At 38.3% G+C, this 60,948-nt stretch overlaps 1 protein-coding gene across 7 annotated transcripts; it reads right to left on the bottom strand.

Moving 5' to 3' along the window:
• Window positions 1-21,451: 21,451 nt before the first annotated feature.
• On the bottom strand, window positions 21,452-58,199 carry NDUFAF6 (NADH:ubiquinone oxidoreductase complex assembly factor 6). Of its 7 annotated transcripts, none has more exons than XM_072603473.1 (9): window positions 57,954-58,199; window positions 48,144-48,243; window positions 40,620-40,742; window positions 35,947-36,003; window positions 30,775-30,877; window positions 29,511-29,644; window positions 28,809-28,910; window positions 26,334-26,390; window positions 21,452-21,595 (listed from the first exon to the last, which is right to left on the bottom strand). In XM_072603473.1, exons 1-9 carry the CDS (start codon window positions 58,148-58,150, stop codon window positions 21,467-21,469), a joined length of 1,002 nt encoding a protein of 333 aa, XP_072459574.1. In that variant the 5' UTR covers window positions 58,151-58,199; the 3' UTR covers window positions 21,452-21,466. The 7 variants fall into 7 exon arrangements, with proteins under 7 accessions (XP_072459574.1, XP_072459577.1, XP_072459581.1 ...); XM_072603476.1 differs by having other exon boundaries at window positions 48,140-48,243; window positions 57,954-58,196; XM_072603480.1 differs by having other exon boundaries at window positions 48,122-48,243; window positions 57,954-58,165.
• Between the last annotated feature and the right edge of the window lie 2,749 nt (window positions 58,200-60,948).

Consider the following 60,948-nt stretch of genomic DNA (forward strand, 5'->3'; position numbering starts at 1 on the left):
CTTGACAGTAATTCAAGGTGCATGTGTTACCAAGAAGGCTGAGAGCCTCAAAGAGATAGCCCTAATACACTGGGTCCAATTTTCAAATTTTATCTGAAGCACAAAAAAGTTTCCTATGGGCTTGAAAAGAAGGTCACCTTCTGGACCTTGTCTTACTCCCAGAGATTAAAACTGTAGAAGTAGGATCTAAAAACACACAGACACAGACACAGACACACAGACACAGACAGACAGACAGACAGACAGACACACACACACACACACACACACACACACACACACACACACACACACGGCCTCTTGTCTCTACTTTGCCTGGGAATCTCAGAAAAGCAAAGGAGAAATAGGGATAGGGAACGGAGAGGCAGAGACATGAAGTTGTCCGGGATTGCCTGACAGTAAATGCCTCTGTTACAGCCCTAGGGTAACAAAAGTGCACACCCACCGAACCCAGAAAGCCATGTAGATAGGCTGCTCATAACCGAAAAGAATCCCAGTTCTTTTCTTTAAAAACAACAACAGAAAAGGCGAGGTGGGAAGGCAAAGAATAACAGGAAATTATGGAGAAGGAAAGCAGTTTTCCTGGAGCAAAGGCTGGAAAAATACACGAGGCAGGCATTTCTCAAGCATTTTTAAAATATCGATTTTTTTTTTAAAGTAAACCTTTCTAAAATCAGGCAAAAATAATTATTCCAAAAAAGTCCCATGAGTCTTTTTTTTTTGTCTTGTTTTAGTTAGTACCTGCCATACTCTTGTTGGTTTTCCCTCAAAGTTCGTCTGTGTGACACCAAAGGATTACAGAGAGTAAAGCTGCCCTGGGACTCATCCAGGCATAGGGATTGTTGAAAACAAATATTTCCCTTCAGCTGTTGCTTATATGACAGTAATGGAAAAGGGGAGCTAGCTATTCCAAGCTGCCCTGTGGATGGGGTGGCAAGGGCACTCCGGCTGAAAGCAGGGGGCTGCCTTTCCTGTGTCAAACTGCAGCTGAGGAACACAAGGAGAGGTGTCCCATTTCTCTGCCATCTCAGAGCAAAAGACGAGGAGGGCAGAAACAAACGCTGCGAGGCCAAGGGAACGTGGAATCTTGTCTAAGGGCCAAAGTTTCAGAGCAGTCTCTGGGTCTAGGAGGAAATCGTCAGAGAGCCAACTTCACACCAAACGTGACCTAGTGCAGTCTGTGCTGCAGAAAAAAAGTGTGCTAACCATCACTTTCACAATTCTGCTGGTGCTGGGGATCACTCTAGGTCCCACTCTTGGAGATGTGGCATTTCCTGATGCCTCAAGGCTACCTGAAAACCTCTTTGGCCATAGCATAGTTGGCCTCGGGTGTCCTGGTGGTACCTTTCTTGGTATCCTGAAAACTCTCCAGATTCCTCTTTCTAGGACCCTGGGTCACTTTGGTCCAGCTTGTACTGAAGCCTTGCTATGTTCTCGGCCTGCTCTTCAAGGGCAGCACACTGGTGTCCATCAGCACCATTTTCCTGTTGACTGCATGGGGAAAAGTGGTGACCCAGAGACTTGCTGCTTATCTGCCTATAGGGGCTGAGTAGCTTTGACCTAGCACTCGGCACCTAGCTCCTGGGGAGCGGCCACATGGAGCTAAGCTACAGCTCCTGCAGCCTCCCATGCATTTATGTAGCCACCTGCTTGCCTGTAGCCACAGTCACTGCGGCCCTGCCAGAGACCTGCACTCCTCCTGCTTTTCCAGGCCTTACTTTGGCCTGCTAGGCATGACCCTGGTTATAAAGATGTTTTAGCTCTCTACCATCAACAACTCTTTCTCACTACTGTTGGAAGATGGGGAGCTGCCTCCCAGGGTGGTGCTGTTCAGGAGTAACAGGCATCCAACCCATGTGGTTCTGACTGTCATTGCCCAGTATGTTCACAGCTTTCTTTCCTTCTTAATAGGGGATGTGCTGGGCTGACACTGGTGAGACTTTGCATTTCTTTGCCTCCTGGACTTTTATGCTAGCAGTGCCTAAAACGTGCTGGTCTACACTGACCGAGACCGCCACTTCCAGGCCCAAAGCCACAATCTCTTCGGGCAACTCGATGCTCTTTGTCCCTCAGAAACTGAGCGCTAGTGTATCCCGCCTGAAGCCAGTGGTGTTGAAGATAACACTAATGGATCCTCCAGGAGAGGTCACCTCCCCCACCCACCTACCTCTCACCTCCCGGGCTCACTTTACCTTCCCCCTCACCCTCTTGGGAGGACCACTAAAGGAATGTGGGAAAGCCTATAACAACATTAGGAGAATTAACAGCCTAGGACAGAAGTAGAAACCCATTGTCTATCTAGATGAGAAGGCTTGTCTGTCCTCCCTGGAATTATTCACACACACACACACACACACACACACACACACACACACCATTCCTGTAAGGAAATGCTTAACATCTATCTTCTAGGGTGGAAAAGGTAACTACAATAAGTCATTTGCCATTAGCAAAATTTTTCTTAGCCCTCTCTTTGGGAATTTGGGAACAGGTACTTGAAGGACTAGACCACAGGTCTGGATAGTGCCAAGTCAATCATGTAGCAATGCCTGAGCAGGTTGGGTGATAGTCTGTTATGGGTCACTCTGAATTTACAGGGGGGTTACATGAAGGCACTGGGGGAGGAGAGAATAATGAAAGGAAAATAGAGATGACTTCTTAGATCCTGTCCAACTCTAAACCTTTGGACCTGTGAGATGCTAAATTCCTAAAGCAGGATTTTGAAAGGATATGAGCCCTTGAATAGGCCTTATCTAGATTTTCCTGTCCATGCCCTTGAAGTAAAGAAGATCTCAGGTTAAAATCCTGCTTCAGAACCACTTAATAGTACTTATTTGATTCTGGATAAGTCACTTACCCTTTCTCAGCCTCAGTTTCCTACTCTGTAAAATTAGTATCACAGTAGCCCCTACCTCCTAGAGGTAAGAGAATCAGATGACATCATGGTTTTGCAAACCTTAAAACTTCAATTCAATGTCAAGCATTCTTATTAATGATCCCTTCAGTGACATTTTCATTATTTGGAGGTGGAGAGGTTCACCTGTTTATGACATTTCCTCTTTTCTGGGCAAGAAAAGACTTAAAGGAGGGCAGCGCAGGCCCAGAAAGTCTTGTTTGAAACTTCAGCTGGGCTTGAAGATCCATCTGGGTAACCAAGGAAAGGGGAAAAAAAACATTAGGGGGCCAGACCTGAGCCATGAGCAACTTTATTTTTTAATACAAAAGCCTTTCTCAAATTTAGAGTTCACAGTTAAATTCAGCAACTCTGAAAGATGCCTTGCCCAGCACTGGAAACAATGCCAGAGGTCTAGAAACTGGTCTGTCTCGCACTACTTTTCAAATTTCCAACATGTCACATGTTCCATTATCCCTCACACACACACACTCAAGTAGGAGAGACAAGTCTCCATCATCATCTAATTCATGGCCTTGTCTTTTGCCAGGATTTATATTTGGCAACAAATGAGGTATTAAAGGATAGGATTTTCCCCCTGCTCCCTACTCAGCTGAATACAGGGCACCACAAACCCTGGGAGAGCTGCTTCTTTCGTCTGTGACTATGGTTCTGAGTAATGAAGCTACTAATGAGGCTGACTGACAATGACACGCTGCCCTCTCAAGTCCCACTGAAGCTTCACCAGCCACCTCCAGAGTGGCATCTCCTTCCTGGACCTCATTTACTGCTATAGCTAAGCACAAAGCAGCAAACAAATAATACCAGAATACCAGATACCACTAAAGTGTTGTGGTTGTCAACGTGCACGGTGGTGGCTAGAGAGATGGCTTCAGAAGTGGGTTCAAGTTCTGACTCTCCCCCTGGACAGATCATAATCTCTCAGTGGCCCCAGGCCATTCTCCAAGACTATAAATTATAGGACAGTTGTTGATCTGTACTGGTAGTTCTTTAAGTATCTGTTCCCAACTTTCCAAGGAGAGGGCTAAGAAAAACTTTGCTAATGGCAAATGACTTATTGTGGTTACCTTTTCCTCCCTAGAAGACAGAAGTTCGGTATTTTCTAAGGGGATGGTGTGTGTGTACATATGTATGTATGTCTGTGTCTGTGTGTCTGTGTCTGTGTGTGCGAATAATTCTGGGGAGGACAGACTATACCAATAACAATGAAATCAAAGATTCAGTCCACAAAAATAGTAATGCTGTTCCTTACTGCCAAAGTGAGTTATTGATTAGAATTTGAAGTATATCTACATACGCACACATTTATAGAGAATATGTGTGTTATATTGTCATTTGCACATATGGGTGTATATATTTGTATACACACACATACCTACACACATGAGGGTGGGGTGCACTAAGATTTTTGGGATATTCTGTATATATCATGCCAGAGAGAAATTGATCCAAATTATCAGGAAAGGAGAATCCTATGATCCTATGAAAACTTGGAATTGTGGGATTTTTTTGATAGATGTGTCTTAGAACAACTTTCTCCTCACTAAGCCACATACTATGGAAAAGATGATGGAATAAAAAAATCATGGGGGGATGGTGAAGAGAAAGGATGTGGGAAATATAATTATTTTAATAAAAAAGCTGAAAAAAAAAAAGACCAGGAAAATGTAGTGAGTAGCTGTCTTTCTTTCATTAACTAAAGCTGAATTATAGTATGAAAATGCTATCTAAATGAAAGGGTTATGTTTATTTAATTGATTTGGTACTAGAAATTTTCAATATAGCTTTTATTTAATGTATTTATTAAAAAGCAGGATGAATTAATTAATTGACACTATAGCTGTTAGTTACCTCTAACATTACGTGCCTCACTTTCATGGTTGTGCAAGGTGTTAACAGTTTTTTGTGTGTCTATCAGAGACCAGATGACCATTTGTCAGGGAAGTTATAGAGAGAATTATTATTCATATACAGATTAGACTAGATAACCTGTAGATTTTATTCTAAAGCTAAGATTTTACCATTCCAATTTAGTCATTCTGTGATTTGACCTAATCCAATGAGCAAAGCCTGCTAGAATACCACTATAACATTCTAGGCTCTCTCTTTTCCTCTCTTCTTCCATCTCTTCTAACAAAAAGAAAAAAAGAAAGGAGAAGCAAGAAAGGGAATTCTGAAAATTACACCCACATGCCATCTGTACTGCTTCTTTTATTTGTGGCATGGCTATAAATGAGTTTATGAAAACAGACATGGAGCAGGGTGAAATATCTTCCTCTCTCATGGGAATATAATAAAAAATGTAGATAAGGTATCCTTTTCTAAAATAATCTTATTGTTTCAGAGACACCAGTACTAGGTAATACCACAAGAAAGTAAGAAGAAAGGAAGGAAGGAAAGAAGAAAAGAAGAAAGGAAGACAGAAGGAAGGAAAGAAGGGGGAGGGAGGAAAGAAAGAAAAATGGGAAGAGAGGAAGAAAGAAAAGAGAAAAAATGCAAGAAAGGAAAGAAGGAAGGAGAGAAAGAGGAACAGAGAGAAAGGAAAACAAAAGAAAGGAAAGAAAGGAAGAGGGAGTGAAAGAACTCAGTATATAAAAAATATTCAGAGCAGCAAATTAGGGTGTCAAAAAATTGGTTAAGAATGACTAAACAAATGGAGGTATGTATCTATAATGGAATAGTCTACCAAAACAAATGAGGAATTTAGAGAAATATAGGAAAAGTTTTATGAACTCAATCAATTGGTTTTAATTAAGAGCCGACCACATGCTATGTACTGTGCCAGGGGCTGGGGATAGAGATGAGAAGGAAACAATCTCCACACCCGAGGAGTTCACATTCTACGGAGGAGATCATGTACATAAATAAGTTCAACAATTGATCTGGTAGGCCCAGAAGGGCTAAGGCGATCAGACCTTCTCCCCCTGAGGAGCCCTAGGTCCAGGTTACACAAGTATTGAATTCCATCCTGGCAAAGCCTCCAGTTCTCTGATTCTTTACCCAGAAGCCCCTGGCAAAATTCACTTGAACCCTAGCTTCCATAAGGAGCAGCAGCCATGGGTGAGGGGTCAAAGAAATTACAGTCCCTCTCTCCTTCTCCCCCCAAGTCCAAAAGAGAGTTTTCGGCCACATATTCTGGTGAGAGGAAGAAAAGAGCACAGGCAGAGTTGTTTTCCTTTTAAAGTCTACTTTAAGTGGGCAGTCCTTCCTGGCTCAGTGGACAGTACTCTTTGAAGCCTCCTCCTTCCCCTGCTTCAGCTACAGAGACCAAGGATTACTGCATCATCCCAAACCACCTTGTCCTTCAGTAGTGAGCCAAAGTCCATGTGACTAATACTAGAAGTGGCCCATGGGAGCCAAACTCGGCTGTACACATGCTTCAGTGGGTATGCTGTAGCCAGAGCTGATGGATGTATGGACCCTGATTACTCTCGTTACATAAATAAATACAGATGAAAATATACAGGGTTTCGTTTTGTGAAAGGAGGAACTAGTAGCTTAAAAGATTAGGAAAAGATTCCTGTAGAATGGCACTTGAACTGAGCTTTGAAGGAAAATAGTGATCCTAAGAAGTAGGGGGAAGACAGTATATATTAAAGGTATGGAGACTGACGGCAAATCTTTGGAGACAAAAGATGTCATGACACATCTGAGGAAGAGCAAGGTCAGTCTGGCTCAACTGGTAGGTACATGAAAGGGTGTAATGTATAAGCCTAGAGGATAGGTTAGAGTCAGGTTACAAATAGAGTTTTAAATGACAAAACAGAAGAGTTTATATTTGATCCTACAGGCAATAGGGAGCCCCTGAAGCTTCTTAAGCAAAGGAGTGGCATAGTCATAGGTACTTTAGAAATATTCTTTGGCACCTGTAGAGAGGATGGATTGGAGGGGAGAGACTTGAGGCAAGGAAATCAGGTAGGAGGCTAGTGTAGTAATGCAAACCAGAAGTTCCAAAAATATGTCCATGTCTCCTCCATCCTCCAAAAGCTCTCACTTGATCCGTCTATCCCCACTAGCTACTGCTATATATATCTCTCCTCCCTTTTGTGGATGAAGCCTTTGAGAAGGCTATCTACAGTAGATGCCTCCACCTCCTCTCTTCTCACTCTCTTAACTCTGCCATATGGCTTCTGACCTCATTATTCAACTGAAACCACTCTGTCCAAAGTTAACAATGATCTAATGAGTTTTTCTCAGTCTTCATCCTTCTTGGTCTCTCTGTAGCTTTTAACACTCAGTCTCTCTGTTCTCACTAAGGTTTTGTGATATTGCTTTCTCCTGGATCTTCTCCTACCTAACAAATGTCTCCTTTGTCCCTTTTACTACATCTTTATCCACATCATGCCATAATTATGGGGGTCCCTGAAGGCTCTGTCCTAGATCCTCTTCTCTCCCTCCATACTATTTCCCTTAGCTCATTAGTTGCCATGGTTTCAATTATCATCTCTGTACAGAAGATTGTCAGATCTACCTGTCCAGCCCTAACCCCTGTTCTGACCTCCAGTCTCACAGTTCTAGCTAGTTATTGGATATCTTGAACTGAATGTCCTGTAGATATCTTAAATTCAATATGTCCACAACTAAACTTATTATCTTTCCTCCCTAATCCTCTTTTCTTCCTAAACTTTCCTATTACAGTCACTTAAACTTGCAACTCAGGTTTTATCTATGACTCCTCACTCTCTCTCACAGCTCCCCCTCCACATATCCAATAAGGTGTCAAATCATATCCTTTTTGGGGGGGGAGGGAGGCAATGGGGGTTAAATGATTTGCCCAGGGTCCCACAGCTAGTAAGTGTCTGAGACACTGAGGATTTAACTCGGGTCCTCCTGATTCCCGGGGTAGTGCTCTATCCACTGTACTACCTGAATGTGCCAAAGTCATGTTCTTTCTACCTTTGTAACAACTCTTGCACATAAGCCCCTTCTCTCCAACACTGTCACCACCCTAGAGCAGGTGCTCATCATCTCACCCCTGGACTAGTGTAATAGTCTATTGGTTGGTCTTTCTGCTTCAAATCTCTCCACACTCCAGTCCATCCTTCATTCAGCCAGCAAACTGATCTTCCCCAAGCACAGAGTTGACCATGTCTCACACACACACACACACACACACACACACACACACACAAAATTCTAGAGCATCGCTATCACCTTCATGATCAAATACAAAATCCTGTTTGGTGTTTAAAGTCTTTCACAACCTGGTCCCTTCCTGCCTTTCCATTCTTACACCTTACTTCCCTTTAAGCATTTTGTGCTCCAGGGACATTGACCTCCTTACTGTTTTAGCAGAAATTGATTATTGGTGAGCATAGTAGAATGGGAGCTTGAGCATTTGATAAAACCCCCGGTGACAACTTCTAGAATCCTGAGGGGAAAATCTACACATCTTTGCTCTAAGGTCCAACTTACCTGTTCTTGTGTGGCTGGAAGAGTTATGCTGAATCTCCTGCCTGGTCTGCATACTCTCAGGGAAAGAAGAGAAATATCAATTCTATCATGCTAGATCTCCTGCCTAAATCTCATCTTCTGCAGGAAGAGAAGAAATGCCATTCTATCAAGTGCCAGTTTCCTGCCTTTAAGGTAGGGGAATAACTCTCTGCTGACCTACAATCTGGAATCTCCCACTGACTATTGTACATCTTGAACTGGATATCCCATAGACATTTTCATTTCAACATATTCAGAACTGAACTCATCCTTTTCCCCAAACCATCTTCTCTTTCTAACTTCCCTATTCTAAGTTTAGGATACTTCCATTCTCCCAATCACTCACGCTCTCAAACTAAGTGTCATCTTTAATCCTTCACTCTTTCTCTTCCCTCCTCCATATCTAATTTGTTGCCAAGGCCTGTCCATTTTATCTTTGCATCATTTCCTCTCCATATTCCCTGTTCTCCAATGACTCCCACAGCACTGATGTGTAGTGCAGGCCTTTGTCACCTCACACCTGGACTACTGCAATAATCTGCTGGTCAGTCTGCCTGTGTCAAGTCTCTTCCCACTCCAATCCATCCTCCATTCAGACACCAAAGTGATTTCATTTTGTTTCACAAAATGATGTCCCTCTCCTCCTTCATAAAATTTAGTGACTCTCTATCACCTCCAGGATCAAGTATAAAATCCTCTGTTTGGCATTCAAAATCTTTCAAACTCCCCCCCTACTTTTCCAGTCTTTTACCTTTTATGCCCTCTCAACCCTCTTTGAAATCTAGTGATACCCACCTACTTGCTGGTCCATCTCCCAACTGGGTGCTTTTTTACTGGTTGCTCCCCATACCCGGAACTCTCTCCCTCTTCACCTCTGCCTCCTGGCTTCTCTGACTTCCTTCAAGTCCCAGCTGAAATCCTAACTTCTACAAGAAGTCCTTCCCAAGCCTCCTTAATGCATGTGCCTTCTTTCTGTTGATTATTTCCAGTTTATCCTGTATGTAGTAGTTTGTAAGTTGTCTCCCCTGTGAGTTCAGCAGCTTGAGAGCAGGAATTATCTTTTACCTTTCTTTCTGTCTGTTTCAGCATACAGCACAGACTGTTGTCTGACTGACTGTTATAAGTCCCTGTCTAGGATAAATATTAGGCCTTTGCCTTTTCAGGGACCTCTACAGTGACTTTAGTCTGCCCTCAGTACTTTAGTTATTCGATGCCCTAATGTTGGGATCTACCAGAACAGGGCTTATTAACCTGTGCCATCGACCCATCTGGCAGTCTGGGAAAGTCTATGAACCTCTTCTCAGAATAATGTTTTTAAATGCATAAAATAAAATGCCTAGGACTACAAAGGAAACCAAGTAAATTGTAACATTGCAATTACATTTTTTTTAAATTCACAGAACCCAGGTTAAGAATCCTTGCACTTGACAAAAATTACTGTCCCAATAGCACTTGTCAATGCCAGTTACATCTTTAATATCATTTATATTAAATAATAACAATAAAATAATGCTATTTGCAATAAATAGATTAAAATGATATTCACAGACTTAGACCTAAGAAGAATTTTAAAAGCATATCTGGTCTAACCTTCTTATTCTACAGATGAGAAATTTGAACTAAGGTATTCTGGTTCTAAAGTCAGATCCCTTTCTACTATACCAGGCTGTTGACAGAGAATATGTCAGAAAACAGATATACCATTCTACAATGGCACCGTCATACCCTTTTCCAAGCCAGGATTCCAACAGATTCATCTAGAAACTGGCAAAGGTACTATATAAATATCAGTTGTTATCATTATTCATATGGTTGAGGTTTAGTGAAAAATTTCTCCATAAAATTGGAAGCCAGGATTTTAAAAAGACCCATGTGGGGAAAACCAGCAAGGCAGAAACAAAATACAAAGTACAATCAAAAGAGATTTTCAAGTCATGTTTAATGTTGCACTTCCAAAGTATTTTTGTAGCAACATTAAGATATCCCTGTAGGCTAAAAAGCTCACAATCTTGTTTTCCGAAACGTGTATTATGCAGAACTGTGCTCAGATACACAAGATGTCATTATATAACTAAACAGCTGGGGAGATTAATTTTGATTAAAACAGAAGAAACACATAGTCCCACAAAAAGAACTATTTAATGAGATGACTCAAAGGAAAAAATCATTTGTGGAAAAAAATAAATCAAACTCTTTAAAAAAAATCAAATAAAGATAAGAATATGGTACCTTTATTTCTGCCTCACATCTGATTAAGTAATGTACTACTTAGGAGATAAAAAAAGTAACTCTGCGTGTCCATCTGGAGAAAAAAGCTTATTCTAAAATAGATTATTTCTTTTTTGTACTGATAAAGAGAATACTATTGTTCTGATTTTGTTTAACCTTTATATTTCTTTTAAAAACAAACTTTTTTCCCCAAACCAATACAAAACCACCTTTCTAAGTGTCTGGTAGATAAAGCTTTGGAGTTCAAATCCTGCCTCAGGCACTTAGTAGCCATATGACTCCAGGCCAATCACTGAACCAGGATAATAATAGCACCTATCTCCCAAGGTTATTGGGAGGATAAAATGAGGTAACATATGTAAATCACTCTGCAAACCTTATGGCTCTATAAATGCTAGGTATTATTAGAATTACCCTACATCTTTTTCCTGTCCTCCTTTTTCTCCCAACATCTATAAAACATAATGATTCAAAACTACTTTATCATCATAGTAGCCAACCAAAAGTTTCCTTGCCTCCTCTTATACCCAAAATCCAAAAGAGTAACAATAAAACCAGGCATCAAAGGAAAAAGCTTTTGTTTGCAGTTTAAAACTGTTACCCAAAGCTTCAAAAAACTTTTTTTCTTTATTTTTAAGCTATCCAAGTGGTGACTTGGCAAAATTAATAATAAAAAATATTTAGAATAAGAGCCCCTTGAAGACAAGGAGTATGTCACTTTTATATCATAATCTCTAATGCCTAGTACTGTGCCTGGTAGACAGTAGGCACTTAATAAATGCTCATTGAATGATCAAGTAGTTCACATTTGGGCCAGTGGCTTTTGTTCACTTGTTTATTGTCCAAGGGTAAGGTTTTTGCCTACTTTGGATGAGAGCTGTGTGTGTGCATGCGTGTGTGTGTGTGTGTTTGTGTGTGTGAACTTAGTATACGTGTGTATAATCATAGACAATTGTCTCAAGAACAAAAATGTTTTCTATGAAGCAGAATTCTTGGAATTTAACTCAAGTATATCTTAAGTACCTACCATAATTTCAGGATTGCCAACTTTCTCAAGTACCATTTCTCAACATGTTATCTGATGTTTATTCAAGCGAGGCCTTTTGACTTCCTCACTTGAGGACCTAGAAAGCCACATGCGGCCTCGAGGCTGCAGGTTGCCCACCCCTGAAACTATTATTGATGTTTTGGTTCTATTTTGAGCCTATTAATATCTGTAATCCAAAAAGGGTACTTTTCTATGCCTAGAATGTTATTCCCCCTCTTTGCATGTTGAATTTCTATCAATCCTTTAAAACCCAATTCAAATGTTATCTTCTTCATGACCACTTTCAGTCATTAATGCTTCTTCTAACTTCATAGAAAACTTAAAAAAAAAATCAAATGCACTTATCCTGTGTTATTGGGCATTATATTTATCCATTTGTATGTATTATTCCCCCTACCAGATTGTAAACTCCAAAGGGGCAGGAACTATCTTGTCTAAACTTTACATCCCACCCAGCTGTAGCACAGGATTCTTCAAACAGTAGATACTTTTTATTTGTCACTATAAAGTAGTATTTCCTTTTATTTGCTCTGAGAGTATGTGTATATATATATATACACACATACATATTTTCAAACTTCAAGGAGACTCTTAGACACCTACTTGAGGGTATGCCCAGTTTAGTAACTTTGGGGATATATTTCCAATGAAGCACCTTCATTTGCAAATGGAATCTTCTTTAGTCAAATCTCCTGCGTCCTTCTACTCCTCCCCCGCCCACCCCTGACTTATCCCCCCTTAGCACTGGACTGGGATTCAGAAACTTGGGCTCCAGTCCCATATTGTCCACTTTTTGTGTGACCTTCAATAAATCATCTCTCTGTTCTTGTTTTCTCAGCTGTAAAATAAGTGGATTAGTTCATTATACCCCAACCATTGCCCCACAGATCAAAGCTGGCAGTTCACAACAAATGTTTATAAGTAGGTCTGCCAAAACTTTACTGACAAAAGATCCTTAATTCTTAGAACCTATAAACTTAACTCATTCCTCCCTGTAGCAGGTCTCTATCCCCCAGTTTCTAGTCTCCACTCATGAATTGCTAAATTGAGGTCATGAAGGTCAGAGGAGTTCTTGTCAATGAATTTAGATATTTTACTGTTTTGTAGCATAAACTGGGCATCAGTTTAATTTCTAAATATTTTGTTATTCTGTTATTTTGTTATTCTGAACTTGAAAAACACCAACAAACATTTCCAAACACAAAGAACAGAAAGGGTATTGCATATGAAATTGAGAGCCTGATTACATAATTTTTTTAAAAAATCATATATTTAATTCAGCACGATATTCTCAAGTTATAAAACTTGTCTTTCCCTCTGAACCTCCTTTTGTTCTCTTCTGGGAATTTTTGAAATATTTCATTAACACCTTTCTTCCTTTTTTTCTTAAAATGTTTCCTGTTTTCAGTATTTACATCACTTAAATTTCCCCCACACACCTCCTCTTTCTTTCCCCTGCAAGCCATTCCTTATAATAAAGAAGTTGCTTCCTTTCTTACATTGTTATTGCTAGTGTCTATCTTTTCCCTAATACTTTATCCCAAACCTTTGTATTAAAACCTCACTTGTAACAAGTTGGAATTGATATGTAAAACAAACTGGTCATGACTGAAAATGCATGACTCATTCAGCACCTCTAGTTCATTACTTCTTGGTCAAGAGGCAGGATGAAAACTTCATCCTTTATCTTCTGGAATCATTTATTTATTATTGCATTGATCAAAGTTCTTAAATCTTTCAAAGTTGATTTTCTTTAAAATGTCATATTTGTAATATAAATTATTCTCCACATTCTGCTCATCTTATTCTTTATCAATTCAGCCTTCGCAGATCTTTCTGAATCTATCCTTTCATTTTTTTTTTTTATAGCACAATAATATTCTATTATGTTCACATACCAGAGTCTGTTTGGCCATTCTTCAACTGATGGGTGTCCCATGAGCTTCCAGTCCTTTGTAGCAACCAAAAGTTCTATAGTAAACATACATATGTACATTTGTACTCTTTTATTTTTGTTGTAGTAGTGTTGTTGTAGTACTTTGATCTGGGGTCAAAGGATAAGTGTGGTTTAGTGAATTTTTAAGTATAGTTCCAATTGCTTCCTAGAATGTTTACATTGACTCACAACTCCCAACAATTCACAGTTCAACTAGCAGTGTATTAGGGTGCCTATTTTCCCACGTTCCTTCCAACAGTTGCCATTTTCTCTTGTTGTAATCTTTGCCAATATAACTAATAAGTATGAGGTAGAACTTCAGTTACTTTAATTTGCATTTCACTTATTATTAGTGATTTGGAAAATTTTAAATCTAATTGCTAATAGTTTTCTTTTGAGAATTGCTGTTAATACTCTTTGAAAAATCATTAGGAAATGGCTCTTGTTCTTTCATATTTGAAAAAGGTTTTCAATTTGATATCTTGGATATCAGAACTTTACTGGACAAACTTGCTGCAAAGGCTTGTTGTCCCCAGTTGTTTCCTTCTGATTTTAGCTACACTGATTTTATGCAAAAGCTTTTTGACTCAAAATTGTCCATTTCACCTCCTGTGATCCTCTTTCCTTAGTTTAACTCTTCCTCTGGTCAGTTATTAAAGGTACTTTACCCTACTCTCCTCTAATTTGCTTACAATGTGACTTTCCTATCTAGGTCATGTAGCCATTTGGAGTTTATTTTGATATATGGTATAAGATGTCAGTCTAAACCTAATTTCTGTCAGACTGTTGTCTAGTTTTCTTAAGTTTTTGTTTACTAGTTAATCCTTTCCTCAGTAATTGGAATCTTTGGGTACATTGAACACTACCTTGTATTCTTAATCTACCCAAACTTTTCTATTTTTTAACATGTACCAAATAGTTTCAATGATTATTGCTTTGTAAAACAGTTTTAGATGATTGGTATGCCCTCTTCTTTTCCATTTTTTTCATTATTTCCCTTAAGACTTTTGATCTTAGACCAGCACCACGAGCCCAGACCAGCAGGGAGCAGCAGGGACAGGACCCACAACAGGATTCAGGGCACCACCACCAGCAGTTCCCAGATTCCTCAACCCACAAATGCCACACCCAGCTTTAAAGGTCAGTGGGAGGGCCCCTTCACCCAGGAGAGGCGAGCCTGGTCTGGACCTCCAGCAGCAGGTACTGCAGGGGCAACTGCCATTTTCAGAGCCCTCCAACTAGAGCCTCTGGGGGAACTGAAGGGCTGATCTAATCTCAGCCTTTAGTGGCAGTCCCAGGAGACCTCTGCCTAAAGAACCTGGGGTAACTGAGCCACTGATCTGATTCTCAGCCCTGAGCTCCACCCAGGGGTGAGGAGGAGCACCGGTATGGTGGAGCTGGTAGAGGCTCTGGAGAGGGAATTCAATTGCAGATTCTGGACAGAAAAGTTCTTGGTTGCTCTCAGACCAATGCACAGGTCAGGAGAGGAGTAAACACCTCTCCCTTGATTGTGCCACACTGGAGGAACTGAGAACTTACAGGTCCCCAGAATATACCCTTCCCTCAACAAAGGTCTCAAAAGTCAAGTAACTGGCTGGGAAAATGTCGAAAAAAGGGAGAAAAAATAAGAGTATAGAAGGTTACTTTCTTGGTGAACAGGTATTTTCTTCCATCCTTTCAGATGAGGAAGAACAAAGCATAACATCAGAGGAAGTCAAGGTTTCTGTGTTCAAAACCTCCAAAATAAATATGCAATGGTCTCGGTCATGGAAGAGCTCAAAAAAGGATTTTGAAAATCAAGTAAGAGAGGTGGAGGAAAAATTGGGAAGAGAAATGAGAGCAATGCAAGAAAATCATGAAAAGTGAGTCAACAGTTTGCTAAAGGAGATCCAAAAAAAATGCTGAAGAAAATAACAACTTGAAAAATAGGCTAACTCAATTGGCAAAAGAGGTCCAAAAAGCCAATAAGGAGAAGGAAGCTTTAAAAAGCAGAATTAGCCAAATGGAAAAGGAGGTTCAAAAGCTCACTGAAGAAAATAGTTCTTTAAAAATTAGAATGGAACAGAAGGAAGCTAATGACTTTATGAGAAACCAAGAAATTACAAAACAAAACCAAAAGAATGAAAAAATGGAAGATAATGTGAAATATCTTACTGGAAAAAAAACTGACCTGGAAAATAAATCCAGGAGAGACAATTTAAAAATTATAGGACTACCTGAAAGCTATGATCAAAAAAAGAACCTAGACATCATCTTTCATGAAATTATCAAGGAAAACTGCCCTGATATTCTAGAACCAGAGGGCAAAATATTGAAAGAATTCACAGATCACCTTCTGAAAGAGATTTGAAAAGAGAAACTCTTAGGAATATTGTAGCCAAATTCCAGAGTTGCCAGGTCAAGGAGAAAATATTGCAAGCAGCCAGAAAGAAACAATTTGAGTATTGTGGAAATACAATCAGGATAATACAGGATCTGGCAGCTTCTACATTAAGGGATCAAAGGGCTTGGAATATGATATTCCAGAAGTCAAAGGAACTAGGATTAAAACCAAGAATCACCTACCCAGAAAAACTGAGTATAACACTTCAGGAGAAAGAATGGTAATTCAATGAGATAGAGGACTTTCAAGCATTCATGATGAAAAGATCAGACCTGAATAGAAAATCTGACTTTCAAACACAAGAATCAAGAGAAGCATGAAAAAGTAAACAGAAAAGAGAAAATATAAAGGACTTTCTGAAGTTGAACTGTTTACATTCCTACATGTAAAGATAATATTTGTAACTCTTGAGACTTTTTTCAGTCCTTGGGTAGTTGGAGGGATTACACACACACATACACACACACACACACACACACACACACACACAGAACACAAAGTGAGTTGAATAAGAAGGGATGATACCTAAAAAAAAAATAAAATAAAATTGAGGGGTGAGAGAGGAATATATTGGGAGGAGAAAGGGAGAAATGGAATGGGGTAAATTATCAGCATCAAGGAGGCAAGAAAAAGCTTCTTCAGTGGAGGCAAAAAGGGAGGATGTGAGAGTGAAAGAGAAGCTTACTCTCTTCACATCTGGCTTGAGGGAATGACATGCTCCCTCAGTTTGGTATGAAAGCATATCTTGCACTATAGCAAAGTGGGGGAGGAGGGGACAAGTGGGGTGAGGAGGATGACAGGAGGGCAAATGAGAGAAGGGAGTAACCAGAAGTAAACACTTTTAGGGAGAGACAAGGTCAAAAGAGAGAACAGAATAAAGGGGGGACAGGGTAGGATGGCGGGAAATACAGCAAGTCTTACACAACATGACTATTATGTAAGTCTTTATTGAATTGCCTGCCTTCTCAGTGGAGATGGGTGGGAAGGGAGGAAGGGAGAGAAGTTGGAATTCAAAGTATTAGGAATGAATGTTTAGAATTGTTTTTGCATACAACTGGGAAATAAGAAATTATCTTGCCCTACAAGAAAAGAGAGAAGAAGATGCTAAGGGAAGGGAGGGGTGTGACTGAAGGGAGGGCATATTGAGGGAAGGGGTAATCAGAATGCAAGGCATTAAGGAGTGGGGGGAGGGGAGAGATGGGGAGAAAATATGGAACTCAAAATTTTGTGGAAATGCATGTTGAAAACTAGAAATAAACATAAGTTTAAAAAAGACTTTTGATCTTTTGTTCCTCCAGATGAACAAAATTTTTTGTTTTTATTTTTTTTCCCCTAGCTCTATAATCATTTAGGAGTTTGCTGCTATGGCACTAAGTGAATTTAGGTAACATTGTCATTTTTGGCAGTTTCAGCCCAACCATAAGCAATCCTACTCCAATCTATTTCATTGTTTTGTATTTGTAGTCATAAAATTCTTAAGTATGCCTACTGTGGTGGGCTCCCAAATATAATGCCTTCTGTAACTAATTAGAATGAGATTTCTCTATATCTTTCTTCTGGGTTGTTGGCAATTTATAGAGAGGCTAATGACTTCAGTGGCTTTATGTCCTGCTACTATACTGAAGTTCTTTCAATTATTTTCAGTTAAATCTCTAGGATTCTCTAAGTAAACCATCATTCATCTACAAAAAACCCCAATAATTTTGTTTCCTTTTTGTCTATGCTTATTCTCTCAATTCATTTTTATCTATTGCAATAGTATTTCTAGTAATATACCAAATAAACATGGTGCTAATGGACATCTTTGCTTTACCTTGGATCACACTAAAAAGGCCTATAGATTTTCTCCATTACATATAATGATGGCTTTTTATTCTATATCAGGGTTTCTTGAGGGCCAAGGACCACCAAGAGATTCAGAAATTTGGATTAACAAAATACAACTTAAGCATGTCTTTCAATTATGAATTTTAAAAATAAATACACACAGAGATACATTATTCTGAGGAGTCCATAGACTTCAACAGACTACTAAAGTGGTCCATGACCCAAAAAAGGTTAAGAAATCCTATTTATCACATATACTTTCTCATAGTTATCACACTTTTATTCCTATTTTTAAAAACAGAAATAGGTGTTGTTAAAAATTATTTCTGAATTTGATATAATACTGTGATTTTTATTGTTTTGGGTTATTAATATGGTCTATTATGCCTCTAGTTTTTGCCTAATATTAAATCAGCTGTGCCTTCCTGATATAAATCCAATCTAGTCTTCACTCTAACGTCTAGCCTTTCCACCTGACCACAATTAATGACATAACTTCTAACATACCTCAGAGGGTTTTGCAGACTTTTAATGTGGCTTTAAAAAAAGATTCTAAGTATCACTGCCACATAGGTATTCTTGTTACAAAAATAAAATTAAATTTATAGTTGTAATTAGTATAAGCATGTATTTGCACTTCTTCGTTTTAAGTAAAACTAAACCTTATTAAAACAATGTAAGATGTTCATACACCATCTAACTCCCAAAAATTCACTTAGCCATACTGCGGAAAGGTTATTGAACAAGGATACAGCATCAGTTCAGTTGGATGCAGCTCCCTGTGTTGGTCACACTAGCACAGAAGCATGTGTCAAGCAGGGAGATAAGCCTTCACTCCTGCACAGGTTATGTCAATGGTTCAAACTTATTCCTTTAGATCAATTAACTCTCAAGGACACTTTTGAAAGAAAATCTAAACTAGCCTAGCCCATGTCAGTCATAACAATTGCTTTACAGAGGAATGAGGTATAGTGAAAAGAGCACTACCTAGCACATAGGAGGCACTTCATAAACATTTGTTGACCAACACTGGAGCTAAAGTTAAATTCTAGTTCTGTTACCTATGAGCTGTGTAATTTTGGGCAAGACTCTTGACTTCACCAAACCTCAGCAACTTACTTTGCAAAAGAGGGTTAATGCTATTTTCATGGCTATATCACAAGAATTGCTGTTAAGGATTCACTGATGATTTTCTACTGCAATTAGGTGGCACAGTGGATAGTGCTGGATCTGGAGTCAGATGACCTGAGTTCAAATCCAACTTTGGACACTTATTTGCAGTGTGACCTTAGGCAAGTCACTGTTACACTCACCTTCCTCATCTGTAAAATGGGAATAATAATAGCACCTACTTTCTGGAGTTATCAGGAAGAATGAAATAACATATGTATAAAGTGCTTAGAACAGTGTCCGGCACCAAACAGGTCCTATATAAATGTTAGCTATTATTTTTAAATGTATCAAAGGACATTGTGAGTCATAATGTGATATGTATATAGATAACATGTCTAAACATATATGTACATGCATACACACACATATGAATGTATGCATGTATGTACTGCTATATCTGTTGGCAGCCACAATGATGCACTAGGCAATTTTATCAATTCAAATGTTATGAATGCAATCTCTTCAACATCTGTCATGCTGTGATATCACTGATCTACTTTTTCTTAGAATATTATAGAATGACCTTTCAATGACGATCAAGAGGAGCCCAGGCACTTGTTGATAGCTGAGAATGATTGTATAAAATAAACTTTTAAACTATTATTCCTATAAAACACAATAAATATTCCATGTTTCCCTAGTGTATAATAACAGTCATGAATAATATGAGTTCAAAACATCAAATTTGTATTCAGAGAAACCAAAAGAAGCAATCTGTTTTCTCACCCATGAAAAATGAGTATAATGGCTGTTTCTAATTTACTTCACAAGGCTTCTGAAAAGGTTATTGAGAATGAGGTTTCAGAGAAAAGATCTGAATATCACTGCCATACAGGCCTTTTACAAAGAAAAGATGAAATTTGTCATTGAAATGTATGTAAAGGTGCTTTTGCCTCAAATTTAAAAACTCAAAGTACCAACTTTATGCAAGGTATGAGATCATGCGCTCTTTAACTTAACCACTGATTTACAACCTTAAGACAGTATTTCTGCTATCTTTTATAATTAAATGAGAATAATTTTTCTAAATATTTAAAGAATGTTTGGTATCAGAGTAGGGATATTTGATTAGTTATTATGAGTTTCAACATCTCTCATTCCAGTACCGACCTGTTTTGTGAAGACTCTTAGATGAAGCTGTGTTTTAATAATTATGTGATGACTATTATGGATATGTTTATATGACTACACATGTAAAACCTATATTAAATTGCTTGCCTTTTCAATGAGGGGGGTTAGGAGGGAGGAAGGGAGAGAATTTGGAACTCAAAGTTTTAAAAATAAATGTTAAAAATTGTTTTTACATTTAGCTGGGGAAAAATACTAAATAAATTTTAAAATAAAATATTTATGAAAGGCAAAAAAATAATAATAATTATGTGATCACTTTCTTCACTAACAGATTCCCATCATCCCATTTCTTCCTATCCTGTGTGATTCTTGTTCACACCCTTCTGCAAATCCTTCAGAGGAGAGGTGTCTGGCCCATAAAGCTTCCAAATGCAGCCCAGACCAGATTAAAATGTAACTGAGAACTATTTAGTGAAACAAAAAGAAAACATAAATCATACATTTAAAAACTAAGTCAATATGGAGCCTGCAATGATCCTTATGTACGGATCAGTAAACCCCATTTCTGAGTATGAGACCACTGCTCAGAGGAACCAATTAGGGTTGAGTGAGCCTTCCTCTGGTTCTTTTGGTACCTCAGGTATTTCTTTGGTATCTACTTAAAGCAACCAAGTATTTGAGTTGCCTGTTGTCTCACACCCCTGCTATATGACTAGCTCCCTCCCTTTCCTGGTCAGATCACAGAATCTCAGAATCTGAAGGGATTTTAAAGGCCATCTATGTTAATCAGGTCTATACTGTGTGGGGATCCCCTTTACAACATCCTACTGGAAATCTGTTCAGCTGATACTTAAAAACCTCCAACAAGGGCAAAGCCTATTGCCACCCAAAGCTGCTTCTTCCACTTTGTGATAGCTCCAAATGACTGGAAAAACTGTCCTTCTTTCACACTGAAATCTACAACTTTTGCCCACTGTTTCTACCTCTGCATTCAGTGGCCACAAAGATGTCTAATCCCTCTTTAAAATGACAGCCTTCAGATATTTGAAGCCAACTGAATACGTTTAAATTCATTCAACCAATCCTCATGTGGTGGAGTGAGGCACCCGCAGTTTATAGTTCATTAGCTGCATGAGTAGTGCAACTTCACTGAGACTCCTCCTCATCTGAGGGGGCAAGACTAGATTGGGCTCTGATTGAAATGCAACAAAAGATGTTCTTTCCTCAGAAGCACCAACATTTTATGGAACCCTCATCACTAACACAGATGTGGCCAATCCTTAAACAACATAGGTTATAGGTTCTCTCCAGTTTTTTCTCCACTGTGATTTATATTAAATTAAAATATTTGCAAAAAGATGAATAATAGGTGCTATGGAATGTTTATATATCATTTAAATCTTTCTGAATTATCAAGGAAATAATGAGCCATCTCAGTACTATAAATTGATTTTAATATCTTTTTTTCCAAGACCGAATATAGAGATGCAATGCTAATAATGTATTCTTCTGCTGTAATCTTGGGTGGAACACATCAAAATCCACTCTTTGAATTTTTTCTAAATAGTCCTCTAAAGCAACCTGAAAATGGAGAAGAGTACAACATTAAAAACATTAATCATGTGAAAGAAACTTGAAAGAAATTACAATGATTATTATAACTGGCAGACAGGGATGTGGATATAGCGCTGGACCTGGCATTAGGATGACCTAAATTCAAAGCTTGCTTCATACACTTAACAGCTGGATCACCCTGGGCAAGTTACTTAAACCTTTCTCAGCTTATTTTCCTTATCTGTTAAATGGGAATAACAACATCTAACTCACAAGATTAGCACTGAATAAGTTAATATATGTAACACACTTTGCAGACCCTAAAGCACTACATAATGCAAGCTATTACTCTAATGATAAAAACTACTTCCATGGTAAAAGAATTTTACATGCCTGTCTCTCCAAAATACCATATTAATAAAAAAAATTTAAATATAAAAATAACACCAATTACACGTTTTTCTTCTATTCAACAAGTATTTATTCCATGTCTACTATGTGTATGACACTAAGGTAGGTACTGGTTATGCAAAAACAACAACCACAAAAATTCCCGGTACTCAAGGACATTATATTTTACTTCAGGAGTATTCCCTTATACAAATAGTTTAATAAAAGATACTCATTACCAGGAGGCTAGCCACTGGATGAATTTTTTTGCCACAGCATTTCTGAAACTAACTAAGATAAAAAGGGGTTGTGATCTTCACAGTGATCAAGTCATGGATATTTTGAGATACTGTAGTTATAACTAACTTGAATTTTAAAAAAATCCTTTTTTGTTTACAATCTATGGAGTTCCTCCTAATAATCAGCTAAGATGTGAATGGCAATAATAACGACAATGTAACTACACAGAAGCTATCTGACCTCGCTATTACAATTAAATTATGCCAGAGTCTATGAAAAACAATAAAGGAAAACTGTCAGTCATGGAGAAAACATGTGAGATGAAGGTCAGTGAAGTCAATGAAATCTGAAGGGCAATTATGTCAATGACAAAAGTTGGCAGAATAGATCATGATGAAAGATGGCTCGGGTTTTCTCTGTTAGGAAGTCAGATAGGGATAGGACTCAGATCCATGATTTCTTTGGAATGGGGAACTCCTACATGAGGAAACTCCTATTACTGATGCAGGTTAACACCTTCTCTGAAACTTCTCTGATTTCTGCTTAAGAACACGGAGCGATTTAAGTGACTTATCAGGGGTCACACCGCAGTGATGGTGTCTGAACACAGAATGAAGCATACTTTTTTGGTTTTCTTTATTTTTCTTAAGGTTTTCTTTTTTTTTCTTTTTTTGGTGTATGTTTTCTTTCCCAACATGACTGTTATGGAAATGTTTTGCATGACTACACATGTATGACCTATATCAATTGTTTACCTTCTCAATGAGCATGATGGGAGATAGGGACAGAGAGAAGGAGGAAAGGGGAGAATATGGAACTCAAAATTTTACAAACAAATGTTAAAAATTGTTTTTATATGTAACTGGAGAAAAATAAAATACTGAACAAAAAAATTAAAAAGATAAATAAAAGTCCAAAGGAAAAAAAACCCAACAACCTTCATTCACACAGGCATATTGGAGACCCCTGTTTCCCTGCTGACTCCTTCCAGCCCAGCCCTGAGCCACGGCTGCTGTCAGCTCTGGCCTCTCATGTAGTTCAGGACACACTGGGATACAATGGGGTCTTGTGTATTCTCCCCCATCCCAACAAGTTGCCAGGCCATCTCCTGTTCAATAAATGGGAGGGGATGGAGAGGTCACTGCCTATCTCCCATCCCAGTAGGGGCTAATCAAGGATGTTCTCCAGTTCAGTTGGTCTTAGGGTCTCCCAATGCTGGTCTCATACCTCCATGTGATCTTCCTGCCTGATGTAAGGCAGGCACAAAGGCACATCTCCATCTGGCATGAGGCTAAACTCAAGGGAGGATTCTGAAGAATAATCTTACACCACCCTCAATGAACTCCTCTCCTATCAACTGATCTTTAGCTGGACTCACTGTTTATTGCTACCAAACTCTTACACTCACTCTAGCTACCTATATAGACCACCTCTGTTCCCTATTCTCCATTCACCACCGTCAGAGACCTCTACCCACTTCCCTATCTCAATCTCAGTCTCTGAGGGAACCAACTACACTGTTCTCCAGCCTTAAGATTACCTTGCCCCCTTTGCAATCCTGACAAGCCAACAGTAGATTACTCCCACAATCCTGTTCTTTGTTCTTAATCACTTGTTGCTCAACAGAGCTATAAGAAATCACAAAACCATGCTAACTGGGCCTTCTAAAGATTTACATGATCTAATCTTTAACGGCCCACTACAAATTTATATTATCTAATCCCACTACAGTAAGGCAAACATTCTATTCCTCACTAACTGACTCACTACCCCATTCTCAGTGGCTATTCCAAGCCTCTCCTCAAGCCTCCCACAGCATCTGTCCACTCAGTCAAGGACTTTGCCTCATACTTGACAATAAAATAAAATAAATTAAAAATTAGAACATTTACCAAGAGTTCCTTCTTCTCTCCTCTTCATTTCCCATCACTCAAAATTTTCCTTCTACTATCTCCTCCTTTACACTCTCAGATGAAGATAGGGCCCTTCTCCTTGCCACGCCAAATTTGTCTACAACTGACCTTGATCCCCTTTATCCTGACTCTTCCAGAAAATCGCACACCCCACAAGCCCATTATTCACACTGTCTCTCATATTCAATTTTTCTGCATTTGTTTGTTCCTTTTCTGCTGCCTATGAAATGATCCAAACATCCTGGCTGGTTATAACCACCATATAATGTAAATTAATTAGGGAAGAGAGAGACTGGCTGCTGTAAGAACTAGGAAATGTCTCATGTGAAAGGTGCCGTTAAGAGCTGAGCTTGGAATAAGACGAGGGGTTCTAAGAGTCAGAGATGAGAGCAAAATGGGACCTATACAAAGGCCTGGAGACAGGGGAGAGAGTAAATCTGCAGTCTTTTTTCTGTATTAAACAAGCTTAACCTACAATGTAATGAAATATAGTTGATTTTCTAAGTCTAAATATAAGTCTTCACATTTATTCCTACTGAATTTTACCTACTGGATCAGGAGTTCTTAATATTTTTGTGTCATGGACCTCCTTTAGAACTAGTCTGATGAAACCTTGGGTTGCTTTTTCAGAATAATGCTTTTTAAATGTCTAAAATACATGGGATTATAAGAGAAATCAATTATATTAAAATGTTTTGAGTTTTTTTTACTATTTAAATTAATGGACCCTCTGAAATCTAACCAAATTCCTTGAGAGTCCATGGAGGTTATTGGTTGGTTGTTGTCCCTCATCTTCGAAGAGGACCAAAATGACATCACTATGTTAAAGTGAAGTTTCAGTGTGTCTGACTGTGACTGATCAGACCAATACAAGCTTGGAACGCTCTACCACAGGTTGGGTACAGATAGTCCATGTGAACATTTGGGGTGAATACTCCAAATTTGCTCATCTTACGTTTACGTTGTGCTGTCTCAATTCTGCTTTGCTCATAGAGCACAGTACCCTTTCTGATATGGGCATGCCATGCTGAGCAGTCCTGTGCCAGTGTCTCCCATGTTGCACAGTCAAATCCAAAGTTCTTGAGACCTTGAGAGCATCCTTGTATCACTTCTTCTGACCACCATGTGATCGCTTGCCCCATGTGAGTTCTCCATAAAATTGCCTTTTTGGCAAACGCACACGTTGTACTCGAACAACATGGCCAGTCCATCGGAGTTGTGCTCTCTGAAGCATAGTCTGAGTACTTGGCAGTTCAGCACGAGCAAAGACTTCAGTGTCTGGTACCTTATCCTGCCAGGTGATCCTCAGAATCTTCCTAAGATAGTTCAATGGAAGCGATTCAGTTTCTTGGTATGGCACTGGGAGACTGTCCATGTATTACAGGCATATAATAATGAGGTCAGCACAATGGCTCTGTAGACCTTCAGTTTCGTAGTCAGTCTAATACCTCTTTTCTCCCAAATTTTTCTTCAGAGCCTCCCAAATACTGAGCTAGCTCTGGCAATGCGTGCATCAAGGTTATTATATACAGGCTAAGAATACCTGTATTAGATTCATCCTATTTTTCCAACCTGTCAATCCAGATCTTTCTAAATCTTGATTCCATTTCTCAGCATAATAGTTCTCTCCTCCATCTCTGTGTTGCCTACAAGTTTCAAAAGAGCATCTTCATCTATGTCACTGATAAAAATATTTTTCTTTAGACTGAGGACTTTCTGTATTTAAGACTGATCAGCATTTACTACACCACTTCCTTTATCAATCAACATGCAACTGTATATATCCATTCAAACACAACAGTATCCAACACTATAATTCAACACTTACAGATCTCTACACTAATTTTATATTTTACTAATGATCTGTATGTGTACTACGTACATATGGTACATAGTTTACACATAGCTTATCTTAAAACACAGAAATGATTAGAATGTTACCGTGTATTATATTAGAAATTCCTTATAGAAAACTTAGAACCAAATGCTAGGAAACAGAAGGAAGAACTGGTGGTGTTTTAAAACATTTTTTAAGGAGACAGTTGTTTATTTCTTTATACATTATATGAGGATCTTCATTCTTAAAACTTACAAAAATAAAGAAAAATAAAACCCGAAAATAACTAACATTACAGAAATAAACTTGTAGTAATTTTAAAACATGTAAGATCATATATACCTAGCCCCTTAAGTACTGTGGCTCTGTCTGTTATTGTACTTACTGTCTGAAGAAAAGCAGGAAATGCTTTCACAGGAACACTTTTCTGGAAGGATCTGGCCTAAAAGGAACAAGGAAAGGAAATTGACTTGATGCAGAAATTCCCCTCAAAATAAATACTAACTCTTAAAGTGAACAAAAAGCTCCAAACCCACACAAAACAAACCTATCAAAGAAAGTCACAAAATTGTAGGATTTCAGAACTGGGAGGGTAGTAACATTTCCTCTAGTTCAACTTGTAAGTAATCCAGAATTCCCTACAGAACATTTCTGACCCAAACAGTGATAGTACAGCCTTTGCTTGAAAAGCCCTGGGGTTAGGAAACCCACAGCCACTCAAAAGCAACCCACTCCATTTTGGGGAAGCTACAATTGTAAAGAAGTGTCTTTTTATACTGACACACTTTGTAACTTCTATCCACTTCCTGGCTAGATACTCTCTGAAAAAAAAATAAATAAATAAACTTTTCTGTTTAAGTAAATCAATGAATGTTACTAGACTTAAAAACTTCTGAAGGGACAAAACCCAGAGAAAAAGATGGCAGGGTTTTAGGAAACTCCTTTTTGTTCTATAGACTAGCTTTGATATTTCTTATGATTTGTCTTCTTTTGGGCAAGTAACTTCTCCTCTCTGGGTCTCAGTTTCCTCATCTTTTAGATAAAAAAAGACTAGACTCTATGCTCACCACAAAAGGCCCTCCCAGCTCTGGTGTCCTATAGCCTAGTTATACCACAAATCAGATTATGAAAAGTGCACACAAGTTGGAATGTCATGTGACATTCAATGAAAAGAACATTTCTACAGGCAGAAAATCAACAATGGCTACACAGAGAAAGTGGTGTCTGTGTTGGGCCTGAAGAGCAGGAGAAGATTCTAACAGAAGAAGTTTCCGTTCCATATTTGGCAGGTGGCACTGGCAAAGATGCAGGCAGGAGGAACAGGTTACAGTTAGCAGTCCGGTCAGGATACAGAGTAAAGATGAGAGACACAGAAGCATAAGGAAAAGACTGCTAAACTTGGAGTCAGAAGATCTGGGTTCAAATCCTACCTCAGACTAATCTTACCTGTGTGACCCTGGCTAACCAATTTACCTCACTGAACCACTACTTCCCAATTTTATAAATGAGAAAGTGAGACAACACGTAGAAAAGTGTCTTGCAAATCTCAAGTGCTACATAAATGTCAGCAACATGGACTGAAGCCTGATTATGGAGAATCTTGCCAGCTAATGAACTGGATGCACAGTTTATCTTGGAAACAACAGAAAGCTTACTTAAGTCTTCTGAGCAAAGTGGTAAGATAATTAGACTTAATATATAAATATATATATTATTATACATACAATATCTAAATATATGTATAAATATATTATTATGTATATAAACATAAAGCTATCAACAGATATTTTTACAAAACAAACCTTTCAAATCAAATAAGGAAAATTACAAATTAAAATAACTAAGATTTCACACTTCACACCCAGAAATTGGAGAAAGATGACATAAGTAGTTAATATGAGAGGAGCTACAGGAAAATAGGCACACTAGTATACCGTTAGTAGAACTGTGAAACTTTTCAGCTGTTCTGAAAAACAATTTGGAATCTTTCTAAAAGAGTCGCTGAAGTGCTCAAACCATTTCAGCAAATGAGCCCACTGCTAAGCAAATACTCCAAGTGGGTCAAGAACAGAAAGTCACCAAATACAGCAAAATATTTATGGCATCACTTTTTGTGGCATCAAAACGCCTGAAACAAAGTGAAGGCCCATTGATTACAGAACAGCTGGACAAATTATGGTATATGAATATCATGGAATATTACTACACCACAGACAACTTTGAGGAATTCAGAGAAACAAGAGAAGACTTGCATAAAATGATGTAGCATGATGTCAGGAGAACAAACATACACCATGACTAAAAATATTTTCTGGTAAAACAAAACAGTTACTTTAGGGGAACCTACAGAGTTAAACAAAAGTTCACTGGCTTATTTTCCAAGTCAGGGAAAACCTCTGCTTATATCGGGACTGAAGAAAATAAGTCAGTGGAAAAGGTGTTATTTAAGTGGACTGGTATCACTCAGAAATATTACTAATGGAGCAAAGTTGTGAAGCAGCCAGGTGGGAGGGACTTGATAGTGTGGGTATAGAGAAGTCAGCCTTAGAGAGAAAATGACATGTCTTACCTAAAATAGGATAAATAAAATGATAAACATAAAGACAGATACTTTAAGGAAGTAGGGTAAGGGGAGGATAGAGAGAATTAATGCCAGCTCTTGAGAGTAAGGGAAAAGTGTTAAAACTAGGAGCTTTTAGAGAATAAAGAACAGCTTCCAAAGGGAGTTGTGTGAAGGATCACTCAACACAAAATGAATCCAAAGAATTCCAAGCAATAGACACCAAAACAACATTCTAGAAAATGCTACACATGGGGACTGGAATGTACTATATTCATTAGTCCAAAAAAAGAAACTTACATGTTTTAAATGAAGATGTCCCTGGCTGGCAACATCATAAATTACATCCCTCACTTTTTTATCTTGATTCTTACGTAAAAAATCTTCTTGTGAAACACCATGCTGTAAAAGAAAACTCAGATTAGGTTGTTCTTAACACACCTAAACCCAATTTACCAGCATAAAATAAGCTCCTGGGATAATAAGTGGGTTACTATCCATCATACAATAACTTCCCTGGTTCAGAGTAAAATTATTGAACAAAAGACTACATTAGCAACAAAATCTTAAGAGAACAGACAACAGCAAATTCTTTCCCAAAATTTAAAGCTTATATTACATTTTTTACAAAGCAAAATGCTTTTTTAATTTTAAACATATTTTTCCCTCTTAACTACTTGTGAGCAGCCTTCAGAAAAAGCTGACCCACTACTAAGATTTCTCCATCTGCTTGGAGTAAGGGAGACAAGACATACGGAGACAACTGTCCTTTCTTACTTCACCAGCATCAACAATAACAAATGCCTGATAGGATATAACTCTGATTTGAGGATATGTATGAAATGATATGGAAAGAAGTGTGCTTTTTTTTTCAGGCTACTGTCTTTGTTGAACACAGAACTAAAGAAAACTCATATTAGTCATATTTGAAATGGCTTTCAGAAGAGAAAACACTTATTTTCAGTTTGCAAGTTATTGTTGGTTCTTTCTGGATTTTCTTACCAGCATGCAAATGTCCATGGGAAGAAACACCTTTCTCCTACTAATATGATAGGGAGTTGCTCTCAAGCAGGTGACAATACCTTGTGCTTTCCCAATATGACTTGCAGCATGATCTGCATGGAGGTCCCTTATACCTATTATTTTTTAAATTAGGAACAAAGTTAGCTTTATCTGCATGTCATAAGTTTATAGGTAATGTATACATTTTGTCTAAAAAAAGACTGTGAACAGACTTAAAGCATAATCACACAAAAAGGGTAAAGCAGAGGACCATTTTATCACATAATGGGTTTTAAAACTGAAACAACTTAATAAGAAGTTTCCTCAGATTATACTGCAGCAAGAGTATATCTAGGATTTAATTACCTTATTAAGAACTTTATATCAATCTTTCCATTCTCTTCTTTTCAGTATAATTTCCACATGATTTCATACTAAGGAATATTCTTTGCAAACAAACAATTCTATTCTTTATTCTTTTCATTATTATAGTAAATGTCTCTGGGTGTGTTTTAAGAGAAAATAGAATAAGAATTTTTATTATCTACTTAGAGTGCCATGACACAGTTTTCTTTAAAAAACAATTATAATACATTGTCCTTTGCCTAAAGAACTTACTAATTATAATAAGAACTCACTAATCTGGAACATAAGGTCAGAGAGAGAAAATCCCGCCTAAACTAGTAAGAAAAAAACCCCCCCACCAAATTACAGAAATATTTTATGAAATGTTCTTCTGTTATTCATAAGTACATATAAAAACATTAATAACAAGGTACAAAAAGGAGTATAAATCAAATTATGGGTCTTTGAAAAATCTTATAAAAATACTTTAGTGATTAAGTTGAGATGTAACATATTAGAGTAGACAGAGTCAGGATGACATGGATTCAACTCCTTCCTCTGACAGGTACAGATTTAACTTCTTCATGTTCCAAGCAACTATAAATTAGGAATGAGCTTCTGATTCACACTGACAACAAGTCAGCTTTTCCCCTCAAAAAAAAATTACTTACTAATCATTTATAATAAGCAAACTGCTAACTACAAACAGAAATGATGATGCCAAAGCCCTTTTACAAGTGCTTTAACATTTGTTGCTATTTAAACTACTGAAAAGGCTTTTCTAGCAATTTGTTCAGCACACCTTTTTCTCCATAGATAATACTAAGATATATGCTTATTAAACTCTACTAGGATAAATTCTCAACTAGAATAAAACAGGTTTCATTGGAAAGAAATATCAAGTGGAAAGTGTACATACCCAATACTTCCAGCATCAAGTAAAGAAGAGAACTTTGCGTGTTTTCAGCATATGTTTCTAGTTCCTGGATGTTTCCATACGCTTTGTCATCCAAATTTTTTTCCTAGAGTCAAATCACAAATACAAACAAAATTTGTTAAACCATCAGTATTTTGTTTTCATTCTAAGTAACAAATAGTAAAGAATAAAAAAAAAATTTAGCTCACAACTCAGGAATAAAAAAATAAGAACTTAAAGCTTCCTTCTAGTCAGTATTATGTGCACTTGCCCCCAAAACAATACGAGCACAATTATTTCAACGTATAAATCACCATGACAACACAGGACTTCATTTCTATTTCTTTCTAAAGATTAAGAGATGAAGAAGAGTACAATTTTAGGGTTTTGTTTTTTGGAGGAAAGGGGAAAGGAGAGGAAAGGGGAACCATAAACATTATGAAGAAGAAAGAGAGTTCTAAAAATGATATAAAAAATTCAAATGGTTATACTTAAAAGAGTATCATGTTTAAAGAATACCACATATTTGGAAAACAGAAAATTACAGTCACTGGTTAGGTTACAACTAACTACACAACACGTATACAAAAAATAAAAAACATAGACGGAATAAAGCCAGCTCAACTAATTTAAATAAGGTAGAAGTGTGGGCCTTGTTAAGCAACATCAATTAAGCTACTTGGTCAGCAAAAGAACAATTTACACAATAACAATACTGTAAAGAAAATCAACTCTGAAAGACTTAATAATTCTGATCAATGAAATGAGTAACCACAATTCCATAAGATGGACGATAGACTCAAGGTGAAGAATGAAACACAGGTTTTTGGACACGGACAATGCAGAAATTAGTTTTGCTTGACTATTCTTATAGATAGTTACAAGTGTTTTTTTATTTTTTTAATGATGATAGATGAGGGGGAAGGAAAGCATGTGGAGGGGAAGAGAGGAATAGCCCCGCTTTGAAAGTTATATGTTGAATTTGTTATATGCTTAAAGAAAAAAGAAGCTACATGTAACAGAGTTGCAGTTTTATAGACAATCCTCTTCTTCAGTTCTACTTCATATATAGAAATTCTACAGCATTTTGTTACATTCAGAATTTTTTAAAACAATTTAAGTAACAAAATTTACTTGGTTAGAATATGGCACTAACGAAGCCAAGGTTGCAGACCTAATGCTAACAGAAAAAATTCCTCAACCCTATCAACCATTTTGCAAAACGCAAAACACACAAGGACTAGGCAAAAAACACATGGAAGATTCTGCACAACTTATTACCATATGTGGAAAAAACTTTCCTCGTGTCTAACTTACTCAGAGGATTGTATCTTCTAGTGCCGTTTTTACAAGAGAAGAATACATCTCCTCAGCAGACACTTGGTAATCAGTAAAACAGACCTCTTCTGAGACCATTACTACTTATGGGAACCACCAGTGGTAGACCATAAGTTGTTTGTAATCAAATACCTATGACTTAACAGTACCTACAACAATATAGGAAAACATCAGATTAGAAAAAACCTTGAACTGGGCGTCAAAAAAATCTAGATCTGTTCTTGTCCCCTAACAACAATTGTGACCCTGAGTTTTTATTTAATTGTATTTTACTTCAGCTTTTCTTAGTTATTATTCAAAAACGGATAAAAATATCTGAGCAATACCAATTTCATGTGAGTATTCAAGTAATTTTTTTTAAAGCTATATGTGATGTGCTCTGGCCTTCTCAAAAGAAAAGTATACTAATAAGGCATCATTAGTAATTACTGGAACATTAAAATATGAGTTAAAGGAAAATTATAATTACTTCAAGAATCACATTCTAGCTTTCATAATTTCTCAATCAAAATTGTCTTTTTCAATGTGAAAGTTGTTTCTTCAATTAGTTATGTTTTGCTTTAAGCAAATTGGATCTACAAAAGTCTAGATCTCCAGAAGTGAGATTCAACAAGCATTTACTGAGCACCTATTATGTGCTGGCCACTGAGAATGCAAAGGCAAAAATCAAAAACAGTCCTCAACCTTAAGAAACTTTATTTTCATTTAAATTGAAGATTGTCTTCAAATTGCAAGTCATCTCAAGAGCATTTTAAATAATTCAATTTACAACACTTTTTTTAGTTATGACATATCAAAAATCACATTTACACACAATTTTTCAGGTTATCAAGAAAAATATTCAAAGTCATACATGTAGGCAAGGATTATTTCCTGATACAGCCAACTGTTAATCTGGCATAAAGCTGGGTAACAATTAGCTGCTTCGTCAGCAGCCTGAAAATCTTGAAAAGGAGGGAAAAGTTCAAGACACAGGAATATTTTACATGGAATAAGTTTTATATGTAGAGCACACAACAGTATTCAAGTTTTGATAGTTTCCAGTCAGTAGATTCGTTTCCTTCCTTGAACTGTGTAGCTTGACAATATGCTTAACAACACTTTTTAGAGAAAGTTAATCCTTCTTCACCCTTTGATGGGACTGATTTGTCAGGGACAAGCATCAAATACACATCAAAAATACAGACTAGACAAAATATTTTCAATCTTTCTTTTGAACCAGGAAGAACTGGTCCTAGGGTGTGTCACTGGAGGTCCCAGAAAAAAAATTAAGAGGCAGTTTCTATGACCCTGATTTCACTTCAATTTAATACATACTTGTTAAACAGCTACTTTGTGCAAACGGCTGTTCTAGGTGGTAAGGATACAAAGTCATGTGAAAGAGACCCTGTACTCAGGAAAACTTCACTCTTCTAAAGAGATATAATATGTACAGAGACAAGCAAACACAAGATAATCTAAACACAAACAACTAGTTAAGAAAAGGCCTCCCATGGAAGCTGGTACCAGTGCTAGTGCCTGAAGAAAGCTAAGGATACAAAGAGGCAGGGATGAGGAGGGAGAGCATTCCAGGAATCAGGGGACAGGCTGTACAAATGCATAAAGGCAGAAGATGGAATGTTATAAAAAAAGAAGGGCTACCAAGTTCAGGGAACAGCAAGTAATCTAGTCTGACTGGGATCCAGTGAACAAAGGGGAGCAATATTCTAGTAAAGCTAGAAAGGACACTGGGCTAGATTATGAAGAGACTTAAATGTCAAGCACAAGAGTTTTATATTTATCCTAGAGACAATGGAAAGTCACTGAAGGTTCATGAGCTGGAGATATAAATCAGATGCACTCTTTTTTCAGTTTAGCATTCATCTTATTAACAATATTTTTACTACATGCTACATAAATGCATAATCTGCATAGAAGAAAAACAGGTCTCATGGGCACAACAGTTAGAAAGAACATGATGGAGGCAAGATGGAAATCACAGGAAAGAATCTAGGGCAGAGAGATTTCATTCTAAAACAGTGTCTGCAAAGCTGTGATGAGGAGAGATTATCCAGCAGAATGAAGGAAATTTGCACTGATTGCAATCAGACACACTCTTAAGGTTATTTTGACAACTATGTGAAGGACAGATTGGAAAGGAAATAACTGCTTTGGCAGAGACATGATCAATGGGGAAGCAATAGCCAAGGTGAGGGGTGATGAGTACCTGAACCAGGGTGATAGAAAGGACAGATGTAAGAGATGACAAAGTAGCAGAATCAATGAGACATGGCAAACACTGTACATGAGAGAAGAGGTAAAGGAAATAACTGGGTTCCTCAACACAGGTAAATGGAAAGATAGGGGTACCCCCAAAAGAGAGGAAGAAGTTTAAGGCAAAAGAGAGTAAGTACCATTTGAACATGTTAAGTGTGAGAAGCAATCTGATATTCAGATAGAAGCTGTCTAAGGAAAAAGTGATGATGTGAAAATGGAAGAAGGGTGATGTGAGCTCAGAAAAGAGATGAGGACTAGATATATGAATCTGGGAGTCATCTGCATAGAAAAGATAGTTGAACCAATGGAAGCTGATGAGATCACAAAGGAAGTGTGTTGACAGAGACAAGATGAAGACCCAGGCTACCCAAGCTTAGGGGGCAGGATGCAGAAGGTAATCCAGTAGAGAAATATGAGAAGGAAGGTCAGACAAATAGGAGGAGAGTCAGGAGAAAGAGTGTCATGAAAGCAATGGGAGAAGAATATCTAGGAGGAGCAAAAAGTCAGTGCTGTTAAACACTGCAAGGGGACAAGAAAAATCAAGCCTATGTAACTGCTACATGTTATTACATATATAAAAAGGGACTGTCTTATTTCTGGCTCACAATCTTTCACTTTCTACTATTCATCAAGTTAAGAAATGTTATGCCTGAAAAAAAATTTTTTTTCTGGATTTGGTGATAGAAGACTATCCTGTATATTGAATCTGTTACTAGTGATACTACTTACTATTACAACTGGGCAACTAGGTGGTGCAGTGGATAGAGCAGCAGTGCAAGAGTCAGGAGGACCTGAGTTCAAATCTCACCTCAGACACTTGACACTCACTAGCTGTGTGACCTTGGGCAAGTCACCTAACCCCAACAGACTCATCCTGGGTCATCTCCAGTCATCCTGATGAACATCTGGTCAGTGGATTCAGATGGCTCTGGAGAAGTGAGGCTGGTGACCTAAACAGCCCTCCCTCACTCAAAACAAAGTGAAGTGCAAGTCATGTCATTATTTCTCTGCTGGCATGGTCTTCTTCAGCAATGAAGGACAGATACACACACTGTGCTACAACTATGTAGATCATGCATACTGAACCTCTTACTAGTGCTACAACCGCATATTTATAAATGGATTTTTTTTCAGATAAACTCAATTTAATTTAGTTTTCATAGTACAACTGTGAGAAAAGGAGACTGATAAGAAAACTCAGACAACAATGAATCAGAAAATTTAGATGTTTTAGCCTAAACGACAAAACAATTTGGAACCAGAACTGAACCTAAACCCAGTTCCACTGACTCAGTAAGGATGGGACCCCATCAGCTGTGACTGTTAACACTGCTGCAGCTGTGCTTCTGTTATATTACTGGACCACAGGCTCATAATGGAGAATGGAACATGATCATGTAGATTAAAGTGGAGAGGGAGTAAGGGACGATAGTTCTCTTCAAGTCCATAGAGACTGAACACCCCCCCAAAACCCAATTTACATAGAGACTGATGGAGTTTCTTCCCCATGAGATTTTCTTTAACAGAAGCATTAATTTTATGATTAGAAAAGAAATAAAGATTGTGGTATTTTCAACTTACTCTTTCATCAATGATTTTCATAAGCCATCTTTTAGTTAAATTATGTCTCTTGACTGCCTAAAAAAAAGAGAAACATTTTTAAAATCCTGACAAATTAAAAAAAACTTGTGAAAATCTGAACGAAATAAATCCAGCAAAAATAGTGATCAAGGGAGCAACATTTGCAATAGTACATTATTAAAGAAATAGCAGTGCTAGAAAAGACAACAGGGAAGAAGAAACCATCAATGGAAAATATTTCAAAGCATTTCCAAGTGAAGAATTTTCCTAGTACTTCTCCACTAACTGGCTGCCTCCTTGAACTATTTAATAATTTAAATGGTTCAACTACTATTAAAATTTGCCCTCTAAAAAAGGCTTTTTGTTTACCTGATGCACCCTGGCTTTGCTGTAGTTGATATTTTAAGGCTATTCTGTCATTAAGTACTTCACATCTAAAATATACAGATGGTCTCTGAAGAAAAAATTATTTCCTTAAAAATGATAATAGTATATCCTAAAGGACCAAAAGAAAAATATGAATTATGTATCACTTCATTTTACCTATACAAAGGAGTTTAAGTATTTGCTAGCCAAAGACTATTTTGATAACTAATTCTTTTTCAAGTTATCCCTCTTCTAAAATGTACTACAATCCTTTCCAAACTTGATCTACCCTCACTGTGGTGTCATGGAAGTCAATACCTCACTGATGCATTCTCACAGTAATTAAGAGAAAAGACAAAAGCTAAGGTCTCTGAAGCACTCTTTTCTTTACTGAAAGCTCTTAACACATAGGTTAATATTCTCCCATAGCCAAGAATAAACTTTAAAAGCAAGATCACTGATCTCTTATTTAAAAGTGCGCCCATGACATATGCTAAGGAGATGTATATGTTGTGAGACAGGCCCCATGTAGCTGGCACACACTTGCCAGGGAACTGTGTAGTGCACAGCCTGCTGGAGCCCAGCAGTTACAAGGACCCTTGGATTACAGGTCATTTCAAGAGCTCCCACTCTAATCCTACTGTGACAGGGAGAAGAAACCTTTCCAAATGATTCAGCTCCTGCTGGTCTGGGATTAATTAGCCTAACCCCAAGTTATAATAGCTCTGTTTTCATTTGAAGGAAGTAAACAATAAATATTTTTCAAAAATAAATTCAGCATATAGTAATTAAAAATAACTTGGGGAAATGACAGAAAGAGAAGCAAAAATCCTGACTATGCACAATTACTTACACTGGAAATTTAAATTTATACACAAATTACCTCCAAAATGCATTCAATAGAGGAGTTCCTACATGGAATATGTACAGCGATTATGTTATAACTGTTGTTCTATTCCTAATCTACTGCTGAGTTGCCATCATCACCTGTCTGACTTATATAATGTTTTAGCTTACAGAACACTCAGAAATATTATCTCATCTTCACAACAACCCTGTGAGATAGGTAGGGTAAGCATCTTCCCTATTTTTATAGGTGAGAAAACTGAGGCCAAAAAATTAAGTGACTTGTCCAACATTACAGCTAGAAAGTGTCAGCATCAGGATTAGGTATCAGATCTTATCACTCTAGTTCATAGTTCTTTCAACTACAAGAAAGAAATTAAACAATGATAGGAGCAAACTGGTATCTGGACAATATATCTTCACTGCTTCTATGCTACACCTTCAGAAAGAACCTGACATTCTACTAAGGAATGATGAAAAGGTTTAGAACAGCTACAAATGAGAATATGGAAAGTGCACCTAGGCAGTACAACTATACTGAATGCCAACCATTTCTTCCAAATACTCAGAATAACCTTCAAAATGAGTCACACTGTAAAGCTGAAGAAACAATCATGACTGTAGTTTAAGTTGCTCTAAAGAGAACTTGCTAAGGGGGCAACTATAAATTGATACCAAGGGTAACATTTTATTTTCTGCTTCACATATACCTTCCAGCTTTCTAAGAAAGGCAGATATAAGAATGATTTGCCTCCTAAAGTAAATTCTCACCTCCACCATGTTTTCAGCAAAACTAACAAAGAGTAAAACAACAACCTATACAGGAGCCTAAGCATGAACTAGCAAGTATAAGGAGTCTGCTAGAGACTGAAGAGTCAGAGCTTTATTGGGAACTGATTCCAGGGTGGGGAACCTGCAGCCTTGAGGCCACATGTGGCCTTCCAGGTTCTTGCGTGCAGCCTTCTGAGTCAGTCCAAGTTTTATAGAACAAATCATTTTATTAAGGGGATTTATTCTGTGAAGTTTGGATTCAGTCAAAGGGCCAGACTTGAGGACAAAGGGTCACTTGTTGCCTTGGGGCCACAGGTTCCCCACTCCTGGATTAGGCTGAATTTCATAAAAGGACATCAATACAGGGGTGAACAATTAATCTACTACCTAGAGTTTCCCATACATTTTTTTCTTCTCAGTCTCCGGTGTGGGAAGACCTAGTTTTCCACTCCTCAGTGGGACATCATAAGCATGGCCTGCCCTTGATGGCAATTAGACCTGAGAAAATTTGTGCCAACGTTGCTTCTATTGTAGAATAGGCATCTAATGATTACACTCAAGTGTAAAGTGTAACACTTTAGTTATGTTAGGGGTAAGTAATACAAGTCACTGGAATTTCCTTTCTCTTTACGTAGCTTGTAAAGATGCTCAACTAGGGGTTCCTGTGTATTAAATGTGGTGTATAAGGAAGTGTTGCTAGTTGGCACAGTGGATAGAGTATTGGGTCTGGAGTCAAACAGACCAGAAAGACCAGAGTTCAAGTCTGACCTCAGACACTGCAGATCCAAGGTGATATTCACAGCGCCTATGGGGGCTATGAATATGGCAGAACAGTTCTAAATTGCAAAATACAAGACTTTCCACATGGAAGACAGAACCAAAACATTTATTCAGACTTCAGAAAGCCGAATCCCAACACTGGAAAACCAAGTCCATCACAGCAACAAAGAAATCCATACACAATAACAATGCAGGGGGCACTACCACCCCCAAGCCTTCCCCCTGCTAGACTTCCCACAAACCAGCTCCCTTAGACAAAATCACAAACAAGCTCTCCCACTCAAGCTATTTGCTGCCCCAGCTGCCTGCTTTCTCTGTCCTTTCCAGCTCTGACTTGTCTGACCAACTTCCTCTCAGCTCTGCTCCAGCCCTGCCTCTTCCTGCTCTACCCATTCAGCAAACTCTTCCCACTACAAGCTCCATGTGACTCAAAGTCATGTGACTTAGACTTCCCTGTAACTTAAGCAGGTCACATAGGCCTATTAATGGATGGGAAGATCTTCAAATTAAGCAAAAAAAAAAAATACATTCACACTACAGACACTTACTAGCTGTGTGACCCTGGGCAAGGCACTTAACCCCTGCCTAAAACTGGAGAAAGAAATGGCAAGCCACTCTCTTTGCCAAGAAAACACCACGGACAAGGTCCACCTGGTCACAAAGAATTAGACACTGCTGAACAGCAACAACATGGAGCTGCTCAATGCAGAAATGTTCAAGTGGCCAATAATAAACACAAATAGATATTTAGTTATTAACAGAACCTGAACCCATGGATTTCCTTTATATGATACCTAGAATTCATCTTGCTTTTATTAACTGCAGAAAGTGGCTCCTGTCAAATCAATGATAAAAGCAAATTAGTCTCCTATCAGAAATTACTAGCATATACTTCAACCTACCAAAGTCAAGGATTGGATTAAAAAGCTTATAAATGGTGATAATGAACAGAGTATGAAAAATGTTTCCCAAGGTTTAAACTCTACAACCAAGCAACTAGAGCAGAATCACAGAATTCTGGCACACACAAGTAGTATACAGCCTTATCTGAAGACCTTCAATGGGGGAGGACCCCAGTGCCTCCCAAGGAAGCTCATTCAACTTCTGGATAACTCTACTGGGGTCTTTTGAATAATAATAATATTAAACTTAAATTTGTTCCTTTGCAACTTCCACTAATTGTTCCTACCTTTGCCACAGGGGCCAAGCAGACCAAACCTAATCTTCTATATGACAGCTTTTTAAGTATTTAAAGATAGCTGTCCCGAACCTTTTCTTCTACAGGTTTAACAAGCTCAGTTCCTTCAACTGATCTCACAGGGCATGTCCTCATGCACTCAACCTTTCCCACTCTGCTGGTCACTCTCTATCAACCTGGACCACAACCCTTCAATAACTTATTCCATTTACTAAGTATATCTTATAACAGCTGTTATGCCCAAAAATTTTATCACCCTGTAGCCAACCTAGTGATGAGCCTCTCTGAACTTAGCCAGTCTGGTCCTCAAACCACAGACACAGTTCTTCACTAGAACTGTATCTGAAGTGGTTCTAGCTTGGTAAAACCTACCAGATTAGCACAGACTTCAAGAACCCCAGATCCCCTTAATACCATAATGGAATAACAGCATTTGGAAGACAGTTCTGTGATGGTTAAAAAATAATGACAACCCAGTTTGGTGTTAATATTCCTTTTAGCGAAAAGTATACCAAGAGCAACAATTTTATGTTCAAGCTAATTTCAGGTTGTCATAGGGTAGATGACTTGAAGCCCTTTGCCACAGCTAATAGATCTCAAGCTAACAATTGCCTAAGAAGGTAATTTATAATAAAGAACTATGAAATAACATATAGAAGTCTCTAATATTTTCTTCCAGACAACATTAAAAGAAACAAGAACTTTTTTTCACCTTCCATAGTTCAATGGCTACTGGCTGATGGGGTGGATTGCCAGAATATATATCTTCCACGGCTTTCTTCCAAAATTGCATTCGCATTTGGCCAATTGTTTTCTGAGAGATTGAGTCTTTAACCTATGAAGAGAGTTTAAAACTTTAATAAATGCACTGTTTATAGATATATTTAAGTATGCAGCTGTGGAGGTAATCAGATAATAATTCACGTCAAATTTAGGATTGGTTCTATACATCTTGCTTCTGAGTTCACCTAAAACTCATATCAGTTAAATTTTTTTTATCACTTATTAGTAATCTAGTCTTGACTTCAGATTATTTTGTTTGCTATCAGAAAAATCACTAAAGTCTATATTTTATAATCAAGGTAGTGGGGAGCTCCTGGTAAATACATTTTGAAGTCTAAGTAAGAGCCTTAAGGAATGGTACCTGATGTTCTCTAGTAAACTGTATTCCTCAGAACTGTCAGTCTCATTGCTCCCAGGGAACTAGCCCATATGTAAGAGATTGTGAAACTGTCCTCCTGCCTTAAGTGATTAGAGCAGGAACTGTGGTAGATAATTTTAGCAAAATTACCATTCAGGAAAATCGTATAGATAACTATTCAGCTGACAGTTTGGTGCAGTCCTCAGGTATATGTGAATATATACCAAAATACCAATTTCCAAGTGTGACTGAGGACTGAATGTGAAGCCCAGAGATTTATTTATTAACCTGTAAATATGGGCCCATTAACTGGGAGCTAAACAATATATGGCACATGAATGTGATGGAATAGTATTGTGCTATAAGAAACAATGAAGGAGGTTTCAGAAAAGCCTGGGAAAGACTAGTATGAACTAATACAAAGAGAAATGAGCAGAACCCAGGAGAACAATTAGGAGAACAAATGATGCTTACTGTCTCAGGGAGGGGGGAAGTGAGGGGAAGAGAAAATTTGGAACTCAAAAAAAAAAAAGAATGTTAAAAACTGTCTTTACACATAACTACAGGAAAAACAAAATATTTTTCAAAAGAACAACTGAGCACAATAGGAGAATAATAGCAGTACTATAAAGATAACTTTGAATGACTTAGCAATTCTATTAAAACATAATGATCAACCACTATTCCAAAGGACTCATGATACAGGACAGACTCAGGGTGCAAAATGAAGCATGTTTTCTCCTCTTTCTTTGATATGTTAATGGATATTTGTCCCGCATAACTATAAATATTTGTAATGTGTTCTGTTTTTCTTGTCCTCTCAATGGGTGTGAGGGGAAGCAAGAAGTGAGAGAACTCAGAACTGAAAATAAAATTGAATTAAAAATAGAAAACAAAAAGAGAAAAAAATGAATATTTAAATGTGGGATGATTTAATATTTTAAATGTTTTAGTGGGAAGAAACAGGGATCTCCCAAGAGCAAATGATTGGTCTCTCTCTCTCTCTCTCTCTCTTCCTATGACCTTATTAGTTCCTACTGATTTAATTATTATCTCTATTCAGATGACTTGAAGATTTAGGTGACCATTTCTAGTTTCTCTCTTGAAACGGAGAATTATATCACCAACTACTTATTTCACATTTCAAACTGGATGTCCTATAGGCATCTCAAACTCAATGTCTAAAACAGAACTTTTCTTTCCCCCTGAATTTATCCATCACTTCCTTCATCTAAGTTTCCCCATTACTACCATGTTTCAAGACACTCTTGAGTGTCATCCTCATCTTCTCCTTCTCCTTCATTCCACAAATCTAATCAGTTGCCAAACAATTTCATTTCTACTTCCACAACATCCCTTACATTTATCTACTTCTCTCCACTCACACATCTACCATATTAATTCAAGCCCTAAACACCTCTGGCCTGTACTACTCTAATAGCTTCCTAATAGGTTTCCCTGTCTTGAGTCTCCCCTTTCTCCAGTCCAGCCTCCACATAGTTATTAAAGTGATTTTCTAAGTGCAGATCTGACCATATCATTCATAACAAACTCTAGTGACTTTCTATTAACTTTAAGATCAGGAGCAAACTGTTGTTTGGCATTCAGTGCCAACAACCTTGCTCCCACCAATGTTCATAGACTTCTTATACATTATTCTCCTTCATGTACTCTTTGGTTTAGAAAAGTTAGCCTTTTTCTTCCTCACCCACAACACTATCTTCCATCTCTTTAACTTTCACTGGTTATCCAAAACACCTGAAGTACATTCCATCCTCACCTCTACACCTCACAAAAGTATCTTGTATTTATTTGGTATGTTTGTGTTACTTGCCTAATAAGTTATAATCTCCTTAAAGGTAGGAACTGTTTCATTTTTGTCTCTGTACCATCAGCACCAAGCACAATGCCTGGCACAAAGTAGGCACTTAATACTTAAAGACTGATGGCTAAGATAGTTGAAAATAGAAAACAAGATTTCTAGCAAGAGTAGCCTAAGAGATACTGGCTGAATCTGTCAGGTGGGTAGCTATTCAGGAAGCAATTTGGACCAGAAACCAAATGGATTCATTTAGGACCCAAAAGAAAAGGACAAGAGAGGGAGAGAAGGTTATAAACATTTCTACAGCATCTATGTGCCAGGCACTAAGTTATGCTAAGCACTTTACAAATATTATCTCTTATTTGATCCTTACAACAACCCTAGGAGGTAGGTGCTACTATTATCCTCATCATTTTAGAATTGAGGAAATGGAGACAAAGAAAGGTTAAGTGATTTGTCCAGGGTCATACAGCTGGTAACTGTCTGAAGCTGAATTTGAACTCAGGTCTTCCTGATTCTATCTACTGTGTCACACAGCTGCCTCAGATAACCCTCTGTAGGTCAAACAGGGACTAAAGCAAATGGTTCAGTCTTAAACTGGAAGGTGATTGACCTAGAGAGTGATTGCAAGACAGTGAGGAATAGCATTTCAGGGATTTAAAGAAGAAAAACAACATATAGGTAATTTATCTGTTATCCACAGCTTGTTCTCACAAACCTTCACACTGTAACAGATTTGTTGTAGACTTTAACACACACTTTGTGTGCTGGACTACAGCTGCAAAGTAAAAGTTAAAAAAACACAAAATAAAAAGCTGTCCAAGGCAGAGAACCCACCCCCTTCACTTTATACCTTTGAGTTACAACAACAAAATCTTATCTGAGCTAAGCAGCAACAAGAAGAGGAAACCAGTTGGGCAATCCTGTGATCTATTCTGGATACAACTCATCCCTTGGCTGAAGTAGATTAAGTCTTCCTATCAGATCTTGAGAACCCAAAAGTCTAGCCAGCACAGTATTTCATCTTTCCCTCTGGCACCAATGGGACATTGGAGGGACAACCTAGCAGCTGCATTCCTGAATATCTGTCTCCCAGATATCTTTAGCTTTTCTAATTTCCATCCATTTCTAATGGTAGGTGACTATAAACTCTGAGGGAATGGAAAAGAGAAGACAAGAAAGGTTAGGACACATTCTGAGGAATGTAAAGGATGACATTTAAAACAAATGGCAAGTTCTAAGACTTACGTACTACAGCCATGGCACTGTCAAAGAAAAATTTAAATAATACTTTAGTGTACACAAAATTCAATCCAAAATGCCTATTCCAGGTTAAATTCTACTCAGCACCTGAATAAAACGAAGATCTTTTTCATAAATTCAGAGATACTATCAGCAAATAATTAACATGTGGCATTATGTGTCATGTAAAATTAGAAAAAAAAACCCTACTCATTTCAATTGCTTAGGACAAGGGCTAAGATACTTAACTACAGATAAATAGCTACCTGTAAATAATAACTTCCCTTACAATACAACACTTTCTCTTTACGATGTGATGTTACATGGTAACTTGCTAAATCTTAGTAAGTAGATTGCTCTCCCTATAGCATCCCATTTTTCACTATGTTTCTTTACATGTCAATACAGTGCCACTGTCAGGGATGCACAGGATAAAGTTCAACTGAATTAATAATCTTGGTCAAAACTGCAAGTAGTTATTGGTATGTTATATACCTTGTCTACCTATATATGTGACAGTAGCAAAAGCTTTTTACAACACATTCTGGAGAACAACCACAAAAGCAACATCACAGAACAAAAAGAGGCCTTCTGCTAAGCTCATTTTATTGTGTTCTTTCTTATTCTCTAACTATTTCTCAGTACTATTCCCAAGATGAAAGAAAGTGTGGAATGGTGGATACAGGCTTTGCTTCAAGCCAGGAAGACTTGGATTCAAATCCCACCTCAGACACATACCAGGTGTGTGATCCTAGGCAAGTCACTGGGCCTACCAAGGCCTGAAGCAACTTTCCTAGACTGTAAAGCACAGAATTAGCACTTAGCATTAGCAGAGGAAGCTTCTAAAATCAAAGGTCTGGACAAAAAGAAAAAAAGAAATCCCAGGTTATGTGACTGACAAGCAGATCCCAGATAGACACTTCTACAGCTAGTACAAAACACAAATTTCTAAAAAATCTGTCAACCACTAGTAACACTGTCTTTGCTGAACTGAATGATCAGAAATAAATTAGCAGCTAAGTGTTGCAGAGAACAGAGCACTGGCCTAGAGTCAGGAAGACCTGAGTTCAAATTCAACCTCAGACTATTACTCACTGTGTGACCCAGGGCAAGTCATTTAACTTCTATTTGCCTCACTTTCCTCATCTGTAAAATAGGAATAAAACCAATTATCTAAGAATCAAACGAGATAATAACTGTAACATGTTTAGCACAAAGCCTGGCACACAGAAAATACTACAGAAATGTTAGATGTTATCATTGTTATAATTATTTTGTTATGATACCAAATAACTGTTCATTAGTAATTTTAATAATTCACTGGCAATACATATCATTTGCAAAAATAAACAAATATTGACAAATTGACTTTCAGTTTTCACCACTGGGCTCATTAGCTTTCTAGTCTACCTTTCTTTCACATTTAATTTGAATGAATATTTTTACACGTAATGAAAACTGAAGTACCTCCCCTTACGTTCACATAAGGTTAGAAAGTAAGCACCATGCAATTCCTAAACAAAACTTTAAACTGGTTTACTATCTTGGAGTTATTGCTCGTTTATCTGAAAAGTGAACTGAAGAACTAAAATTACCATTTAGATAATTCACTTCTCTTAAGTTTAAGCAAAATTAAATCCAATAAATACCTGAGCACCTATTCTGTACTTGGACCCAGCACTATTTAGCATTATGGGAATTACAAACATGCATGCATATAGCAAAATAAAAGAGAGGTAGTATGGTCTAAGGGAGAGAGTGAGGGACCTCGAATTGGGGAGATATAGGTTCAAATCCCACTACTTAGAAACTTTCTTTGTAGACTCTGTGACTTTCTGCATGACCCCATATTCAAAGCCCTACACAATCCAGGCCCCTTTACAGTCTTCTTATACTTTACTCCCTGATGTATATTCTTTAATCTAGTAACACTGGTCTCCTGACCATTCCATCAAAAAAATACTCCATCTCACAGCTATGAGAATTTTCTCTGGCTGTCCCCTATTTCTGGAATGCTCTCTCTCCTCATCTCTGCCTACCACCAATTCCCTAGTTTCCTTTAAGTCCCAACTAAAATCCTGTTTTTTATTGAAAGCTTTCCCTAACCCCTCTTTATTCTAGTACCTTCCTTCTATTAATTACTTCCTGTTCTCCATATATATTTGTTTGAATGTTGTCTCCCTCCACTCAATTGTAAACTCCTTGAGGGAAGGAATTATCTTTTGTCTTTTTTGTATCCCCAGAACTTAGCATAATATCCGGCACATAGTAGGTACTTAATGAATGTTACCTGATTGATTAACTGATTGACCAAGGAAGTGACTTAAGTTTTCTAAGCCTCAAGCAATTCTGAAAAACTTGTAGTTATAGACACGTAAGACCAATTAAATGACAGGTGCCAGATATATGAGAAATAGGAGCAGCCTCAGGTGGTGGAAAGAGCACAGGACCTAAAATCAGAGGCCACAGGTTACAATTCTTCCTCTGCTACTTACTATCTATGTGATCTTGAACAAAACCTTTCTAGGCTTCTCACAATCTAGTAGAGAAACTAAGACTTATAAATATGAAACTGACAGTAACTTATTCAAGAGAAATTTATTGGGTCCCTAACATCTGTAAGATTTAGTAGATGTTATAAAATAAGAGTGCTATGAAATATCCTCAAAAAGCTTACACTACAATTAGATATGTAATAATAAGAACCAAAACTTGACTAATTGGTGATATTAAGCTGACATTGATAGTATTCTAAATGTTCAAAAACGAAAAATCAACGTGGTCACGAAGCTTTAAAACTGTGGTGTAAGAAATGACAAAGGGGATGGTTTCAGAAAAATCTGGGAAGACTTACATAAGCAGAACTAGAAGAACATAGTACATAGTAATAGTAATATTGTAACAATAATCAACTGTGAAAGACTTAACTATGCTAATCACTAACAATGACACATAACTTCCAAAGGACTCATGAGGAAACATACTATCCACTTCCAGAGGGAAAATGGATGAATTCTGAGCACAGAGTAGAATATATTTTTTCTTGATTTTCTTTTTTTTTTTTTTTTTTTTTTGCAACATGGCTAAAGTGGAATCACATTTCTTGCCTTCTCAGTGGATGAAAGCAGGAGAGAATGTGAAGCTGAAAATAAAAATGTCACTGATATTTTTAAAAAAAGCAGCTTTAATAGAAATAAACTGACCCAAGTTTTGAAGAACAGATATAATTTGAATAGGCATAAAAGAAAAAGGACAGTATTCTAGATATGGAAAATAACATGGAAAAATACATAAAGGGTATTCTTGTATGGCCTGAATTATCATCTAGATCACTGGTATCAAATTTAAATGGAAATGAGAGCCATAATGAGACATAAGATCTCTACAGGCTGCATACTGACTTGATTTTAAGATGTAATACTATTTATTTTTTATACTTTTATTTATTTTGTTAAATATTTCCCAATTACATTTAATCTGTGCTGTATTACGGGCTGCTGGCCTGCGTGTCTGACAACTCTAATCTAGAGAATGATCTCCAATCTTCCCTTTATATACAGAGATACAATCTTAACTGAGATAATAAGTCTGAAAGTACTTTGCAAAGTCAAAAGTGCTCCATAAATAAAAAGGGGCTAATTTTGCAAATGTTTCATAAAACTCAACAATTACATGCTAATTTTATATTACATAAATAATAGACAAGTAAACTATATTATCTCGATGGTTTTTCTAATATTTCTTTTTCACCTTTTAATCTTTGAACAAAATAACAAAAAGCCCCAAATTGGAATGTGTAGAACCAGAAGTTTACCAATGAAAATTCAAGATGGGTTCTCAAAAGTAACTTTACTTCTCTTTTTAGCATCTAAGTAATTTAAAAACATTTATCCAAAAAAACAAACTTCCTAAAGTATCTTAAAAGCAGTAACTATCAATTATTTAATACATAACCAATTTTCTTCACAGACTTTAACCTTAAACTCAAACATTAACATTTTCAGCTGACTTTTAATTATTTTAATACCAGCCTGAGCCAGTTCCACATTGAAGGCTCTCAATGCAAAAGCAGAGCTTCGGGCATCTGCAGGCAGTAACAGGCAACATAAATATCCTTCATAGTCTCGTTTCCTACAAACAAAAAAACAAGTAAAAAGTTTTTAGTTACTTTTAAAATTCTGTATAAAAATACATTTAGCACGTTAATTTAAAAACAGCAAACTTTCAATTTTGGATAGACCTGAAGGTCAAGATCAGTGTGAAAAAAATTTTACTTATTAATTCAGGCACAAATGAGGTATCTTACAATCTCTTTATTTAAATTGCTGTGCTGAAGTTTCTTATTTTTACTTCTTCTCAAGGTCAAATGCAAAGTATCTGCATCACAGGATACTTTCTGAGTGGATAGGGATAACTTTTCAAAACATTAGGAAAAAATTGTCAAGAGAATAGAGCACAAGCGGTTTTTTGTTGTTTTTTTTTTTAATAACCAGATACTTTACAATTTAAAAAATACATAACCTTGAAAAATAATGAAGCCCATTTTTTTTCAAATTGCAGCTAGGTGGTACAGTAGATAAGACTACTGGCCCTGAAATCAGGAAGTCTCATTTTCTTGAGTCCAAATGTGGCCTCAGACATTTACTAACTGTGTGACCCTGGGTAAGTCACTTAACCCTGTTTGCCTCAGTTTCCTCATATGTAAAATGCTCTAGGGAAGGAAATGGCAAACCACTCCAGCATCTTTGCCAAGAAAACCCCAAATGGGGTCCCAAAGAGTCAAACATGACTGAAAAAACTACTAAACAACAGTTTAAAAATAATAAAATACTCAACATACATTGATTAATCTTAACAATACAGTATCTACAATTTAAAGCCTTTCAGAACTGATTTTGCTTTAAAATAGTCAAATAGTTGCAGACATAGAAATTAAATTACAAAAATAATATGCTAGTGTTTTTTCCATTAAATTTTATCATTTAAAGCAATTTATATCTTATGAGTTCTTTTTTCTTAATTTCAGGAAAAATTATGTGATGCAGTATTCTATGGACTCTGGGGGGAACTAATCTCTGTCCAATTCTGAAACCTCTTTTGGAATTACATCTTGAAAAGTTTTCACTGGAAGCATTTTTACCACCATATCACAAACAAGTGATCTAAAACAACAATGTAGTTTTTGCCAGTAGGGGGCACCTAGGAATTAAAAAACAAAAACAGCCAAGCAAACTGTCAAAATGTTATACAGATAAGAATTGTGCCCAGCTGCTTTTTTCATGGGGAATTTAATTTGCTATCAGTTCCAAAAATATTTCTGGGTTAAGTTTTCTAGAATAAATGGTTTTATCTGATTACAACCATTTAAACCAAAATAACTTTTATGCTTTATAGGGTACTACATACTCTTAGCATTTGAAATATTATTTTCAGGACCTCAGGATTGAGCCCAAAGAACCCTAAGAAAATATTTTATGGCTTATTATCTTTATCTCTGCTAAGATAAGCCATAGGGAGGGTATACATATAAAATTACAATTTGCTAGATTCATTCTCACTTCAAATAAGTCATTTCAGGCAGGAGTTCGTAGGACACAAATAAAAACTTTCCCCAGCTAGTGAATTCAACATATATTTTTAAGCTTCTAGTTGCTAATAAAAATACATGTAAGAGTTTTTTGCTCAGATTTACCAGTTCATTTACACAAACAAAAACCAGTTCCTACCTCTGGAAATCTTTTTCTGCTTTTTGATATAAGTTGATTATTGTTTCCCTAGGATCCCTATCATATTTCATACTATTGTCACATGTATATGCCCTTCCACTATACAGAGCAAATAACTACAGGAGCACTAGTCATATTGTATGGCTTCATACTTTTTCTTTCTTCTATTATATTCTTTAATGTAATATAATTACAACAGGAGGCTAAAAAAGGTTAGTCCAACAGCAAAGGACTTCCCCCACTTTTATTTCACTTATTATCCTAGCGCTGTTAATATTTAAGACATCCAATATGCAGGAAGAAACAATTTACAATAGGATAAATATAATCATTTAAATTGAGTCTGCTGGGCACCATCAACCATAAGTTATCAGTAGGAGATTGTCCTCAAAATATTTCTTTTCCCTGAAGTTTTCTATTTCCCTGGACTTTTGTTTAACTCACTCAGCACAATGTCACAAGCAGGAAGTGATTTAATACTTAATAACAGGGCTTTGTTCATAGCTTAAACAATCTAATTTCTTGGTTAAGAACACAAATTCCATAGAGTATCAATATGGAGAGGTTAATGTAATGATTGCTTTTGCAAAATGTTAAATACCATTCTTGTGAAAAAAAGGCTTTTATTTGGGGAATAAAAAAATTGTATGTGTATGTGTCTGTGAGTTTGGGAAGAAGGAGAAACAGAAAAAAAGAGGGAAAGAATTTATATATATCTATGTTGCACCTTAAACGCCTTCAGTGATCTCTTCCTCTCCAAATTTCTTATACTGTATTTCCTGAATAGATATTTTTGTTCCTTTGTTCTTATTCATCTTTGTGTAGGACTTAGTTTCGAATTTGACCATAAGCACCTTAAGAGCAAGGGTTGTTTGTATCTTTGTCCTTTGTGAATAATACTCTGTAGCCATTTAATAAGTATTTGTTCAATCAATCCACAACCATTTGTTAATCACCTACTACATTCCAGACAATGTGCAGGGGGAATACAAATAATCAAACAACTCCTGCTCCCAAAGACCTTTTGAATAGAATTTTACTGATTCAAGGTAATCATGTTCTCAGCTTATGGGCTTTTCTTCTTATAATATTCTAAAAATTTCCTGATCTCTAAGCCCCAATCTGAAGTGGTCCCTTACATGGGCTCATAGTGCTGAATGTCAAAAATGTTTAAAGCACTTGAGAGGCAAAAATGACCTGGTGAAAAAAAAATATTGTTCCAGGGGAAAAAAAGACTGAAACCTTGCCCCCAGCGTGGCTAATATCGTATTGCTTATGTTTGACCCATTTTAAGTGGCTAAATCCTTCCAGGATTTCACTTTACATACTCTGTCTCAATCCAGACATTTGTAGTTTCCTGAACTTGCAATTATATTTTCCACCTCTGGGCCTTTTCACAGGCATTCACATCCATGCCTGAAAAGCACTTCCTCAGAGAATCCCTAAATTTCCTCAAAGCTCAACTCAAGTGCAATGTCTGAGATAGAGCCTTTTCTGATTCCTATAACTGATAATACTTTCTCCCTTCTTAATTTATCAGGGAAATATTTACCTATTCATATGTTAGGCCATATTCCACCTGCCTATTTCCAGAGGCATTACAAACTCCTTGATTGCTGAGTACTTCTCCCCCACCCCTAGCTATTATGCCTTTATATGCTGGAATACTTCACACATTGTAGTCACTTAATAGTTTGACTAGACTAGGATTTCTGGTAGCTACAAAAATTGATCCTCTTCAAACTTCTTGGCTCTTCTGAACATCATCGTAACTAGATTAAGCTACTTGGGATGGCTTTGGCTCAAGCTGTTCCCTAACCTTGGAATGCCCTTTAGCATATCTTACCTCTTGCCTGTTGAAATAGTAACTTTCAAATACTAGCTTGAATCTGACCTATTCTATTTAGTGACATAACTATTTGCGTGTAAGTTAACACCTCAAGCAGTGACGTGGCACAATGGCTAGAGTGTCAGATCTGGAGATAGGAAGATTCCTCCTCCTGAGTTCAAATTTTGCCTCAGACACTTACTACCTGTGTGACCCTGGGCAAGTCACTTACCCTGTTTGCCTCAGTTTTCTCATCTGTAAAATGAGGAGGACATGGCAAACCACTCCACTACCTTTGCCAAGAAAACCTCAAAGAGGGTCATGAAGAGTAGGATGAGACTAAAAAACGACTGAACAAAAAGTATTACCTCAGTCTACCCTTCTGTTTATGTTTATGTTCAATCCGATTCTAATATGTATTGGAAATACAAAGACAAAAAAATGGAATTTACACAGAGGGGTGGAGGGAAGGAGTCAGTTTTACATATATATATATATATATATATATATGGAGGAGTGGACATGAACAAGAAAGGCCTTGTGTAGGAGGCACTTATTAAATGTTTGTTGAATTAAAATTAATTATCCTTTTTAGTAAGGGTATGAAATGGTCAGATCTATGCTTTATGAACATCAATTTGACAGCTAGGAAGAGAGGCAGAGAAACAGATTAGAAGGTTATTGCTGTAGTTCAGGTAAAAGAAAATAACGGCCTGAACTAGGTTAGTAGCTTTGTGAATAGACAGGAAAAAAATGTTATGAGAGCATGTACAAGATTCAGTGATAGACTGGATATGAGAGGTAAGGGGGAGGGAAAAGTCATAATTATATGGTTGTGAAACTGGGTGAAATAGAGAAATTAAAAAGAGAGGTGGGTTTAGGAGGAAAGATAACAAAATTTATTTTGAACATTCTATTTGAGAGATCTAAGGGACATCTAGGTGGAGTTATCCAGCAGACAATGAAGAACAAGAAATCAAGACAGAAATAAAAACTGTATGTTGGCTTAGAAGTCACTTGCATGGAGATGATCAATGAATTAACAGGAGCAGATACCAATCAATAAGCATTTATTAAATAGCCATTACCTTCCAGTCACTGGGATTACAGACACAAGTGAAACAATACCTATCTTCAAGAAATTTACATTCTGGGGGGGCGGAGCCAAGATGGCGGAGAAGAAAGACACACATACACTAGCTCCAAACCCACATCCCATAAAATATCTGTAAAAAAGAACTCCCGGCGAATTCTGGAGCAGCAGAGGCCACAGAACAACGAAGCGGAGGAGATTTCTGTTCCAGAGAGCCCCGAAAACCTCTCACAAAGGGTCCGTCATGCCCTGGACTGGGAACAGAGCCCAGCCCTCCTTGGCCGCGCAGCACCGAGAGGAGCAGATCCAAGCAGGCTTCAGGGACGGAATCTACAGCGGCCACGCGGGTCCCTCCACCCACAGTGACAAGGGTCGGTGAGAGGGTCTCTTTGGCGGGTCGAGAGGGGAGTGGGGTGCCCCCATAACTCAGGCCCCTTCGGGAGGCAGCAGCGAAGGCGGAAGCAGACAAGGGCTCCCCAAGCAGGCAGAAGCCTGGATCCATTGTTGAAGGTCTCCCCATAAACCCCCTGAGGGAACTGAGCCCATGAGGCGGACCTGCCCCCACTGAGCACCTGAACTTAATCTCACACTGAATAGCAGCCCTGCCCCTGCCCAAAGCCCTGAGGCTGGGAAGCAGCATTTGAATCTCAGACCCCAAGCACTGGCTGGGCAGATCTGGAGGCAAAGTGGGTCTGAAGAGAATACTCAGAAGTCAAGTCACTGACTGGGAAAATGCCCAGAAAATGGAAAAAAAATAAGACTACAGAAGGTTATTTTCTTGGTGAACAGGTATTTCCTCCCTTCCTTTCTGATGAGGAAGAACAATGCTTACCATCAGGGAAAGACACAGCAGTCAAGGCTTCTGTATCCCAGCCCACTCAATGGGCTCAGGCCATGGAAGAGCTCAAAAAGGATTTTGAAAATCAAGTTAGAGAGTTGGAGGAAAAACTGGGAAGACAAATGAGAGACATGCAAGCAAAGCATGAAAAACAATTAAACACCCTGCTAAAGGAGACCCAAAAAAATGTTGAAGAAAATAACACCTTGAAAAATAGGCTAACTCAATTGGCAAAAGAGGTTCAAAAAGCCAATGAGGAGAAGAATGCTTTCAAAAGCAGAATTAGCCAAATGGAAAAGGAGATTCAAAAGCTCACTGAAGAAAATAGTTCTTTCAGAATTAGAATGGAACAGATGGAGGCTAATGACTTTATGAGAAACCAAGAAATCGCAAAACAAAACCAAAAGAATGAAAAAATGGAAGATAATGTGAAATATCTCATTGGAAAAACAACTGACCTGGAAAATAGATCCAGGAGAGACAATTTAAAAATTATGGGACTACTTGAAAGCCATGAACAAAAAAAGAGCCTAGACATCATCTTTCATGAAATTATCAAGGAAAACTGCCCTGAGATTCTAGAACCAGAGGGCAAAATAAGTCTTCAAGGAATCCACAGATCACCGCCTGAAAGAGATCCAAAAAGAGAAACTCCTAGGAACACTGTGGCCAAATTCCAGAGTTCCCAGGTCAAGGAGAAAATATTGCAAGCAGCTAGAAAGAAACAATTCAAGTATTGTGGAAATACAATCAGGATAACACAAGATCTAGCAGCTTCTACATTAAGGGATCGAAGGGAATGGAATAGAATACTCCAGAAGTCAAAGGAACTAGGACTAAACCCAAGAATCACCTACCCAGCAAAACTGAGTATAATACTTCAGGGGAAAAATTGGTCTTTCAATGAAATAGAGGACTTTCAAGCATTCTTGATGAAAAGACCAGAGCTGAAAAGAAAATCTGACTTTCAAACACAAAAATGAAGAGAAGCATGAAAAGGTAAACAGCAAAGAGAAGTCATAAGGGACTTTACTAAAGTTGAACTGTTTACATTCCTACATGGAAAGACAATATTTGTAACTCTTGAAACTATTCAGTATCTGGGTACTGGGTGGGATTACACACACACACATGCACGCACGCACGCACGCACACACACACACACACACACACACACACACAGAGGCAGAGTGCACAGAGTGAACTGAAGAGGATGGGATCATATCTTAAAAAAATGAAATCAAGCAGTGAGAGAGAAATATATTGGGAGGAGAAAGGGAGAAATGGAATGGGGCAAATTATCTCTCATAAAAGAGGCAAGCAAAAGACTTATTAGTGGAGGGATAAAGAGGGGAGGTGAGAGAAAAACATGAAGTTTACTCTCATCACCTTCCACTAAAGGAAGGAATAAAATGCACACTCATTTTGGTATGAAAACCTATCTCACAATACAGGAAAGTAGGGGAGAAGGGGATAAGCAGGGTGGGGGGGATGATGGAAGGGAGAGCATGGGGGGGAGGGAGCAATTTGAGGTCGACACTCATGGGGAGGGACAGGATCAAAAGAGAGAATAGAAGTAATGGGGGTCAGGATAGAATGGAGGGAAATATAGTTAGTCTTATACAACACTACTATTATGGAAGTCATTTGCAAAACTACACAGATTTGGCCTATATTGAATTGCTTGACTTCCAAAGGGAAGGGGTGGGGAGGGATGGAGGAAAAGAAGTTGGAACTCAAAGTTTTAGGAACAACTGTTGAGTACTGTTCTTGCCACTAGGAAATAAGAAATACAGGTAAAGGGGTACAGAAAGTTATTTGGCCCTACAGGACAAAAGAGAAGATGGAGACAAGGGCAGAGAGGGATGATAGAAGAGAGAGCAGATTGGTGATAGGGACAAATAGAATGCTTGGTGTTTCGGGGTGGGGGGAGGGGACAAAAGGGGAGAAAATTTGGAACCCAAAATTTTGTTAAAATGAATGTTAAAAGTTAAATAAAAATTTTTATAAAAAAAAAGAAAAAAAGAAATTTACATTCTATGGTGGAAAAAACATATACACATAAAAGCATATACAGAAGGTCCAGGATGACTTCTGGCGTGGAAAAATGTATGACAGGTTGATGATGAAGTAACAAAGGAGACTAAGAAGTAATCAGACAGGAAGAAGAACCAGAAGAGCAATATTTCAAAAACCAAGGGAAAATAATGTCCAGGAGGACTGTGAAATGCCACATAGAGATCAAGAAGGCTGAAGAATAACAAAAGCAATTAAGAGACTGCTGATAAATCAAGTGGTATAGTTGGACACCACATAATAAAGGACTTGGAGAAGAAGTAATAAAGGCAATGAATATAGATGGTTACCAATGGCATATCAGTCACCTGGACTGAAAATCTCCACTTGTAAAAATCTGTCCCTTTTGTGGCTTCCCTGAAGTCCCAATTAAAATCCCATCATCTTCAGGAAGGCTTTTCTAACTCTTCTTAATTCTAGTACCTTCCCACTATTAATTATTTCCTATTTATCCTGTATATAGCTGGTTAGTATATATTAGTTAGATTGTTAATTCCCCCATTATATTGTGAGCTCTGTGAGAGCTGGGGCTGTCTTTTGCCTCTTTTTGTATCCCCAGTGCTTAGCATGGAGTCTGGCACAGAAGGCACTTAGTTTACTGTCTGATTTTGCCCCTCTACACCCAAAAGTGATCACTGTAAAGTAAAATCTCAACATGGATCACCTGGCAGTGGCAAACAACAGTCCTGCTCAAATGAATGGAAGCCATGGCCACCCATTTTCAACCAAATGCTACATCTTCTAAATTCTACTTCTACAGCAACCCTCATATCCCACCCTTCTCTCCACTCACTCCACAAAAAAAAAAAAAATTAACAGTCCCTCACAATCTTTTTGCCTCACCTATAGCAACAGTCAACAAACTGCTATGCTTGCATTCAGTTTCTCCAGTCCATCACAGCTATCAAAATATTTCTAAAGCAAGAGACTGACCATATCACTTTCCTACTGAAAAAGATATAGTAGCTCCTTTTTGTCTCTGAAAAAAAAAGAAATTCCTCCAGAAATTAAAACCCTTTACAACATGACTCCAATATGTCTTACTATGTATCATTTCCCCCTCACACTCTTGTCTCAGCTAAACTGGTTTATTTGATGGTCCCCAACAGCCTACCTCCATGCATAGCGGCCTGGGTCTGCAATCAGGAAGCCCTGAGTTCTAGTCAAGTCTCAACTGCTTACTAGTTGTCGTGATCCTGGGCAAGTTACTTAAACTCTGTCTGCCTCAGTTTCCTCAATTGTAAAATGGGGATGATAACAGCACCTACCTTGAAGGATTGTTATGAGGATCCAATGAGATACGTGTAAATCACTTATCACCCAGTCTGACATGTCATGGGTACTATATAATTGCTGGCAATTATCATTATCACTGTCTCCAAGTCTGAACAATTCTGTCCCCACAGCTCTGTGCTCCTGCCCCCAGACCTAAAACACACTGCCTCTTCCTTCTCAACAGTCTGAGAATCCCTAGCCTCCTCCAAAGCTTAGATCAAGCCACTTTCCAGATGAAGCCTCTTCCTGATCTCCTTCCCCCCGGTACGTATTTGGGATTTACTTATCCTTACGCCCTGGCACCTCTCTAAGAAGTCTGCTGGGGGCTGAAGCCGTTTATTTTTGCCTCTGCAGTCCCAGCGTCTAACGGAGGCCAGGAGCACACTGGGCACTTAATGCTCGTTAAAATTAGACGCCCATTCGTTGGGTAAGGGCAAATAAACTGTGGCCCGCTGCTCGAATCCAGCGTTACTGTGCTGTCAGAAATGACGAGCGTGAGAAACAGAAGCGTGGCCGGACAAGGGAAGAAAGGCCCTTAGTGGTTACAGCGACTGTAGACGGAAAGAACCACCCAAAAAGGCCTGAAGGGAAAGCGGCGAAACTATCAGGAACGACTCCGGCCGGGCAGAAAGGACGTGCCACGGCGCCCCCGCCCGTCACCCCCCCCCGCAGACGCGGCACCCCGTGGATTTTCGGGGGCTTTTCGATGTCATGGTTGGTTATGCTCACTTTTTCTTACTTTTTTTCCTAGCTTTTAAAAATACGGGCTAAGCGCGAGGAGGAGAGAGAAGAACACTGCAGGGAACCCCGGTGATGGAGCAAGAACTTGTTTAAATGAGCGCTTCTTGGACCGAGGGGAAGTAGAGACCAACGTGGCGCGGGAGGAGGCGAGGGGTCATCTCGGGGGCCCCGCCGACCCCCGCTCCGGCCAGGGGCCCTTCCCTCTCCCCTCCCCCTCCGGAAGCGGGGCCTCGGGGGCGGCGGAGGCCTCGGGCCGGGGCTCACCGGAGCAGCTCCGCGCAGTACAGGTCAGTGCCGGGGGCTTCTGTCCGGCTGGATGCGGTCGCGCTCCTTCCCCAGACCACGGGCGCCGCAAGCCCCCTCCCGCAGGCGCTCAGGCCCGGGGGCACGCGGCCCCGAAGGCAGCAACCGGAGCCGAGGCGGAGGGGCCCCCAGCCCGGCGCCAGAACGGGGGCCGCCATGACACCGGCCACCCCTGACCTTTCACCTTTCCCGCCGTCTCAGCGCGCCTGCGCAGCCCCGCCCTAGCGCCGCCTTCTCTTTCTCTCTCCTCGCCTGCCCCCACCCCCTCCCTTTTCCTTCTGCTTTCGTCCATCCCCCTTTTCTGCCCCCTCTGTCTTTCTTGTGAACCTTCTCTGCTTGTCTCTTTCTTCTCTTTCTCTCTCCTCCCTCTTCCTCCCCTCCTTTCTCTGGATCCCCTGTGTCCTCCCTTAATCCCACCCGTCCCTCCCTTGTTCCCCTGCTTCTCTCTACCTTCTCTACCTACTTTTCACCTTCCTCTATTCTTCTCCCTTCGATGCCCATCTGTCCCTCACTACGTGTTCCCTTCATTTCTCCTCCTTTCCCTCAGTCAAGCCAACAGGCATTGATTAATTGCCTACTATGTACCAGCCTACTACGTGCCAGGTGCTGTGCGAAGAGCTGGAACTAAAAAAAAAAAAAAAGCCAAAAATAAACCAGATAAAAGAAGCGATCAATAAGGATTTATTAAATACCTACTAAAGCAGACACTGTGCTAAAAAATAGAGGTGAAAAGAAAACCCAGGAACAAAAACAAGCAAACGAAAGAAACAGCGGATCACTCAATAAACATTTATTAAACACCTGTTATTTGCCAGGTACTATGCCAAGCACCGGGAACACCCCAAAGAGGCAAAAGACAGTCCCTGCAACTATGGACAATCTCAGAGAGAGATATGTATATAAAGCCAATGCCACTCTGATGACAAAAAGTGAAGAAGAATTCAGAAGCCTCTTGATGAGGGTGAAAGAGAAGAGTGTAAAAACTAGGTTGGAGCTTCACATCCAGAAAACCAGCGTCAACCACTGGCCCCATCACTTCCTGTCAAATAGAGGGGGAAGAGATGGAAACAGTGTCAGAGTTTATATTCTTGGACTCAAAGATGCCTGAAGACAGCAGCTGCAGCTGTGGAATTTAAAGACATTTGCCCCTTGGAAGACAGTCAAAACTTGGAAGGAAGTTTAAAGACATTTGTGCCTTGGAAGGATAGTTTTTCCACTAGCAACAGATGACTGTGAGAGTTGTACTATAAAGACAGCAGAGCTTTGCAGAATAGATACTTTCTAATTGTGGTGCTGGAGAACATTTCTGAGAGTATCTTGGACAGCAAGAAGATCAAATCAGTCAATACTTTAAAAAATTAATTCAGGCTATTCACTGAAGCTAAAGCTTAAATACTTTGACCACATAATCTGAAGAGACTCATTGGAAAAGACTCTGATGTTGGGAAAGATTGAAGGCAAATGAGATGGCAGAAGATGAGATGCATAGATAGAATCATGGAAACAATGAACATGAACTTGGACAGACTTTGAGAGACAGTGGAGGATAGAAGGGTCTGGTGTGCTATGGTCTATGGGTCATGAAGAGTTGGACAGGATTGAAGGACTGAACAACAAGAAGCTTACAATCTAATGGGGGAGACAGCATGCAAACAAATACGTACAAAGCAAGATATATGCAGGATAAATAGGAAATAGTTAAAAGAGGTAAGAATTAAGAGGTCTAGAATTAAGATCGTATTTGAGAAAGAATCAATATGCCCTCAGGTTGCTCACAGTCTAATGAGGAAGACAATGTGCTAACAACTGTACAAGCAAGATATATTGTTGGTGATCTCAGAAGGAAAGACAAAGGTTAAGGAACATTGGGAAGGGCAGAAAGTAGAACTTTAGCTGAGACTTGAAGGAAGCCAAGAAAACTGTCTCCTCCCCCTTCCCTTTTCTCCTACCTATTTTTTTTAACTCTCCTTCCCCTTCCCTATGTTGTTGCCTCAGTCTTTACAACATATTTGTAAGTGCCTTGGGCAGGACTAAAAAGTCATGGTCCCTGTGTATTGTTTCCCACTACAGAGTCTAAGTTTTAAATGTAACATACAATTTGACTACACAAAATAAATTCTAGTGTCATAGAGGCAGAATTTTCTGGCATCAAAAGTGTAAAAGGTAATATTAGTAACACCAATGACCCTAGTGGATTTTTTCCTGGGGCTCATGGGTCCAATAACCCAAGTACTGCCGGGTCGAAGCTTACATTAAGGCTGTATGTCACTGTTATTAGCCAGCCCATGGTAAGCTTCGTAAAGACTGTGATATCTCCACTACCCACCAGAGGATGCTCAGCTAGACTGCTCCCTCTGCCACTATGTTAGTGTCTGAAAGCTATAGTCATTTTTAAGCACTTAATGCTAAGAACTCTGCAACAAATTGAAGATGCAAAGACAAAATCAAAACAGTCTTTCCCTCAAGGAGTTTTTATTCTAATGAATGAATGAAATGAAATATTACTGAAAATATTAAAATATGAAATCTACCATTTGTATATAACTCATGAGCCCCAACTCTACATTTCTAAACTCCTCTCTAGTTGCAACTTGCTCCTCATCCACAAGTCTTAGATGTGTGAAAATGAAATAGGTCCCACTCTCCTATGTGGAGCCATATACATGCAGCCTTTGCCTAAAGTCTTACATCTTCCCCTTGGAGAGGATAAGTCTATCTACCAGCTCCAACTGGTTTGTTTGTTTGTATTGTGTTGTGTTTGTTTGTTTGTGGAAAGGTCCCAGCAGGGTGGGGAAAGCTTGGGAACGGCTTTCTCTCTAGTAGTAATGATGTGTATTGACTTGTTGGATACTATGACTGATTTGGCTTTATGATTTGGGGATTTGACTTTCTGGTGTCTGAATAAATGTTTTTCTTCTGCCTTCTATATGGAGAGTGTTATACTTTGGGATTCTGA

The sequence above is a fragment of the Notamacropus eugenii genome, chromosome 4 (genome assembly GCF_028372415.1).
Source record: "Notamacropus eugenii isolate mMacEug1 chromosome 4, mMacEug1.pri_v2, whole genome shotgun sequence".
NCBI lineage: Eukaryota > Metazoa > Chordata > Mammalia > Diprotodontia > Macropodidae > Notamacropus > Notamacropus eugenii.

What these genes read in the sequence shown, in the direction of transcription:
- NDUFAF6 (XM_072603473.1), bottom strand. Translation starts at nt 58,150, where the DNA reads ATGGCGGCCCCCGTTCTGGCGCCGGGCTGGGGGCCCCTCCGCCTCGGC. An exon ending in CTTGATGCTGGAAGTATTGG is followed by an intron (nt 29,645 to 30,774) that starts GTATGTACACTT and finishes AAAAAATAATAG; the next exon opens with GTATAAGGGACCTCCATGCA. An exon ending in TTCCTGCTTTTCTTCAGACA is followed by an intron (nt 21,596 to 26,333) that starts GTAAGTACAATA and finishes CTCCATTTTCAG; the next exon opens with GTTGCTTTAGAGGACTATTT.